The 65402-nt window shown below is 30.2% G+C and overlaps 1 protein-coding gene and 2 non-coding genes across 3 annotated transcripts; all 3 read left to right on the top strand.

Moving 5' to 3' along the window:
- The first annotated feature begins 39154 nt into the window (after positions 1-39154).
- LOC122852982 (zinc finger BED domain-containing protein 6-like) lies at positions 39155-40060 on the top strand. The gene is made up of 3 exons (XM_044153188.1): positions 39155-39363; positions 39415-39536; positions 39723-40060. The coding sequence occupies exons 1-3, from the start codon at positions 39155-39157 to the stop codon at positions 40058-40060; spliced, it is 669 nt and encodes a 222-aa protein (XP_044009123.1).
- A 13666-nt stretch (positions 40061-53726) lies between these two features.
- On the top strand, positions 53727-53798 carry Trnas-gga. Its single transcript has one exon. It is a non-coding gene; the product is annotated as a tRNA-Ser (tRNA).
- A 101-nt stretch (positions 53799-53899) lies between these two features.
- Positions 53900-53972, top strand: Trnas-gga. The gene has a single exon. It is a non-coding gene; the product is annotated as a tRNA-Ser (tRNA).
- Positions 53973-65402: the final 11430 nt, after the last annotated feature.

Below are 65402 nucleotides of genomic sequence, written 5' to 3' on the forward strand. Positions count from 1 at the left end.
TAATAAAATTCAATTCTCCATTGTCAGTTCCTTCTTTACATTTTAAACAATCTTTTTCTAGTACATAATAAGATATTCCAACTTCATCTTCACAATCATTATGTATTGGATGTTTTTGACATCGTTTTAATTTTGAAATTGTTGGATTTGAACGTTGTTCTACTGATAATTTTTCCCAAATTCTATCAATTTGATGTGATGCAAATTTTATAATAGCCATCACTGGCAGTGCAGCAATATCTTTTTGTGTGAAGTCAGTTATATTTTCAACTGCACAAAAATGTAAAATGGATTTTTTCATGTTGGATCTTGTTGAAAATTTTTTAATATACCAGTATTTGTATCTCTGTGCATTTTCATATGCACATTTGTAAGAACTGCATAAAGGATGTGGATTCACATGTCGTATTGCTGGATGTTCCATCTCTAATATTTTTATATCTGGACATCCTAGGTCTTCTAAATTGAAAATTGTCATTGGATTAAAACGTAAAATAAATGTTAACCATTTTTTTCTATCTTCACCTTTGACAAATAAATAATTAAACTTTCCAACTAATTCTTCAATGATTATTGTTGATACGTTATTATATTGATCACAACCAGCTTCCCAAGATATCCCATGATAATTTTTTTCACAATTATCCACAATTTTTTTATATTCTTCAGTTAGACGTGATTTTTCACAAGGTGGTTTGAATATTTTTATAGTTGGTGAAGATCTTGAATTTATAGGTTGGATAACCAACTCTTTTACAACAAATAAACCTTGAGGTTCTTGAAATCCTTGAAAATCAATAAATGCTGACATTTTGTTTTAATATATATCAACTCAGCTCAACTCAACTGTATAGTGACCAGTTCTAAACTGATGATATTCTTTTTATACCCCTGAGTAACCACTCCCCTCTTTTTTCTATCCCTTCCACTTCTTATTTACTCCTACCATTTTTACCCCCTCTACGACTTATTTTACAAAACATCGAATAGATGATGATGAAATATTGAAATTACTTACAATACTTTCTGTAATTTGTCTTGATGATGCAAGAGCTAAGGTTCCAACCTATAAAATGATTGGTCCTCAGTTCGAACCATCATCAAGACAAATTTTTTTTTTTTTAATTCCATCAACATTATTTTATTATAAAATGGAAAAAAAAAAAATATTCCTTCGAGCCGGATTTGAACCAGCGACCTCTGGATATCTCTCATATTTTAATTAAACCAATTACAGTCCATCGCTTCTACCAACTGAGCTATCGAAGGCGATTTAGTTTTTCATTGAATAATATTTGAAGGAATATTCTTTTACCGACAGGGAATAGCATAATCTCTTGTTTGTTTCAGGGGATAGCGTGCCAAACTCTCATGTGAAAGGTCCGAGTTCAAATCTCGGTTAGGGAAAATATTTTTTTTTCATTAATAATAATAATAATTACACAAGATGACGTCTTTCAAAAACCAAAGATGACATTTAAAAAAATCCAATATGGCGACTTACGGAAAAACAATATGGCGTCGTATGAAAAATAGGACCCGGGAATTTCAACATTTCAAAAATTTAAAATGGCGTCTTATAGAAAAACAAATATGGCGTATTATAGAAAAGAGGGACCCCGGGAATTTCAAAATTTCAAAAATTAAAAATGGCGTCTTACGAAAAACCAATATGGCGTCTTATGAAAAAATCGGACCTCCATGGCGATTTGACCTAATTAATTAATTAATTAATCTAATTAATTAATTCAAGGACCCCCTGCGGCGATTTGACCTAATTAAATTTATTCGCGGACCCCCTGGGCGATATCCGCGGATTCCGCGAAATTACCCGCGAATCACAGCGGGGGTCGCGGGTTTCGCGGGGGGAGGGGGGATCACAGAGGGGGGTGAGCCAGAACTGTCCTATATATACTACTAATGATTCAAAGGGTCACTGCATAAGCACTGTGGAGGGTCAAGTCTACTACGAGTGGTGTCAGTGTGGCACATGTTTCGTATATATTCGAGGTCCCGTAGTAGACTTGATACGTTAAACCTCGACCGGTGCTAGTTTTCCCCTCCATCCGTCGAAAAGACGAACTCTCCGAAGGCTACGGGCTGGATCGGATACCTATTCGTGTTGCGGGCTAGGAAAGCGTGCTGCGCATGTCCGGGACGATAGGTGGGAGAGCGCGCGAGTGGGGATTCAGAGGACTCACAGTAGCTTAGCATTGAACGTCGTCTTGAGACGACACAACTTGTCTGGCTCTCGAACTGATCACTTCTCTTCTCTTGACTGGCTCTCTTGGTTCACTACTGGTTCTCTCGACATCGTTTGGATCTCTCGTAAAGGTTCTCTAGGTATCAGACGTTAAGTCCTGGTGAAACTCTGCTTGAATTTCCAATGACAGACTAATACTAATGATCACGCTATATGGTTCTCTCATTATAATAATAATAATTATTATATTCTCGCTACATAATATGTATGTGATGGTTAGACCATCATTACACATAAATGTGTATGTGTGAGTTCACGAATGGATCGCTGTAAATAATAATAATAATATTGAGATATATTATTATTGCAAAGGCAACGTATGTGTAAGACCTGGTCACGGATGGATCGCTGTATGGTTCCCTATACAAAATACATATCTCACATGTAGAATATTTGCTCCCACACTTACGATACTTGTGACGTAGGTGTTTTACTATAGTATAGTCGCAATGTAATATAGGCGTATGTAATACACTATGCTTGGTTCACGATAGTTCCGTGAATTAGTTCTCGTGACTCCCACGGTTGTTGGCTTCCGAGATAACCAACATGGCTCCCCCCGGTGATTTTGAGGAGGATGGTGAGAAATCCTCGTTGTTAACCTTGGCCGATAGTTCTCGCCGTGCAGGTCAGAAAATCGGTTACAAGCTATAAAAAGATGTTAGTACATCTAACACATTCTTTTGACACGTTTCATTGTGATCTGCTGCCAAGACAATATACAGTCGAACAAAAATATCAGGTGAGTCTTAACCATAATTTAATAAGAAATTAATATTTATATAATTCTTAGATATTTTACAAAATTCCTTAACAAACTATTCTTAAATTTTCATTAGCTTTCATTCTACAACAATATTTTTTGCGCTGGGTTATTATTTTCCTGTAAGAAATATAACTCCAAAATGTTGTTGTAATTTATCATTATCTTGTCAATTTTTTAATATTTTTCGAAAGTTTCAAGTCAATTATTCTTACATTTTTACTAGCTATCATTCTACATGAATATTTTTTGCAACAGGTCAATATTTTTCTATAAGAAAAATAATCTCGAAATTTTTTGTAATCCATCATTATCTTTGCAATTTTTGAATATTTTTAAATATTTTTGAGTAGATGCGAGTTCGATTAAGGTAAATCGAGAGGTTTATCTAGTGGCATTAACAAAGACGTCTAGCAATTTAAATTATATATAATATATATATTTGTTAAGTAATAGACGACAAACAAAATAATATTGTTCACACACCTAGAATATTGTTTTACATATTTTGACTTTATGTCTTTTAAAAAAAAAATTGGGTTTCAAGTATGAGTACATTACCTATGCATATAGTTTTTTCTTATCCATAATGAATAATGATAATTTTAAAGTTGGACGTGTATGTACTATATATGCACTTATAAGTATAATATTTATTCATCTCCGTAGTAATTATTATCAAATATTATTTTTGTATGAGATACGAAAACAACTATGTGTTTAGAACCGTTAACAAGAGTGACATGAATAAACATGTTAACAACTTGACTGACACTCAGAACAAAACCATTTTTCAAAAAGAATATCTTCTGTGCTAACTTCAACACATGCAAAGTGGAACCAATAAAGAAATCCGTCACAGCTTATGGTTTCAGTGTCTTCTTCAGTCTCTTCTCTGCATTTTTTACTATACTCTTGTGATTTTTTTTTTGTTTAACTCATTTCGTTAACTCTGCAAAAGCTTTCGTAGTTTTAAAAAAAGATTAAATAATATCTAAATCGATTGATGGATCTACTATGGAGTCCAGTAACGATGAATAAGTTTCTGGCGAATCAGTATTAAAAGCAAACAATACACTTTCCACAAGTTTTTTCAACATCGTGCGTCTAAAAATTTCACTCAGAATCATATATATTTTTGCGTTTTTAGTTTTTCCATCGAATGGTTTTGGCAGTTTAATTTTTTTTTTTTTGCTTTTCTTTGAGTCAGTCTGCCTTTTATTTCACCATTTACTGACAGCATAGTTTTCATCTACTTTTAATTTCCCAGACGTAAGAAGTTCATAATATTTTGTATCTTATATTATTTGTTTCTCATTTTCTTGAATATTTATATTTGAAATGTTACAAGATATTTCATAAATGTTTTCATCATCAGTCTTATTTGCATTAACAAGTGGAATTATACTTTGGTCAACGGTAAAATTCTTACCTGTTTCACTTGTTTTTTATTTATTCTTTTCTTATCTTCACTTTGTACTTCTCTCATTTAACTACTTTTAATATTCTCACCTTGTTTCTTCATCATCTTCAATTTTTATCATTTAATTTCGTTTTTTATTATCTTTATGTTCTTTTTCACCATCTTTACTTGATTTTTTATCCTCATCATCATTTTCGTTCTCTCTACCATTATCTCTATCATTGTCATTAGTGTTATCAACTATAAAATTTTCATCTTGCATTTAAGTATTTGGAGACCACCATTCTTGAGGTGTCATGTTGAAATCTAAAAAATAAATATAGATGTTAAAATTATAATTGGAGAAATGCATATTGTCGTGTAAAAAAACTTTATTCGAATATTGTATCTATTTATAATACAAAGAGTATTATAATATTGGTATAATATTTATATCTAATAGAAAATAAATCACCATTTGGTTTTTGTTTTCTGCACGTATAAATGAGGTCATAGTCTCTTTTTCGTAATTGTTGACCATTTTTTGATGGAAGGATATTAAATAATGCTGGACAATCAATTTTTGTTGATCTAAAAAATCGGCATTTAATTAATTAATTTAATTTTAGTATAGTTTAATTAGTTAAATTTGTCAATAATACATACCCATTATATCTTTGTTGATCTTTGGTCTTAGTTTTTGGAACATAGACACCCCCGTACGTACATTTAGCAAGAATTGAAACGTAAATTGAACTTGTTTTAATTCAATACTTTTCTGGTATATTATTTTTTACTGTTCGATTTCTTTGCGTAGATGTGAAGTTATAGTTGTTCGCGTCTCCACGTCTCCCCAGGAACTTAGAGACTTCGTCGAGAGTGTCAAATGAACGGAATGGTTGTTAACACTTCATCTGGTACAATTAAAAAAAAATATATATATATTTATATAAAAAAACTAGTCTATTCTAGTAAAATACTAATAAATAAACCAGTCAGCTTGTAATCAGTTAGCCGACAATTAATGGGCCGAGATAAAAACAATGATTGTAATCGATTTGTACTTCAATGTAATGTATCTATAATTATTTGTAACCCTCCTCATGAATTGTAATTGATGAATTAAAATTCTACATTGCACTTAGCCGACAATTCATAAGGAACAACTGAAAAAATTAATTTATGATTGTATTTGATAGTAAATCATTTGTACGTTCCAAATATATTTGTAATGTCTGTCGGAGGTCAACTCTTTATTTAATTGATTAGATAAACATCTAAAATTGCCTAATTACAGTTCTACGGCGCAGGCACGTAGATTTTTTTTTTTTAGTGTATCAATCGAGCTGACAGCTGTGAAAGATGGCGGCCGATGTTTATTTACGATGAAAATTGTCAACAGCAACAACAACAAACTAGTGGTCTTCGATTTTTGCCGATGTATCGACAAGCCGATTTTAAATCGGAAAGTATCGAGTACTTTTACTCGATACTTTTTTTGGGCCGATGTATCGATTCTCGATACTTTTTTTCAAGACTCGGAAAAAAAAATCGGGTGTACTGAGCCAAGAAAAAATATGAAATCACTTGGTTAATTTTTTTTATTTTGGATTTTTTTTCTATTTTTATTTGTTTGCAAACCATGGTTCTATTATATTAGAAAAAAAAAAATAGTGTTTTTACCATTCTTCACTAAAGTGATGATTTCTTCACCAACCGAGTAACGTATGGCCTACCGTGAAATGGAGTTTTTTTTAATTCAATAAACAAATCAATAAATAGTTGTATAAATGAATAAAAAAATATTTTTTTTAAAATTTTCTCAATATTCTCATGAATATATAGTTAAAAAAAAATAAAAATATTATAATCAAATGATAATTCATTCGGAAAAAAAAAAAAAAAAAGTACTCGATACTTAAGTATCGAGTACTATTTTTGGCCGATGCATCGATTTTCCGATTCTTAAAAAAAAAAGTATCGATACTCCGATTCCGATACTTTTTTCAAGAATCGAAGACCACTTATCTGTTAAATTTAATCTTTTAATATGTTTGTTGAGATTAAAATTTACGTCAACAATATAAGGAGAAAATTGTTCGAATAAATTGCTGTTTGTTGTTGTTGAAAATTTTTTATTCTGAATAAACATCCGCCACCATCTTCTGCAGCTGTCAGCTCAATTGATACATTAGAAAAGAAAATCTACGCGCATGCGCCGTAAAACTTTGATTAGGCATTTAATTTTAAATGTTTATTTAATTAATTAGAAAAAAATTTAAGCTCGGACAGACGTGACAAATATATATTTGGAATGTACAAATGATTTCCTATAAAATACAATCATAATTTAATTTTCACAGTTGATCCTTATAATTTGTCGGCTAAGTGCAACATAGAATTTTAATTGATTAATTACAATTAATAAGGAGGGTTACAAATAATTATAAGTATATTACATTGAAGTAAAAATCGATTTCATTCGATTACAATTGTGATGTCCTATGGTAAACGGCTGTATTGTTTTTATTTTTATATAATTATTTCATTACTGTAACGTGACATGTTACCTTCTCACTCAATTCTCAGACTTCTCAGTTCGGGTCGCGGATCAACGAATTTTTCAGACAAAGGGGGGACGGTAAATTTTACTCTACAACGCTAAAACAAACCAAAAACGTCACTCAAACTACACAGAGATTTTATTCTACGTCGCTAAAATCACCAAAAACGACAATTAAAATATGCCAGTTGCTTTATTCTACGCCGCTAAAACAACAAAACGACCTTAAAACTAACCAAATAACCAAATACCGAATAACCAAATAGCACCAAATAACTAAATAACACACAATAACCAAATAGCACACAATAATCTAAATAATCCAAATAAAACGCACACTAATTCAAAGATGTTGATCCGGACCTGAAATAGTCAATCTTAAAATCAAGTTGAGGGGTTTGCCTGGGTCGCTCAGTATGCTAGTTCGTGGAGAGAGGGACGGGTAAAGAATATTAAAATTACGTCACTGAAATGATGAAACAATGAGAAAATAAATCACTCAACAAAACGATAATTAATGTACTCAAAATTAACCAAGTTTATTTAATAATTAAATATGAAAATCCATCTAATATCCAAATACAACACAATAAATGATTGACCAAGTACGCTTACTAACAAAGGGAGACAAAAGAAGTACACAATACTGACAATGACCAAGATAAAGGGGACCTTTAGGATGGATGACTCCTGCTCCTAGACCTTGGTGGAAGGGATGGCTCCACTTCCTAAGACTATGGAATGGTTGACTCCAATTCCAAGGGGGCAAGGGAAGGGTTGTCCGAGGTTCTGGGATGGCTCACCAGAGAACCTGGACTCACTGCGGCTGTAGGCAAGGGAGAGTGTGTTGTGTGTGCTGTGCCACAGCTTAAATAGGTGTGATTCTACCCTTTCCAATTTTATTCCCACTATGACTGATATGGACCAATCTCAATTAAGTTACTCAAATTGACCAGTCAAAATCATAGTAGGGCACACAAATAATTATATGTAGTACAAATAATAATAATAACAAATAAAGAAAAATAATCAAGAAAAATAAATATAATTTTAATTTAAGGTAGACGAGCGAGTCTCGTCACATTACATATTTAGGGTGCATTTGGATACCCCTAGCTCCATCTTACAAAAAAATAAACATAATACATTCAAGGGAGCTAGAGGTTTGGCACCCTCAACAAATTACTTGAGCCGGCGCTATTGCCGAACGTTCATACCGCCAATTTTAAGAATAAAAATTAGATATAAAATAATATAATAAGTGATATCGACAGAATCCTGAAATAAAGAGGATTCTCTCGATACCAATCATGTTATAACTGAATAATTAGAAATAATTTTAATTATTAGTTGAAAATCGTAAGATTTTCATTGACCAATAAAAATAAGCTAACATCCCCGAAGGATCCCCACTTACCCTTAAGGATCTGAGAGTATCGATGACCATTGATCTCCAGATCTCGGTCACTTGACCAGTGGTTCCATTGCCCACTCTATTAGCTTAAACACTTTGTCTCTACGCATTTTAACTTTTGTCATAAAAAAACTTAGAATAGTTCACGAAATAACAGCACAAAATTGTAAGTTATTTTTATTCAATATTTTATTAAATTATTTTTCAAGTATATTTATGTAACAGTTAGTTACATAAATTATTAATCTAAACTCATTAAAACCATTTTAAATTTAAATTGTAATAAACTCCGGCCACATTGTCTGAATTTTCTTGCTCTGGTGAATTAAATTCAAGTACACGTTCTCTGTTAGTTCAACTAATCAAATAAATATTGAATAACATAAATTATAATTGGCTGAATTAAGTATTAAAATTGTTTATTAAAAATAATTAAATATTTAATTATAAAAATTCACGACCTCGTGGTCATTAATTTTGCCTTGATTTCAATCTGTAAAATACAATAAAAACGTTCATGTTACAAAGGCAGTGGGAATAATGTGTGAATTTCCAAAGCGTAAGAGGGGTAGTGCGTTTTTTGAGTGGGTACTTGTAACGAAATATACTATTATCAGAGCCGGGAAGTTCGTCTGTTATTTCAGCTTGCCGTAAATACCATGGCAACATGGTGAAATATAGTTTAAAAAAAAGACGATCTTAACCTCGTACATGGAAAAAATGGCCTTTTTTTTTTGGCCTCTTAAAAATGGCCGTTTAAAATAGCCTTATATTTTTGGCGTCTTCAAAATGGCCTTAAAAAATGGCCTTATTTTTTTTGGCCTCTTAAAAATGGCTTTAAAAAATGGCCTTATGTTTTTGGCCTCTTTTGGCCATTTTTTGAGGCCATTTTTGAGAGGCCAAAAAAAATAAGGCCATTTTAAAGGGCCATTTTTAAGAGGCCAAAGAAAAAAAAGGCCATTTTTTGAGGCCATTTTTTCGATGTACGAGGTTCAGATTGTCTTTTTTTTAAACTATATTTCACCATGTTGCCATGGTATTTACGGCTATAACTAAATACTTGTGGTAAAAGTGACAATTTATTGTAATTTTATCATAGAGTCAGTGTTACGCAAATGATAAAATTTTGTGCATTCTCATCACCGGTATTATACAAATGAATTTGTGTAATTTTATTATATAAACATATAGATATATATACATACAGTGGTGGTTTCGGGGACTACTTCATATATACAATGGTGGTTTTGAGGACATTTGGTGGTTTTGAGGACGGTCCCGAAAACAACATCTCAGTTAATGGTGGTTTTGAGGACGGTCCTCAAAACCCCATTTGAAAAATATGCTTTGGTGGTTTTGAGGACTTTTTATTTTACCAGGTATAATTTTCATAAATTGAAATGTGAAGTAGGTATTACGACCGATTTATCTTCAATTGATTCCATCTTAAACTATAAATAAAAATGATTCGATGAAAAAATTCAATTATTTACCAAAATAAGAATTTTTTCGTGTGCCCCTGAAACCTCCATTCCAAGAACATCATTTTTCGATCTACTGGAGGTTTCAAGGACTTTTGATAAAAAAGCAACATTACTGCGCTAAATGCATTTTTACGATTCAATTCAAACTACAAACATGTTCTCAGTGAATTTTCAGTATAAAAAAAATATCACTATGCTTTATAATAACATTCAACATAATTATATCTGTTTTAATATTGCATGTCCCCGAAACCACCAATAACTACCTTTTTTTTTCACACAGAGGCAGTTTTGAGGACTTAATTTTCGGAACCTCAATTCGATGGGACAGTCGAATTTATGAATTTCGATATGAATTTTCTGGCAGTTCTCAATAAGATTCTTCCCTTTTCATGAAATTCATCGTTGAAATTGCGGTCGAATGGATAATAACTTTCGATTCTACTTTAATCTAAATGTCCTCAAAACCACCATTTTACGGATTTCGTATCTCCAGCTATTGGCAGTTTTGAAGACATTCTGTAAAAATAGAAAATGCACAGGAATACGCAGGAATAGTGTACTCGTTTTTAAGAATCTTTACGGATATCTGTAATCTATAAGACATAACAACAAGTTTTTTCGGAAAACACAAAAAAAAAATTGTTCATCAAATAATTGTTGAAAGTCCTCGAAAGCACCGTGACATACAATTTTTATAATTGTGGAATGGTTGTTTCGAGGACATATGCTAAAATTTGATAAATAGAAAGATATTATGTTTGTTACGAGTTCTACTGAAGCTTTCTTTGTGTCCACAGAACGTAGAGGTTTAGAAATTTCATAGAACCTTTCTGATAATCTCAAACGATACTCAAATATAAACGGAATTAACGACGTATTTTCAAAACGTCCTCAAAACCACCATACTACGAAATTTTTTTAGTCGTAGAACGGTGGTTTTGGGAATTGCAGCCTATACCGGAAATTATAAACTTAATCTTACAAACTTAAAATGGAGCCATTCTTCTACACTGTAACTTGTTATAGTTTTAATAATTTATTTGACAAATCAAATCCTAAAGACTATCACACGAGACCAGAATATAAGGAAATTCTCCGACGAAAAACGCGTTGACTGCAAAGACGGTCGTTCTGTATTTTTTCGACATGGAAAGTTGAGACAATTTTTTCCGGTTTTCCAAAACCTCAGAAATGATTGATCACCTTGAATCAGTAGCCTGAACAACGAGATACCGCCTTAATTTAGTAGCATTAGAAATTCTTAGATACCGTCGGGAAAACCGAAACTTAATTCGTTTTGATAACAATAACTGAAACTATTTGTTAGACAGTAAGATTTAGAGAAAGACCGTTGTCTATGTTACAAGTTCTACTCAAACTTTCTTGGTGTCGACGGAACGTGCGGGTTTGGAAATTTCATAGAACCTTTCTGATAATCTTAAACCATACTCAAATCAAAACGGAATCAACGACGTAATTTTGAGACGTCCTCAAAACCACCATACTACGAAAGTTTTTTATTCGTAGAACGGTGGTTTTGAGGACTTGCAGCCTATACCGAAAATTATAAAAAAAATCTTTGAAACTTGAAATAAGGCCATTCTTCTGCACTGTAATTTGTTATAGTTTTAATAATTTATTGGACGAATTTAATCATAAGGAATATCACATGAAACCAAAATATAAGGAAATTCTTTAACGAAAAACGCGTTGACTGGTCGTTCTGGATTCTTTTAACATGGTAAGTTGAGACAATTTTTTCCGGGTTTCGGGATCTTAGAAATGATTGATCACTTTGAACCAGTACCCTTAGCAACGAGATACCGCCTTAATTTAGTAGCATTAGAAATTCTTAGATACCTTCGGGAAAACCGAAACTGAATTATTTTCGATAGCAAAAACTGAAACTATTTGTTAGACAGTAGGTATTCGGAGAAAGACCGTTTTCTTTTTTACAAGTTCTTCTCAATTTTTCTTGGTGTCCACGGAACGACGGATTCGAAAATTTCATAGAAGTTTTCTGATAATCTCAAACCATACTTGAATCAAAACGGAATTAACGACGTAATTTTAAGACGTCCTCAAAACCACCATACTACGAAAGTTTTTTATCCATAGAACGGTGGTTTTGAGGACTTGCAGCCTATACCGGAAATTATAAATTTAATATTTCAAACTTGGAATAAGGCCATTCTTCTACACTGTAATTTATTATAGTTTTAATAATTTATTGAACGAATCAAATCATAAGGACATCACATAAAACCAAAATATAAGGAAATTCTCCGACGAAAAACGCGTTGACTGGAAAGACGGTAGTTCTGTATTTTTTTAACATGGAAAGTTGAGACCATTTTTTCCGGTTTTCCGGAACGTTAGAAATAATTGATCACCTTAAACCAATAGCCTGAACAACGAGATACCGCCTTGATTAAATAGCATTAAAAATTCTTAGATACCTTCGGAAAAACCGAAACTGAATTCGTTTCGATAGCAATAACTGAATCTATTTGTTAGACAGTAGGTATTTAGAGAAAGTCCGGTTTCTTCCTTACAAGTTCTACTCAAACTTTCTTGCTGTCCACGAAACGTGCAGGTTTGGAAATTTCATAGAAGTTTTCTAATAATCTCAAACCATACTTGAATTAAAACGGAATTAACGACGTAATTTTGAGACGTCCTCAAAACCACCATACTGCGAAAGTTTTTTATTCGTAGAACGGTGGTTTTGAGGACTCGCAGCCTATACCGGAAAGTATAAAATAAATATTTCAAACTCGAAATAAGGCTATTCTTCTACACTGTAATTTATTATAGTTTCAATAATTTATTGAACGAATCAAATCATAAGGACATCACATAAAACCAAAATATAAGGAAATTCTCCGACGAAAAACGCGTTGACTGGAAAGACGGTAGTTCTGTATTTTTTTAACATGGAAAGTTGAGACCATTTTTTCCGGTTTTCCGGAACGTTAAAAATAATTGATCACCTTGAACCAATAGCCTGAACAACGAGATACCGCCTTGATTAAATAGCATTAAAAATTCTTAGATACCTTCGGGAAAACCGAAACTGAATTCATGTCGATAGCAATAACTGAATTTATTTGTTAGACAGAAGGTATTTAGAGAAAGTCCGTTTTCTTTCTTACAAGTTCTACTCAAACTTTCTTGCTGTCTACGAAACGTTCAGGTTTGGAAATTTAAGAATCTTACTGATAATCTCAAACCATACTTAAATCAAAACGGAATTAACGACGTAATTTTAAGACGTCCTCAAAACCACCATACTGCTAAAGTTTTTTATTCGTAGAACGGTGGTTTTGAGGACTCGCAGCCTATACCGGAAATTATAAAATAAATATTTCAAACTCGAAATGAGGCCATTCTTCTACACTGGAATTTATTATAGTCTTAATAATTTTATTGGGCGAATCGAATCATAAGGACTATCACATGAAACCAAAATATAAGAAAAATTCTCACCCTGGGGGTGTTTCCGAATTCGCGCACGTGAGTTATACAGTGCTATTCTACGCAAAATTCTAAGATATACGTTATTTTTTATTTTTTTTCTGCGAAGCTTCATTTTCAAGATATGTACGATTGAAGTTGACCAATCAAAAACAGGCCTCACGAACTATTATCATTATGGCGCCGTACGTGGTTACGCCCAAAAATTGAATTAAATAGTATGCGGTGCACTTGCAGTATGCGGTATATTATTGATAACAATTTGTCAGAATTTTTAATGTATTGTATTTTGGTTTCAGGTGATAGTCCTTATGATTCGATTCGTCCAATAAATTATTAAGACTATAATAAATTCCAGTGTAGAAGAATATTTATTTTATTCCGGTATATAGCTACAAATCACCACCGTTCTACGAATAAAACTTTAGCAGTATGGTGGTTTTGAGGACGTCTCTTCGTCGTTAATTCCGTATTGATTCAAGTATGGTTTAAGATTAGAAAGGTTCTACCATGAAATTTCAAATCCGCACGTTTCGTGGACACCAAGAAAATTACGTAGAACTTGTAACAAAGACAACGGTCTTTCTCTAAATACCTACTGTCTAACAAATAGTGCTATCGACACGAATTCAGTTTCGGTTTTCCTGAAGGTATCTAAGAATTTTAATGCTTCAATCAAGGCGGTATCTCGTTGTTCAGGCTATTGGCGGCGATCAATCATTTCTGAGTTTCGAAAACCGAAAAAATGTCCTTTCCATGTTGAAAGAACGACAAATCTTTCAATCAACGCGTTTTTCTTATATGTATAAGAAAAACTCTCCGACGAAAAACGCGTTGGCTGGAAAGACGGTCGTTTTGTATTCTTTTAACATGTAAAGTTGAGACCATTTTTTCCGGTTTTCCGGAACCTTAGAAATGATTGATTACTTTGAACCAGTAGCCTGAACAACGAGATACCGCCTTAATTTAGTAGCATCAGAAATTCTTAGATACCTTCGGGAAAACCGAAACTGAATTATTTTCGATAGCAATAACTGAAACTATTTGTTATAGACAGTAAGTATTTAGAGAAAGACTGTTGTCTTTGTTACAAGTTCTACTTAATTTTTCTTGGTGTCCACGGAACGTACCAAACCATAAACTTCTTCCATTAGTGCTTTTAGGAACATGAAGCCCATACTGAAATTCATACAATCGTTAAGTATGACTTAAAAAATGGCCGCATTGTATGTTTACTCTCAGAACTCTTTAATTGCAAGTTCAAAAATTTTTCTTCTAATATTTCTTTTATTCTATGATATTTTTCCGTTTTTCTCTGATATTTTTCCAGTTTCTCGGATTCAGTCCACTTCGTAGAAATAGATGATGTTATACACGTATTCCAAACAGTCATAACTCTGTACTCTATTTTCTATCATTAGTTCGTTTAAGTTCTATGAAAAGTCTTCAGAACGACCAACATAATCCGGATAAAAAAATATAATAAAAGGGTTCGAGGACATCATGTAAGATATATAAATAGTGTTTTATCTTCAAGTCCTATCATATGGCCCTAACACATTTTATAAATATAGCTTAAATTGTAAAATGTTTGAAGTAAAAGTTGTAGGGTTTGGAGGGGGACATTAAAAAAAAAAAAAATTCGAAAAATCCAAAATGGCGGAGTTTCCGGTATAAACATAGTTTTTTTAAACGGATACTGCATTATTTTTTGCACCAAAACTTTTTTTACCCTAAAACTAACACTTTTTATTTGAAAAATTTTCTCGATAAAATCACTTTTTTTTGGGCCGATTTTATCTGTTTATGGATTTTCCTGAAAAAATATAGCTTTTATTAGAAAATGATATTAAGAAAAGTTGCAGCGCTCAAAAAGACAAAAACAAAAAAAAAAAAAATTTTTTTTCAATTTCAAAATAGCGGAGTTTCCGGTGTGAACATTTTTGCTCCGCCATTTTGGATTTTTCGACTTTTTTTTTTTTTTTTTTCTATGTCCCCCTCAAAACCCTACAACTTTTACTTGAAATATTTTACAATTCAAGCCAAATTTCAACACCGACTTTTACACCGAATTGTAATACCGACAACTACACTGAAAAAAAAAAATTTTTTTTTAATTTCAAAATAGCAGAGTTTCCGGTGCGAACATTTTTGCTCCGCCATTTTGGATTTTTCGATTTTTTTTTTTTTTTTTCTATGTCCCCCTCCAAACCCTACAACTTTTACTTGAAATATTTTACAATTCAAGCCAAATTTCTCGAAAAAATCCATTGATAAATTAAATCGAGATACTCTGTATACATAAATCAACACCATTATTTTTTAAGTAATGAAATAATTGTTGCAACCCGCCATATATAAGTCCAGGTCAAAGTCAAGGTACACGCCGTCGCTAGATTGTGAATTATAATACCGACAACTACACTGAAAAAAAAAATTTTTTTTCTAAAAAAAAATTATTCTGAAATGTAAAAAATACAATTTTGTTTCATTAAAATCCGAAATCGATTTAGAAACTTTTTTTTGTTTTAACTCAATGATAAATTTTTCTGAGATAAAAAAATCTTTGAAACAAAAACAAAAATAATTTTGAAAGATAAAAATTTTTTTTGGTTTATAAAATTTTATCATTTCAAAGATAAAAAAAATTATTTTAGGTTGAAAGTCTAAATTTTTTGTCTGAGAAAAATTTATTTTACGAAGGCTAGGAGCCATAGGCTCAGCCGGAGTATTGTATTTTATAACGAAAAAAAAAAAACGTTCATAACTTACGAACTGATTGAAGGAAAATCATCGTATTAGGCTTAAATGATGCGTTTTCGAAAACTCTATCGCCCGCATAATAGGTTTTTTCATCCATCTTCAATAGTTTTTGAACGAAAAAAAAAAAACTATGAAAAAAAAATAAAATAATCGCATATTTAATTTTATTTCTCAGAAACTATTCAAGGCCGAAAAAAAAGCCAAATATGCCATAATAGAGCTTTATGAGGCCTTTCATTTAAGCTTAGTTTGATGTCTCTATCTTCATTATCCCGAAAGTTATAACGGTTTTAAACGAATTTGAAAAAATTAGAAATCGAATAACTCGACCAAAAATAAGAATAAAGACTTCGTATTAGGCTCATTTTTTGCGTCTCAAAAAACTCTATCGCCCGCATTGTCGGTTTTTTCCTCTATCTTCAATAGTTTTTGAACGAAAAAAAAAAAAACTACGAAATAAAAAAAAAATAATCACATATTTAATTTTATTTCTCAGAAACTATTCAAGGCCTAAAAAAAAGCCAAATATGCCATAATAGAGCTTCATGAGGCCTTTCATTTAAGCTTAGTTTGATGTCTCTATCTTCATTATCCCGAAAGTTATAACGGTTTTAAACAAATTTAAAAAAATTAGAAATCGAATAACTTGACCAAAAAAGAAAGTAAAGACTTCGTATTAGGCTTATTTTTTGCGTCTCAAAAACTCTATCGCCCGCATTATCGGTTTTCTCCTCTATCCTCAATAGTTTTTGAACGAAAAAAAAAAAACTACGAAATAAAAAAAAAATAACCACATATTTAATTTTTTTTCTCAGAAACTATTCAAGGCCTAAAAAAAAGCCAAATATGCCATAATAGAGCTTCATGAGGCCTTTCATTTGAGCTTAGTTTGATGTCTCTATCTTTATTATCCCGAAAGTTATAACGGTTTTAAACAAATTTGAAAAAATTAGAAATCGAATAACTTGACCAAAAAAGAAAGTAAAGACTTCGTATTAGGCTTATTTTTTGCGTCTCAAAAACTCTATCGCCCGCATTATCGGTTTTCTCCTCTATCCTCAATAGTTTTTGAACGAAAAAAAAAAAACTACGAAATAAAAAAAAAAAAACCACATATTTAATTTTTGTTCTCAGAAACTATTCAAGGCCGAAAAAAAAGCCAAATATCCCATAATGAAGCTTCGTGAGGCCTTTCATTTAAGCCTAGTATGATGTATTCATCTTCATTATCCCGAAAGTTATAACGGATTTCAACAAATTAAAAAAAATTAGATATTAAATAACTTGACCAAAAATTAGAATAAAGACTTTGTATTAGGCTCATATTTTTGTCTCAAAAAACTCTATCGCCTGCATTGTGGGTTTTTCCCTACATCTCCAATAGTTTTTGAAGAAAAAAAAAAAATCTTCAAAATAAATGAAAAAAACCAAATATTTGATTTCTTTTCTCAAAAACCATTTCAGGCCAAAAAATAACCCACATTTCCTACAACAGAGCTTTTTAAGAACTTTCAATTGAGCCTAATACAATGTTTCTATCTTCAGTATCCTGAGAGTTCTATTATTTTTAATCAATTTTTCAACAATTCAGAAAAATTAGGCAATGAATAACTCAACGTAAAATTGAAATAGAGAATTAGATTTCACGACAAAAAAAATTCAAAAAAAAAAAATTGACAGAAAAAATCACGACAAAACAAATTTCGACAAAAAAAATCACGATAAAAAAAACCACAACAAAAAGTAAAAAAAAAAAATTTAGACAAAAAATATTTAGTGACTGAGTCAAAGATTTGAATGGTTGAATCAAATTGATAGTAATTGTTTGGCTACAATTACAGCTGAGTTAAAAATCTAGCTAAGAAAAATAATGGAGATATTGATTGTTTGGCTACAATCACAGCTAAGTTGAAAATCTAGCTTTATAAAAATATAGCTAAGTGCAAAATCTAGCTAAGTAAAATGATGTAGATATTGATTGTTTGGCTATTATTAAGGTTAAGTAAAAATCTACTAGCTGAGTAAAAAATCTAACGGCTACACATGAGAACAATGATTTATATGAAATATTAAATTTATTATTTAGAAAAAAAAAATTTATTATGACGTAATTTTTTTTAAAAATTTTTTCTGTCATGATTTTTCTTGTCGTGGTTTTTTTTGAGTTTTTTTTGGAAAATTTTTTTTGACATGTAACCAAGAATTCGTAACGGGATCTTATTTTGCGTCGCAAAAAACTCTATCGCCCGCATAATCGGTTTTTTTTTGCTATCTCCAATATTTTTTGAGAAAAAAAAACAATAAACATGAAAATTTTCTTTTGAATAATGTTATTATTAATAAACCGTAAAATTTTGTAAAAAACCATAATTTCATTATATCTGAGGAATTAAGACACCCATGGCCCTAGCCGGAGTATTGAAAATTTTTAATTTTCAACGGGTAACGTGGGCCACATGCCCCAACAAACGTTACCAGATCTTTTTTTCATGTTAAAATTATTATTTTTAGATTTAAAATAATTTAATTTTCCGATTTAGAAAAATATTTTTTTAGATTAGCAAATAATGTTTTAATCGCTACAATTATTTTTTTATCAATTTATTAATGTTTTTACATATTTTTTTTTTTGTTTTTAAATTTGATTATTAAAAAATATTATTTTATTCTATTGATGAATTTTTATTGTGTAATCATATACCGATATCCAAGTTTACGACTGAGTCTGTGGCACTGGACTCAGCCGAAGATTACTTTATTTACCGAGGTCTTTATATGTTTAGAAAATAAAATTACTTATGAGAAATCGAGTAAAAGCTTTGCTATCTGGCGGTGATCCTACTAACTAACTATAATAAATAATATTTTAAAATATCGATAATTCCAAAATTCACTTTCTGTCGCTAGGTGGCTTGTGTAGTTTTATTCTTTCCGACACTTACTACAAACGCTTCCTGATTCATATTCTCTGACGACAGAGTCAGCTGTTCCATCAAAATATTCCGTGGCACGAATGAATCGATGGCAAAAATTATATGAATTTACATGTATATTCCTAAATAATGTACATATTATATGTTATTCATATGTACATTATACATCGATGTTGATGTAATTGGAAAAAAAGTTATCCAAAAATATTAATAAATTGATAAAAAAATAATTGTACCGATTAAAAAATTATTTGCTAATTTAAAAAATATTTTCTTAAATCTAAAAATAATAATTTTAACATGAAAAAATAAATTTTTTTCAGACAAAAAATTTAGACTTTCAACCTGAAATAAGTTTTTTTTTTTCATTGAAAAATATTATTTCCAACTTATAAAAATTTTTTTTTTATCTTTAAAAAAAAAATTTTAGAAACCAAAAAAAATTTTTATCTTTCAAAATTACTTTTGTTTTTGTTTCAAAAAAGATTTTTTTACCTCAGAAAAATTTATTATTAAGTTAAATCAAAAAAAAGTTTCTAAATCAATTTCGCATTTTTGTAAAACAAAATTGTATTTTTTACATTTCAGAAAAATTTTTTTTTCAATTTATAAAAATTTGGGCAATAAAAAATATTTGTCTTTTTCAGAAATTTTTTTTTTTTTTCAGTGTAATGTAAGTACCTTTATTAAAAATTATTTAGTGCTTGTTTCGTTAAATTTGTAATTATTGTGTAAAATAGTTTGTGTAAAAACATGTCATTAATACGTGATTGTAGAGTCAGTGTTTACTATAAGTACGACTGAATTGCATTTCAATCCAGGCGTCCATTGTTCGGGTTTCGCATCATATTATTGGGCGACGGGTCGTTTTCAATAATTTTCAAACGCTGACTTCGTAATAACCGCATGGTCTAAATTCTGTCTCTTTTCAATATCGACGCACGAACTATTCTAATTGGGTCATATAATTAATTATTTCTCTGTAAATCATTTTTATGAAAAAGTAACCTGTTTTGTTTTTCAATGAATTGTGTTCTGTTTCATTAAATTAAAAGTGTTGATAAAATAATTTTGATTATCATTATATTGTATTATTGTGACATATTTTCGCGTATTTTTCAGGTTCCTTTCATACTTTCCTTTATTACAAGAATTATTCCCCTACCTTTCTAATGTGTCTTAAGTGAGCTAGATAAACAAGGTTGATTAATTACATATCAGAAAAGATTATTTTATAGGGCAATATTGGGTTGTCTAACAAATAATCCGGCTACGATATTTTAGAGGGGCTCAGTATAAGAGAACGCGTTCGCGGAAGGTGAAATCAGGCCGGAAAAATTATTTTCACGCGCGGAAGAATCCGATGGAAATCCATAAATTTCTTTTTTTTTGTGAGGAAAATAAATATGTTTAAAATTTTTTTTTTGTTTAATTTTAACGCGGCGTCTATATTGTTGGCGTGATAAATAAATTTTTCTTGTCAGGGAATGTTGCTAAAATTTTTATTGCTGTCCCCGGAGTAAATTTGACACGAATTTTTTTTAAAAAAAAAAAAAAAAAAAGGAAAAAAAGTAAAATAAAATAAATAAAATAAAGGTACTATTGTCGGCAAATAATATTGCACATTTTTACATGGCCTTTAGCAATAAAGTTCAAGGGATATCCAGCACAAATCAAAAATACGGATAGAGTCTTGAAATTTTTCAAGTAGCTTAATGAAATAGTAATACACACGCTCAAATTTTATGATAATTTTCTCGTAGCTAATTACTTAGTAATTAATTAATAAAGTAGGCTACTTTTTTGGAGGTTATACATAGGTTCTTATGGAGAGCCCGGTTGAGTTTTTAGAAACCTGGTTAGTCATTTCACGAAAAATACGGCTAGCTTTATCAAAAACTAAGTATTGATAGAGGAAACAATAAGGAAACTTTTGATATAAAAATTAATAGGGCTTTGAGACCTTTTCATTTCACAATAAATAAAAATAAATTTTTGTCTTTGTCTAAATACTTAAGTGGAAGTGAGAAACAAGATTTTCTCCTTTTTTTTTTATCTCGTTCGCACTCATAGAAATATTATGTTTCTAAATGCCATCCGCAAGAGGTTTCTAGATATGCGCGGGTAACACCTTAATGGGACTTTCGGGAAAGCGATAAACTTTTATTTTTTTTAATCTTTCTGGTCTCTTTTTATCTTTTCATTTGATTACTGGGTTTGCCTACTTTAGTTATTGGGTTTTCCCAAATTTTGATGTTTTTTTTTTTCTTTTCTCACTGTGTAAAAGTACCCCCCTTTAACTTTTAACTATAGCCGACAACCAAGCCGAACGAACAATGAATAAAAGAGAAAGAAAAGGGAGAAAAAAATATGAAATAAAATAATAGCATGAGAAAAAGTTTGCATGACCAATTGTAAAATTTAGTTAGTGTAATATGTGTCTATTAGAGTGTTTTTTTTTTCGATATTTTTTTTTTCTTCACCCATCTCCATACAAGTTTATACAACTCTAAATCATGCCCAGAAAAAATTTGAACTCAATTAAAAAATATTTAGAGGTGGTTCAAGGGTCATTTGTTTTTTCCATTTGATTAACATGGGGTTAATACACTTCCTTCACTATTTTGATCATGGAGGCTTTAATTTTCGACCGTTCAAGTTCGCGTTTGTCTCATTTTATAGAGTATTGAATTTTATAGCATATAGTATTTATAGTTTTGATCATTTACAATTCTGTTTTTCAGAAAAATTGGAAATACTGCCTTTTTAAGCAATATTTCAATATTTTTTTAAACTTTCTCATTTACAATAACTTAAACATAAATTGAATCTTAAACCCGAATGAATATACTCCTTTTGTGATATTCAAATAGTATATTTCGTTACAAGTGCCCACTCAGAGAGTGTGCTCACAACTCATTTGGGGGGGAAACACTCGCCAAGGCTCGTGCTTGCCCCTCCAAATTCGTTGAGAGCACACTCTCTGATTGGGCACATGTAACGAACCATATTTTATGGTACTAGGGACAGTGGTAATAATGTGTGAATTTCTAAAAAGCGCACTACCCCTCTTGCGCTTTGGAAATTCACACATTATTCCCACTGCCCTTGTAACATAAAGTAATAACTGAGCACAATTGTCATTTATGATGAAAATAAGTGAATTTTACAGGGAATAGAATGAAAATCACCAAATGATAAGAGAATGAATCAGTATTTTTTATTGAAATTACTATTCAACCGTCGACTTTAGGAAGAAACAAATGTTGAATTATTACAGATAATAATAACAATAATAGAGATACCAATAAAATGACAATAATAACAATTTTAATATATATAATTATAATAATAAATAATCATGTATTCAAATTAAAATTAAGTTATTTCAACAACAACGTTATAAGTGAGAAATTCATAACTCCATGGTAGACAGAAACGTTTTTTTATGTTCATTTGGAATTATCTTTCGGTGATGGCTAATAAATTGATTCTGTTCCTCATTTCTTGTTAAACCATCGCCTAAATATTGCATGAGAGCAATATCTCTCTCTGCGACGTCATTTACAACTTGTAAATTTTTAAATACATGCAAACATTTTTTATATGAATCAGCATTTTCCCATTGACTCTGATCTGTTTTCAAAAAATCGTACGATAAATCAAAATTTCTAAAGAGATCATGGGATTGTTTTGTCACAAAATCACTCACATCTTGTGATAAAACGAATTTATAGTTTTTTTCTTTCAACAGCGGTTTTCGTTGATTGTCAAATTTTTCTCTAGAAAATATAGCATCAGTCATTTTTTTTTTGATCTCGCAAGATAGATTTTTATCGAAAAAAGCTATTCCTACGAGTTCTTGTGACAAATACCACATGTGTGACGTTACTTTATTGATAGCTGCCTTTGCCATCGTTGAATTAATTTTACGATATTTTACTAATTGTTGCAATAACGTTAAGTCAGTGTGCGGAGCTTGAATTGCACTTGGTGCAGTAAACCAAGATCTCAAGTAAAAAAGTATTATGAAAATACAAATTTCTCGTAAATTATTCAAGTCGTCATCTGCTAACTCAAATGATTCTCTGAAAATAAACATTTTCAAACTGTATATGGCTTTTGATAACCATCTTGCATGACTATCAGCTCCAGGTTTTTTGAATATGTATTCAGCAGGTGGTACTTCTCCCAAGAATATAAATGATAACTCTAGAAACTCGGCGTAATCACATCTTAGTTGTATTACCTGAAATTTGAGTTCAGACGATTAATTATACATAAATTAAATATAGAAAGATGTTAATTAACCGAGTAACGGGTCAAATTTTTTGAGTTAGCTAAAACTTGGATTAGAACGGAAAGAGTTAGTCAAAATTTTCCTAAGCTTAAATAAAATTATAAGTTATATAAAGATGAAGTAAATTGTATCGTGAAAAAATTCCAAGTTTTTAATGAGTATTTTGAGATTCTACGTCACGAGACTAAAACTTATTTCTCTGCGTTAGTATACTTTTTTTCCTCTATAATTTACTTGCTCACCTCAATTTGATTAGAGATAAAACTAATAATTTCTTCTCGTTTTTCCCATGATATTCTTTGAACTACTATATTGTCTTCCATTCCTGATTTATAATCCTGTCGATTAATATTACACCAGACATTTCTAAAAGATTCAAAAATTGGTACTTTTGGACCAACCGTTTTGGGCCAGCACGTTTCAAATACACTTCGAAGTATAAGTTTTCGTGTGTGGTGACGACTAGCAAAATAAAATAATTTCTTGTCTAACATTTTCTCGATGAGAGCACAAGCTCCATTTTTAGTTCCTGTAAAATAAGAAAAAAAGACTATCAATTGTTGCAAACTCTATACAAGCTTATTGAAATATTTATTTTGTGTTTTTTTTAATTATTAAATCAATCAATTTTTCCATATTGTAAATAAAGTAAAGAATTAGAATTTTGTCTACATATTGTATTTTGAGAATGAAATAAAATTACTTTTGAATGACGCGAACATGTGATCAGAAACAGAAATTTGATGATAATCGTAGTATAAGTAAGTATGAAACGAAAAATCCTGAATTATGCGTTGCGAATCAAAAAATAGTGTGACAAGTGCTCAAACTTTACCTGTATTTGTAGCAGTCGTATCAAAACACATGCCCTTTACTCTATCTGTAATATTCCATTCATTTAATGTTTCAACAACTATTTGAGCATAGTTAATGCCTCGAGATTCATTCATTTTTGGTATTCCAAGAAGCTGTTTGTTTCCTAAACCCGTTAGAAAAATTGCTACTCGATCAACTTTTTTTAACTGTGAAACTTCAGTGGTCATTTTACCATCCCAATGCACCACTAAAGAATCTGCTGTTTTTAATTTTTTTTTTATTTCGGAAGAATACGCTGTTCTATATTTGATTCGACGCTCGTATATTGTCGATGCACTAACATTCACTGTATCGAGGTCAATATTAAGTGCTTTTAAAACTGCAATCAAAATCATCGAAGCGGCTCCGTTTGTAGTCTTCGTTCGATCGAGAACTGCGGCAAGTTCCGGTGTGATAATATTAATTTTCTTTGTTTTTTGAGTAAACAATATATCGTTCTCAAAATTAGAAATTTGTCTTTCTACTTCATGATGAGATGTCATAGATGATTCACTAGTTGCTGTCGAAACTTGGCTACAACCTTCGCAGAATGGAAAAATTTAACTATTATTTAGTAAAAACAAAAGTATACGAATTTTTATTACCTGTTATTGTGTTACTCAAAACATTCGTTCTGTTGATTTCAATGCAGCCAGATTCACTTGAACCTGTTAAATTAATTTATTTACTTTAATTTAATTAATTATTGATGTTTATGATAATTATTGATATAGTTAGTATATTAATTATTTTATTGTTTACCTGCGTCATTATTTTCTTTGCCTAATACTAAACCCGAAAAATCTCCACTCAATGTGCGATTCACTATGTTTATGTGAGAAAAAAATGAATTAAACCCAAAAAAACTTCAACTACATCTATTGTTGTGAGAGAAATATTTATTCTTTTAAAAAAATCGATAAGTAAAACAAGTCATCCTTAAGGAGTGTCAAGTTGTTTTTCCCCCAATATATTTGTATCCACCTCTCTAACTTGCAGCACTGGAGTTATAATTCCACGACGGTTACAATCTCTTTGCGATTTTAAAAAATGAGTTGTCCGTGGTGACAAGGATTTTTCAACTTTATTTAAAGCAATATCGAAACATGTGTCAAGAGCTTTAATGAACTCAGTGTATTTCACTGAAGCACTAGAGGTTTTTTGTAGTCTTTTTTTTTTATCACTATCCACGACTTATGTAATGCAGTTATTTTACGCAGAACAGATGACTTGGAACATACTGGGATACCAGCTTTTTTCCAAAATTGTTCAACTTCATTATATACATTTATAGCAGACTCTAGGATGGTTTGTTTTAAAGACAAGTGTTTGTATAAAAAAAGCTGTATCACTTGACGTTTCGTTGGCAACTTTCGTGAAATAATTTTTTCAATTCTTTTTCCAATAAGATACTCGTTTTCACTTTTTTTTTTTTTTTATTTTCCATATTAATCAATATTCCCACTTATAAAATGTAATTACAATGCTTTTAGATATATTTTTCAACTGAACAACAAGAAATAAGAGATGTCAAGTAAAATATGTCATCCTTACCTTTTCCGTTGGACTCATAAAAATTAAAATGGCGGCCTAACTATAGCCAATTAAAAACGTTCAGATGAAAATATTAAAACAACCAATAAGAAAATCCTTATATAAAGTAAATTCTATTTGATAGATGATAGTATCCCAAGATAGAAAAGAAAAAAGAAAAATAATAATATCCAAACGAAAATTATATAATCATCATTCTTATTGTTATATTATTGTTATTATTATTGTTAATATTTCTACTAAAACGAATTTACTTTTCTCGTTTGATTCTAACTATTTTTCTATATATTTTTATTTATATTAGTAGAAAAAGCAATCAAAATACAGGAAAAATAAAAAAAATAGTGAAATAATGCTTCAAAAAGGTAGTATTTTCAATTTTTCTGAAAAAAAAGTGTAAATGATCAAAACTATGAATATTATATGCTATAAAATTCAATACTCTATAAAATAAAACCAACGCGAACTTGAACGGTCGAAAATTAAAGCCTCCATGATCAAAATGGTGAATGAACTGTATTAACACCATGTTAATCAAATGGAAAAAACGAATGACCCCTGAACCACCTCTAAATATTTTTCGATTGAGTTCAAATTTTTTCTGGGCATGATTTAAAGCTGTATAAACTTGTATGAAGATGGGTGAAGAGAAAAAAAAATATCGAAAAAAAAAAAACACCCTAGTGTCTATGATATGTCAATTATTTAATCTTTGTTGTTTGTGTAACAATTCAAAAATATTCGTTTTACGTATAACTAACTCCAATAAGTAATAATAAGAACTAATAAAAAAATCACGTAAGTAAGTGTGAGCAAACCCTGTATGATTATTATTATTCTTCTTCAGCTAGATATTCAGCGTGACATGCAACTACTCCGAAAGAAGTTTCTCTTCCGTCGCACGTACTCCCAACACGCTAATTTTCCTTTAACACGAAACATTTTTTTAAGAATCATGGTCATCGAGGAAAGTAGTATATATAGGAGAGTTCTGGGACCCCCCCCCCGTTGTGCCCCTCCCCCGCGAAACCCGTGACCCCCGCAGCGATTCGCGGGCGATTTCCCGGAATCCGCGAGTTCTCGCCACAGGGGGTCCGTGAATTAAGTCAAATCGCTGCAGGGGGTCCTTGAATTAATTAATTAGGTCAATTAATTAATTGGGTCAAATCGCAATGGGGGGTCCGATTTTTTGTAAGACGCCATATTGGTTTTTTCTGTAAGTCGTCATATTGTTTTTTGTATTTTGTATACTGTTGCATCATATTATTATTATCATTATCCTGAAAATATCATTGTGTGTTCTTTTTTTTTCGCAAGACGCCATATTACATTTACGAAGGTAATTATTGTTATTTTGTTATTATTTTTATTGATAATAAATTAAGTAATTTAACAATAATATTGTTTATTATTATTAGTAATGTAATATATTATTATTTTTTCATCAGTAATAATAATAATAATAATAATAATAATAATAATGTAATAATTTTCATAATATTATGATTCAAATTCAAGTAAAATGTAGATAATGTATTCCCCGTTTTTATCTTTTAGTTTATATGTGATGATTACTAGAGTGCTGCAGTCTCATCTGTCAATGTTCTGGGGCTTGCGAATATCCATGATTTTCTTTAAGTGCGGGTTGTGAAGTTATGCAGTTGGTTGATAATACTTTTAAAAGAAAATATAAAATGAGTGGAAGAGTAAACAAAAATGTAAGTTATTTATTTATTTTATTATTTGATTAATTTTTTTTTTCTAATTTATTTTATTTTATTTATTTTTTATTTAATAAATTAGTTGTGTGACTTTTTATTATATATTTTTTCTTCGCTGAACACGTGTGTAATCTCACGCACGTGTTTTGTGAAGAAAAAATATATAATAAAAAAGCCACATCACTAATTTATCAATTAGAAAATAAATAAAATAAATTGAAAGAAAATACACAAAAAACATAAAATTAATATAAGAAAACGAAAAAGATTGGTTAGACGGCATGCTTGAAAAAATGACATCACGCAACCACGTGTTCTCCCGAATCTTTTTTTTTGTTTTTTTATTATCAATATTATTGTATTTTTTTAAATTTATATTATTTTATTCTTTAAATTTTATTTTATTTATTTTTATTTAATAAATTAGTGGTGTGGCTTTCTTATTATATATTTTTGTTTATTTCGCTGAACATGTGTGCAATCTCTTTTACGCACGTGTTTTGCAAAGAAAAAAATATATAATCAAACTGTTAATTAATAAAATAAAAATGAATAAAATAAAATTGAAAGAATAAAATAATATAAATTAAAAAAAAAAATACAATAAAATTGATAATAAAAAACAAAAAAGGTTCGTTAGACTGCATGCATGAGGAAATTGCATCATGCAAGCATGCAGTTTTCAACAATCTTTCTTGTTTTTTCTTATGAATTTTATTGTATTCTTCCAAATTTATTTTATTTTATTCTTTTGATTTATTTCATTTAATTTATTTTCATTTCCAGCATGTATGTTTTTGGAAAAGACTTCTCGATGAACGCTTAGTGAGGAGATACAGTGCAATGTCCAGGTCGGAGAAAGAAAAGCTGCACCAGGAGTCATCAGGAGAAGCCGCTGTCCCTCTTCCTACTAACGAAGGTAATTTTTTCTTATTTATTTATTTATTTTTTTATTATTTTAATTAACTTATTTATTCATTTTTTTTTGGTTTTTATTTTTTCCACGGGAAAACGTTACAGCAGCCGTATCGACTCGTGGAGGTGAGCATGCAGTCATAGAGCCGTCACATCCTGGTAATCTTTTTTTCTTTTTATAAATTTCGTTGACTTTTTTTTTTTTTTATCAATTTATTAATTTTTGTTTTTATTTTTTTTTTCAGAGGGAACCGCCACTGCAACCATCTCAACTCCTGGAGGTTCCGGAGGAGTACAGAAGTCTGCTGAACAAGAGTTGTACTTGGTCAGAGACACTCATGATGATCTTTATCAAGTTAAAGACATCGTGGTACCTGAAGGTATTATTTATAATTTTTTTTTTAGATTTTTTATAAACTTTTAATTTTTTATTAATCAATTTTATAGCTTTTATAAATTTTTATAAATCAATTTATAATTTATTATAAATTTTGAATTTCATAAAATTTTCGATTTTTTTTCTATAAATTTTTTAATTTTATAAGCTTAGATTTTTTTTTAATTTTTATAAATTTATTTTTTCATTTTTTATAAATTTTATAAATTTTTTATGAATCAATTTTTAATTTATTACAAATTTCAAATTTTATAAATTTTTCAGATTTTCTATAAATTTTTATTTTTATAAACTTTTAGATTTTTTTTTTTTAATTTTTATAAATTCATTTTTCTGATTTTTTTTTTTTTTTTACCAAATTCTTTAAGTATTATAAATTTTTTTAATTATCATGAATTTTTTTATTTATTATTATCAATTTTTATAAATCAATTTTTTAATATTTAAGTTTTTCATTTTTATAAATTCATTTTTTTAGATTTTCGTATACCAACTGTTGGAGGCTCCGGAGGAATGCAGGTATCTAGTTAAGGATACACATACAGATATTTATGATGTTGAAGAAATCATGCTACCTGAAAGTATTTTTATGAAGTTTTAATTCTTGTAATTAATTTTTAGATTTTTATAATTTTTTATTGATTAATTTTCGATTTTTTTTATAAATTTTTATAATTTTTAATTTTTTATAAATTTTTACTTTTATGAATTAATATTTTTAGATTTTTTATAAATTTTTTAATTTTTATAAATTAATGTTTTTAGATTTTTCATTAATTTTTAATTTTTTTTAATTTAGAGCGACAACAGCTTGACATGGAACTCGAGGATGATGACGATGATGATGCTGATACGGTTATTCTCGAACCGGAGGAGATGGATCGGCGGTTGGAGAATGTCGATTACTACAATTGTCGCTACATTCCACGTGAAGTTTCGAGAAGAGGTAGAATTTGTGGAAGTCCAATGTGGATGAAAGATTTCATATTTTATTAAAAATAAATTGATTGAAATGTTTAAAATATTTATTGTTTTCGATGTTTTTTATCAATCCTCGTCCTTAAATTTTTTTTGTATCTCTTGAAATTATTATTTTTATATTGATTTGTTTTTTTTGATTTATTTGATTTGAAATATATTTTTTTTTTTTTTGATATTTTTCATATGAAATTTTTTATTGCTTTTTTATTGGTTAGAATCATTTTGTCTTAGCTATATATTTTCTAAACTTTTTTTTTGGTTTCATTCATTTTGTAAGTGTTGCTAGTAGTTAATGAAAAATGTGATGAAGTCGCTAGTAGTCAATAAAATGAAATAGTGGTGCTAGTGTGATGATGTCGCTAGTGGTCATCAAGAAGTTGGGATAAAGCTGAATAAATATCAGTCCATCTTTTTCATTCTTTCAACACATTTCATTGTGATCTGCTGCCAAGGCATTATAGTCATATAAAAAATATCAGGTGAGTCTTAACAACAATTTAATAACCAATAAGCATAAACCTTAGATATTTTATAAAATTTCTCAATAAACTATCTTTAGATTTTTACTAGCTATCAATCTACATTAATTTTTTTTGCACTAGGTTAATATTTTTCTATAATAAATAAACTCAAAAAAAATTTTTTTTTTTTTGGTAATCCATCATTATCTCGTCAATTTTTGAGAATTTTTTTAAAGTTTTAAGACAATTATTCTTAGATTTTCACTAGCTATCAATCTACATAAATATTTTTTGCACAAGGTTAATATTTTTTTATAAAAAATAACCTCAAAAAAATTTTTTTTTCCTTTTGGTAATCCATTATTATCTCGTCAATTTTTGAATATTTTTTGAAATTTTTAAGTCAATTATCCATAGATTTTCGCTTGCAATGATTCTACATTAATATTTTTTTGATTTTTAGGTTAACCAAACAAATATTAAAATAAAAAAATTCGAATAAAATGGATTTGAACGCAAAATGCAGACTAGGTCGAGACGATTATCGAAAAATAGTTGAACGTTTACACCAGGTCCCAGATCACGATCAAATCAACTCTACAATTCTTTCATTACGCAGAGATATTGCGAATTATAACAGATCATGTGCAAGTCTGTCAGGTGTTCATAAAAAATGCACTCAGGCAACAGTGGGAACACTGACGACTTATTTATTCAGATTACAAAGTTTGCAAGTACGAGGTGCAGGTGCATCTTCATCAGTTGATGTATCAAATGATACTACTGAAAAATACATCGAATGGCAAGACTTAGGAAATATATTCAGAAACAGGATGAAGACCAGTATTATAATTAATTTAAAACCTAAAGATGTAAAAGACTTTCTTTCTGATGCTAAAAAAATGTTAATTAGTCAGTTAGCTCTCATTTTACAAGATAAAAATGCACTCGAAGTCAATACTGTATTAGCTTTAAACTATGAAATCGAAAAACCTTCGAATAATAGTGTATAAGTTGAAACAAAATATTTCAGTGAAGGCAGTTTTGAGGTTGTACAATCATCAGATCTTAGTCAACTTTTCAAAGACAATTTTAAACATTTCATAGAAGATGTCGAGGAAGCTGAAATAAATGGATCTGGTTGGAAACTGCATGAAATCCTCCATCTTGAAATCCAAATAAATGATTACATACCACTGCAAATTATAATTCATCGTTGAAATGCCATCATGGATACTGAAAACTCACTCAGGTGTAAACGTCAAAAATTCTGATAATTTTTGTTTCGTATGGTCAGTTTTAGCATGTTTATACAAAGCGTCTTACCATAGTGAGCGTGTGAGTCATTATACAAAACATGTTGATAAATTAAATTGCAACGGAATAACTTTCCCGATAACATGGGAAAAGATCAAAGTTTTCGAAAAACAAAATAAGTTAAAAATTAATATTTATGGTATAGATGATAATGATGATGATGATAATGATGATGAGAAAAAAAATAAAAAACATAGAAAAGAAAGGGTTGTACCATATTATATAAAAAAAATGAATTAGATCAGGAAACGATCCATCTTTTAATGGTTGAGAGAGAAGTAGAAGTGGAAGACGATGATGATGATGATGATGTTGTTGTTGATGATTTCAATTCACAAAAAAATTTGTCACAATATCATTTTGCATGGATCAAAAACTTGTCAAGATTAGTGAGTGCACAGATTTCTAAACATGATGGAAGGAAAATAATATGTGATCGTTGCTTATGTCATTTTCAATCTCAAAAATCTTGTGATAATCATGAAAAATTATGTAGTGAAAAATGTAAAAGTGCAATGAGATTACCGACTGCAAAAAATAATATTTTACAATTTAAAAGTTATAAACATCAATTAACGGTACCGTTTATAATTTATGGTGATTTAGAATGTCTATTGGAAAAAGTGCAGAGTGAAGAACTTGAAAAAAATCAAATTTATCAAAAACATGTTCCAAGTAGTGCAGCATATTATTTAAAGTGTAGTTATGATGACTCACTTTCTAAGTTCAATCTTCATAGAGGTAAAAATTCAATTGAATGGTTTATTACAGAGCTTGAACAAATTGCTCATCAAGTCAATAAAATAATAGATGATATTAAACCAATGTCTCTCACACGAGATGAAGAATTACAATTTTTAAATGCTAAAAAATGTCATATTTGTGATAAAAATTTCACGAAAAATGACGTAAGAGTAAGAGATCATTCTTATTGGACTTCAGAATACCGAGGTGCCGCCCATCAAATATGCAATATAAATTATCAAGAATCATGTATCATTCCTGTAGTATTTCACAATCTCACAGGCTATGATGCACATTTCATCATCAAAAAACTGAAAAACCAGTTCCGAGGTAAAATTGATATACTTGGAATCAACAAAGAAAGGTATATTTCATTCACAAAATCTGTCAAAGGTACCCGCATAAAATTCAGATTCATCGACTCATATAGATTTATGGCTAGTTCCATAGATTCATTATCAAATAATCTAGATGATAATAAAAAATCAATAACGAAAAGTCTATGTAAAAATGATGATGAATTCGATTTAATTGCAAAGAAGGGAGTATTTCCATATAATTATCTTGATAAATGGGAAAAATCTGATGATACAACACTTCCATTAAATGATCAATTTTATTCAAAATTAATTGAAGAAAATATTTCAGATGAAGCATATGCACATGCTCTGAATGTTTGGCAAAAGTTCAATATAAAAACACTTGGGGAATATTCTGATTTATATTTACAAACTGATGTTGCCCTTTTAGCTGATGTTTTTGAAAGCTTTAGAGCTGATTGTCTAAATACATATAAGTTAGATCCAGCACATTATTATACACTACCTGGACTTAGTTTTAGTTCAATGTTGAGATATACTGAGATTGAACTAGAATTGTTAACAGATCCTGAAATGATGTTGTTTATTGAGCAAGTTATAAGAGGTGGTTTATCACAAGTCTCAAATCGATATGGAAAAGCAAATAATCGATATATGGGCAGTGAATATAATCCTGAGGAAGAAGAGTCATTTTTAATGTACTTTGATTTAAATAATATGTATGGAGCAGCAATGAGAGAATATCTTCCAACTTGTAAATTCGAATGGATTGATAACTTTGATATTTCAATATTAAATTCAACTGCTTGGTATGGGACTTTATCTGTCTTCAAAAAACTTCAACTGATGCTACCAGAAAGAGCTTTAACTGACGGTGATTTATTAAAATTTGCTAAACAATCAAAAATTGCTAATTTTCTTGGAGTTTTTATGCGAAATGATATGCCAAAAGATGGACCTTGGAAACGAGAGTGTGGAATCATTAATTTAGATGATAAAAGAAATCCTGGAACACATTGGGTAGCATATAAAAAACTCAATAAAAATTCAGCAATATACTTTGATAATTTTGGCAACTTACAACCACCAAAAGATCTTGTCAGTTATCTTAATGTTGGTAGCATCAATTATAATCATAAACGTTATCAAGATTGAAATACGTATAATTGTGGAAATTTATGTCTCGCTTTTCTCACTGGAAAACTATAAAAGCAGAGGAAAAGAAAATTTCCAATTAGTTATTTATCGAACTTGAGAATGAACGATACATTTACTTTAACTTTCACCGGTAAATCTTCAGTTTTAGAAACTGATTACTTTCCACCAATACAATTATCAAGTGAAAAAAATTATTCATTAGCACTAATTTCATTTTTATCATTTAATTCATTGCCAAATATCGATCATGAAAATAGTATATTTTCATATTTTGACAGTTATGATAAAATTGAAATACTAACTGGAAGTTATGAAATAGATGATTTAGCTGCTTACTTGGAAGAATATCGAATCAAAATTACATATAATAAAAATACTTTACATTAATATATTACAAGTGAAATAGATATTGATTTTGTAAAACCAAAATCACCAGCACGTTTACTAGGATTTACACCTAGACTATTGAGAGCTGATACAAAATATGAATCAAACTACCCGATTAATATTTTAACAGTGAATACATTAAAAATCGAGTGCAACATTACAACAGGAGCTTACGTGAATCAACAAAAAGTTCATACAATACATGACTTTTTTCCTGCTGTACCACCTGGTTATAAAATAATTGAAGTACTAGCTAATCCAATCTATTTACCAATTACTGTTGAAACCATTGATCATTTACAACTAAAAATTGTTGATCAAAACGGTAAATTAGTGAATTTTCGTGGTGAAACAATACAACCATTACGTTACATGTAAAATCATAGGAATGGGAATTTGCTTCAATTCACGCGCAATAAAACGTGGGTCATCGTATAGAAGCAGCACATCATGGACACCTCCAGTCAGTCTGAATCGAGCAGTCAAGAAGTTGACACCTCAGAATATAAATTGCCCTGTGAGTATACTTTTTCTCACTTTATGAATTTACTATTTAATTTAATTTCAAACAAAATAATTTTGAAGAGAGATACGAAATTTATATTTAACTATTAAAAAAAAATGAAACAATTTTTTTTAATAATGAAACTATTTAAATTAATAATTTAACAAGACACAATATGTATATATTTTACTGGTTGTGATATGGTAGAGCCAAATCACAAATACAATTTTTAATTAATATTCTCAATGTTTTTCGGACGCACCGTTTAGTTTGGTGGCCGGACAAGAAGTGCATTCTTATATTTTCTACGTCGTCTCTACGACACGCAGACACACATTACAAACATACATTAGACATTGATGAAAATACAAAATTATACTAGTGTCACGGAGACACCGATACATACATACATATATTTTATTTACAATATGGGTGTATCTATTTTTACACGCTACAACCTGCAGAGTCTAGGTCTAAAAGTAAAAAAAAATTTTAGAACTTTAATTGGATGAATATGTCTTGATTGGATGAACTTGTCTTAATTGTTTTACACGTCAAACCGAGTGATGAAAATATTTTCGATATAAACGCGCCAGTTCAATTTAACAATGAAATATCCAACTATGAGCTACATGCTCATCAGTCATTTGGATCAACCAGTTTCGATAATAGTGATGAAATAAGAATATCAATACAGAATCAAGATTTGTTTGTTCTACCATCAAAAAGCTATATACGTATGAGTGGAAAATTAACGCAACAACATGCTGCTGCAAATGCAGAAGATCCACTTGCTAATATTTTTTCTTTAACGTTAGTAAATAATGCTATGTGTTTTTTGTTTGATGAAATGCGTTATGAATTAAATGGAGTTTTAATTGATAAATCAAAGAATGTTGGTATAACATCTACAATGAAAAATTATTTGTCATTAAGTTCGAGAATGAATTATGAAAATGCAGGGTGGATAAATCAAAATGGTATGAAATTAATAAATGATGATGGATATTTTGATATACATATGCGTTCTATTAAATATAATTTTTGGCTTTGCTCGAGATTATCAAAAAATAATTGTCAATGCAAAACACGAACTCATTATGATACGATCACGTTCAAATTTAATGCGAACGTACGAGATAATGAGACAGTTCCTGAAATGCCAGAATTTGATTTAAAACTTACAAAAATTGAATGGCTTGTACCGTATGCAATGTTATTAATCAAAAATAAAATTGATATTATGCAATATATACAAAAAGATCCTGTCATTTCTATTGGATTTCGAAGTTGGGATTTATATGAATATCCATTGCTGCCACAAACAACTCATCATATATGGACAGTGAAAAAAGCAACTCAACTGGAAAAGCCGCGTTATGTTATTCTTGGTTTTCAATCAAATAGAAAAAATGATTGGCAAAAAGATGTAACACATTTTGATCATTGTAAAATAACAAATGATGAACTTTATCTTAACTCTCATATTTTTCCATAGGAGAATTTGAATCTTGATATTGAAAAAAATCAATTTGCTTTATTATACGATATGTATGCTAATTTTGCAGAGTCTTACTATGGCTCAAAAATAGATTTAGTAACAAAAGATAATTTTATTAAAAAATCTCCATTAATTGTTATTGATTGTAGTATAAAAATGAGTTTTTGAAGACTGGTGCTGTAGATGTACGCTTGGAATTCGAATCAAAAGAAAATTTTCCTCAAGAAACGACAGCATATTGCTCAATTTTACATGATAAAATAATTGAATATAGACCAATAAGTGGAATAGTACATAAATTAACATAAATTAATTGTAACTAATGGTTTTACAAATTTCGAAAATCGAATCGAATTATTCGACATTTCAAATAGTCGAATAGTGACGAATAATTCGACTATTTGAGTTATTCGAATAGTCAAATAGTGATATATTTTTCGGATATTCGAATAAAGACGAATAGTCGAATAGTGACGAATAATTCGACTATTCGTGCTATTCGGCTTCTTTAAAAAAATTTTTAAATTAAAGTGTTCAATGTATTAAAAAATGGTTCCAAATAAGAAATTATTACAAAAATACAAATAAAATACAAATAAATTACAGTTGTGAATACAACTTATGAAGTAAAACAATTTCTATCTTTTATTTATATCAAGTTTATAATTTATTAATAGCTATAACTAATCAGAAGACATATATAAAACATATACAAAAATAACATATATATATATGTGGCATTCTTAGCCAAGTCACGGGGTTTGCGGCCTGACCCTCTGCGATTTTGCTTATTTTTTGATATGTTGTAGATTTTGGCCTGAAAAAAAACCCGTATTTTTTTTTTTTTTTTTTCTTCGATTTTTGGGGGCGCCACCATCAAATTTCATGATATCTCAAAAAGCCCCTTTTTTTTTTTGCTGAATTTTTTATCACAGATTCGAGGACGCAAAACAAGTATTTTAAGCCTTTCAATAGAGTGGGCACTCAATGGGAAGTATTTTTTTTCGATTTTTGAAATTTCGATTTTTGAAAAAAAAAAAAATTTTTTTCTCAATTTTATTTTTTTTATTTTTTTTTAGATGTAAAAATAAAAAAAAAAGGCAATTTACTCTTATGAAATTTCCAATTTCTTCTTAGTTTTTGAGAAAAACCATATAGTTTGTTTTTTCACTCTCGATTTGTTATGTGGTTTTTCTCGAAAACTAAAAAAAAATTGGAAATTTCATAAGAGTAAATTTCTTTTTTTTTTTATTATTTACATCTAAAAAAAAATAAAAAAAATAAAATTGAGAAAAAAATTTTTTTTTTTTCAAAAATCAAAATTTCAAAAACCGAAAGAAAATACTTCCCATCGAGTGCCCACTCTATTGAAAGGCTTAAAATACTTGTTTTGCAATAGTTATTTATGTTAAATTGTTTTTTTTTAAATCCGTATGAAATGTTTTTACAGGCACGACATCATCATTAATGAACCATTCACGTTATAAGCATTCAAGCTTATGGATTGAGTTTAATGAAAAAAATAATCAAATTCATCAGCCTCCAAGAAAACGTCTACGTCCAAATATGTCAGCAGAAGAAAAAGGAGAAATCGACGATCTAGTCACAGCAATGATTGCTGTAGACATGCTCCCTTTTTCTTTTGTTGACAATCGTGGTTTTCGTAAATTGATGGAAAAGCTGGTACCAGATTATACATTACCAGATCGTACAACAATATCTAGAAAAATTATGCCAGATTTGTACGAAAAATGTAAAGTTTCCGTCACAGAAACAATGGAAAAAGATTTTAATGATGGTGTCAATTGTATTTCATATACATCTGATGGATGGACGTCACGAGCAGGCGATTCATATTTGTCTCTGACTGCGCATTACTTAACAGTAAATTTTGAGCCACGAAATTTTCTGTTAGGTATGCGATATACAGAAAAACAGCATACTGCTACTGAATTGAATTTATTATTAAATGAAATGACGGAAGAATGGCATTGTCTAGCAACAGCAGATGTACCTGTATATGCGGTAACAGATAATGCTCCGAATATTTGCTCTGCCATTCGTCTATCTGGTTGGAAAAATATATACTGCTTTGCTCACACATTGAACTTGTCTGTAAATGATGCAAGAAAAAACGACACTCATGATTTGAATGATATTCTCAAAAAAGTAAGAAAAATTTATATTTATTTTTACATATATATTTCGTACATATTTTTTCTACTTGAAATTTAAAAAAATGTTTTTTTTTATTTGTAAAAAAAATATATTTCTAGAAAATTATTTGATATTTTATTTTATATTTACATAGATGAGTTTTGTGTACTGCAATTTCTCAAATAGAAAAAAAGATTTTTATCAGTCATAAAATAAATTTAAATTTTATTATGAAAAAATTATAATTAAATTTTATTATGAAAAAATTATAATTAAATTTTATTTATATTTTATCAGATCATAAATTAAATATAGAATATATTTACATTTAAACATTTACTGATTTACATATATTTTATCAATATTTATTGATAAAAATTTTTTTTTTTAATTAATAATAAAAAATAGTTACAAAACTTCTGCTTGTAAATATTTGAGAAATATTAATTTAATTTAAATTAAAAAACAGCAGCAAATTAAAACAATAATGTCTATTGTTTGTCGTAAAAATATTTATTTTATTTTTTTTTTTGTTAGGCTAGAAAAATTGTTGGTCACTTCAAACATTCTTCGCGAGCAAGAAACATTTTACTTCAAAAACAACGCTCATCAGGTGTTGAAAAGCCACTTATGGTGATTCAAATGGTGGATACTCGTTGGAATACAGAGTATATGATGCTCAGTCGTCTTGTTCGTCTCAAAAAGTATGTAAGAGAAGCTGTATATGATTTGGACTTTCATCCTGCATTCACTCGAGATGAATTTGACATTTTAAAAAAAATTGTGTTAATTTTAAAACCATTTTATGACGCAACCATGATGGCATATGGAATAAAATATCCAACTCTTTCTATGGTCATTCCATTAATAGAGACGATTAAATTGAAACTTAAAACAGAGAGAAAACAATATTCCACTGATTCAATGCTTTATGAGCTAAGTAACAATTTAATCGACTCACTTAATACCAGATTTTCAGAGATTCATGACGATAAGTGCCAAAAATCAACATTTCTTGACCCAAGGTACAAGACTTATTTTTTTGAATCTCTTCAAATCAATGATATAAAAAATAGCTTGTTGGATGAAATCCTTGAGTCAAGAAATGCTTCGATTCAAGGTAGTCAAGGCAGTAGACTAAGTAACCATCAATTGAGTCAGCACTCAAATCAATCATCAACTCAACAGTCTACCGAAGGTAATTGGTGGATATTTTAAATTAATTTTTTTTTTTTTGTTTTTTTTTTAAATAAATAACTGAGTTCAAGCTCAGAGTGGAAAAATGTGTATAAAATCTCAAGCTTAAGCTCAGATATTTATTCAAGAGGAAAAAAAACTATTGTATAAATATATCAATAAGTGAATCAATAAATAACAATTACAGGTAATGCTGCAAGTGGGTTTTGGGATATTTTAACCCAGTCTGAAGGTATTCAGCGATCATTATCAGCAGTTGAAAAATCATTTGTTGAAAACGAATTATCAGGATATCTGAGTGAGATAAAAATTCCTCCAAATGAATGTTCACTCACTTGGTGGAGAAAAAATACTCCAAGATATCCCCATTTGGCAAATATAGCCAGGCAATATCTTAGCATTCCCTGTACATCTACTGAAAGTGAGAGAGTATTTTCATCGGCTGGTGAAATAGTTGAGGATCGTCGTTGTTCGTTGCTTCCAGACAATGTCGAGCAATTGACATTTTTAGCAAAAAATGTTTAAAAATGATCATGTATTTGTAAATAAATTTAAATATTAGTATTTATATTTTATTTCATATTCTAAAATAAAAGATATTATATATATATTATATAAAATAATATAATATAAATATAATATAATATGAATATATATATATGTGGCATTCTTAGCCAAGTCACGGGGTTTGCGGCCTGACCCTCTGCGATTTTGCTTATTTTTTGATATGTTGTAGATTTTGGCCTGAAAAAAAACCCGTATTTTTTTTTTTTTTTTTTTCTTCGATTTTTGGGGGCGCCACCATCAAATTTCATGATATCTCGAAAAGCCCCTTTTTTGATATAAATATATATATATATATGTACATATGTAAATATATATGTATATATATAAATATATATTGGCGCGATGACACGTTTTACAAATTTCAAAAAACACTGCATACACTGCATACATATAAATATTTATATTCATATACTTTATTTATTGTATCATTTATTTTTATCTGACATTACTTACTTGATTTTCCCATTTGTAATTCAATTGAACACGTTTTGCATGTTCCTTGACGTTTATTATTTTCAATAGAATAATTAAAATAATTCCAAACTACACTTTTTTTTTTGTTTCATCAATATTATCATCCCTATCGTCACCCGAGTGTATAGCGTCTTGACTCATTATGTTTATTGTAAAATAGTTAATTTGAAAAACAATTTATTATTAATTTTGTTTTGGTATTTTGGTGTAATTTACAATGAAGGTGTTTGTTGGACAACAATCGTTGACATACTGAGAAAAATTGAGAAAAATTTAAAGTTAATATGGCGGCTTAAAATTCTAACATGCGCATGCGCAATAATAAATATATAAAATTAAAAAATTGCGGGAATAATTTGAATAATTAACAATCATTATATATATAGACCTTATTTGTATTTACATTAATAACTAATGTTATTATTTTTAATTTATAGAAACATTTTAAAAAATAGCCGAATAGTCGAATTATTCGTCACTATTTGACTATTTGAACAAGGTCGAATAGTCGAATAGTGTCGAATAATTCGTCACTTCGAATAAGAACGAATAGGCGAATAGTCGAATTATTCGTCACTATTCGACTATTCGAAAATTCGAATAATTCGATTCGTATTCGATACGAATTATTCGAATTTTCGAATATTCGCACACCCCTAATAAATTCTCATATTATAATCCAAAAATTTGTTAGAAAATTTGTTACAAGTTGTTAAGCCAAAGAAACTCATTGAATGATTTCTTTCGGTTCTTTTTATTTTATGAATTCAGTTCGATATATTATATAAACAATCGCAAATTATGAAAAAACTAATTGTTAAAAAAATTTCGAGTATGGCTCTGGTTGTAGATTTTGTGACGGAGAGTCTATTGAGACTAAGAAAAAATCCCTTAGTTCATTTTTAAAAAAGTAATGTCCGGTCGTTAAAAATGTGGTGGTTTATTTTATTTATAATTTTTTATTGTCTAATTTTATAATTAATTATCGTTGCAGATAATTGTTGTGGAGGAATAACAGATTAAGTAATTTTGGGAACAATGGATCAAGAGGCATGGTAGTGCCTCACGTCAAATATGAGAAAAAAAAAAGTGGGGGAAACGAGATTAACTACCGTGCCTATATATTATCGGCATAGAGCAAACCCTAACCCTCCTATTCCTTGGGAATTTATTTTAAAATATGATTGATTAGCTAAAAATATTTCGTCCTCTGATCATCCTATTGAATGAATATCAAGCTTTTTAATAAAAAAAAAAACAGATTTTTTAGATGTATACTTTTTTTTAAAACTTCAAATTCAATTTCAGGGTTTTTCTTGATATTTCCTTTAAAACTCAGGGCACTCCGGCAAACATTAATAACCAAAATTAAATCAAAGCAATATGGCTCCCAAGTCGAGAGCAATTCGATAACATTATAAAATAAAATTGAGCAAGAATAGTAAAATGGTGTGAAAGAACCTTTATATCAGTACAGTATTCAATTTCGCATCGATGGTGCACGTGCCATATGTTGTTGGGATTATTACAGGAAATGTATTAAAGGAAAAATTACTAAATATAAAGAAAAAATCGCTGAATATAAAGAAAATTCCGATAACTATCATAAAATATCAGGGAAATATCAGTAATTATCAAGGAAAACTCACTGGATATAAAGAAAAATACGATAAATATAGAAATTATTAGTAAATATGAAAGAAAAATCACTGAATATAAAGAAAAATACGATATATATGGTAAAATATCAGTAAATATAAAGGAAAATGTAGAAAAAACATATGTCAATATCAAAGAAAGATCAGTAAATATAAAAAAAATGACGATAAATATAAGAACATATCAATTAAGTTCGCCCCCCCCCCCTCCAACCATAGTAAATCCTTCGAAAGTCTCTTAATTAATCTAAACACGATAAAATAGGAAAATATCGGGGAAACATCAGTAAAAATAAAGGAAAATATAGCAAAATATCATGAAAAAATCACTTAATATAACGAAAAATATGATAAATATAGAAAAATATGAAAGAAAAAAACCACTAAATATATAAAAAAAAATATGATTTCAATTATGTTACCCCCTCTCAATAAGCGAATGGAAATCTAAGAGAAATTATCAAATAAATTACAAAAAAAAAATAAAAATGAAATGACAAGTTTAAAAAAAAACAGAAGAAAATAATACACTATATGTAACCTAAGATATAATAATGTGGAGAATAATCAGAATCCATTTCAGTCAAATTAAAAACAACATATAATAACTAAAAATTAATGACATAAAAATAAAAACAAAATTAATGCAACAACATCATATCATCGATAGAAAAGAAAAAAAAAACCTCTATCATTTTTAACCAATTTCAGAACAGATACAACGAAATTTTTGAAATCATAAGCCAATAAAATCAAAATGGGTAAAAGAAAACAAGAAGGGAACAATCCAAAAATGAAGAAAAAAAAATAAAACTGAGTGATAAAAACACAACAAAAAATACATCGATGAATAAGAAAATTAAAGAAATAACAGATTTAAAATTAAACACAATATGGTAAGTCAAAAATTCGAAATGAATATAATTTACGTAAAAATATCAATACAGTGATACAATTCGAGCACGAGTTATAAATAAAAGTGAAATAAAGGAATGAAAAAACGCACGCGGAACTGGTAAAAAATTTACGATGGATATATTTGATGAGAGTGACAAAATAAGATGTATTTTTTTTTTTCGGAGAAGCTGCTAATGAAGATCATGGATTGATTGAGGTACCGTTATCAATAAAATGTATAAAACGAAAAGGAAAATTATTAACATATGATAAATTAATAAATATTCAAGTAGAGCAAAATATATATGATAGGAATAAAAGTTAATAAACAAAGATAAACAAAAGATAATAAACAGAGGCTAATATAAAATTCTAAGACGATGAGAAATATAATAAAGATTAATTTCGAATTGAAAAAATACAAGAAATCATCTACCAAATAATTCATGTGCAGGTAAAATTATTTTAGCAAAAAAAAAAAAAATTTTCAATGCTGATAATGTGATTATATAGATATCACCGCAGTGATAATAGCAATAAATGAAGTAGAATTTATATATGCAATGACAGGACGGTTTTTAAAAAAAAAAACAATAACATTAGCAGACGACTGTGATTATGAAGTAAAATAAAATTTGAATAAAAAAAATTTAATAAACCAAGTAAAGATACTAAACTTACTAAAGAAAATATGGAAGGAACAAACAAAATGATGAATAATTTTTAGTTGCAACAGTAATCATTGTAACAATAGAAAATAAAATAAATTTGTAATCACGAATTCAAATAAAGAAATAAAAATTCCCCCCGCAGGGCAGGCACAGTAGCTTCAGCAACTGTTTCATCATTTTTTTGTTATTTCATAGTTGAATTTTAATTTTTTAACTTGTCACGTAATAATATATAGATTAGTTTGCCGCTATTCGTGAGCCAAAAAAAAATTTTTTCTGAGAGAAGAATAAATTTTTTTTTACGTGTCTTGTTTTTTCTTTTTTAAAAGTTCCATATAAAAAGTTTTTTTTTCAAATATTATAATAAAGTATTATGTATAACATTATTAAATGATGAAATGTCATTACATATGTTCTCCACAGAAATATTATGTATACGTTCATGTCTATTTTCGTTTAGAATCCCACAGAAAAATAATTAATAGATATTCGGTCCGGATTGGTTCGGATAATCAAGGCTCTACTGTATCACATCGATGGCGCGAATTTAATAATGATACTTTTAGCTATGTTTCCAAGTCACATGTTGTTACTGTTCATTTTTCTTTTCATTGAGTTTAATGAGTTTTTTTTTTTAGATTATATGTAAAAGGAAATATTTTTAAATATCTGAATCAGCTGCCAGAAGCATCTGTCTACAGAGCAAAAAAGCAAACATATTTTTAAATACTATTTTTGACTTGTTCATCTGTTTGTGATGGTTGATGCACAACTGTTTCGTAAGTTTGAGTAATAAATACTAATAATAATAAAATGTCAGATAAAGTGAATAATATTTAAAACAATAATGCCCAAGACATTATCAACGAATTTCTCGATGGTATAATTGATCTATCACATGTTAATTTTGATGACAATGAAAGATGGTTGCTGTCAATGAGTGACAGAATATCAAGTGTCGAAGACCTTCAATCTTGGTTAAGAAAAGATTTATCGGTAAGTTCACTTAATGATATATCAAATGATATACAACGAAAACAATTGATCTAAAAACTTTTAAGAGACCGAAAAAAATGGAAGAATGAGTTTGGAATTAATCTCGGAAATAACATCACCAACAAGTAATAATGTTTGAAAATTAAATTATCAACAGAAATCATCAATAAAAATAAATAATGAAATAGTATATTTCGTTACAAGTGCCCACTCAGAGAGTGTGCTCTCAACGAATTTGGAGGGGCAAGCACGAGCCTTGGCGAGTGTTTCCCCTCCAAATGAGTTGTGAGCGGGCTCTCTGATTGGGCACATATAACGAACCATATTTTATATTACTAGGGACAGTGGTAATAATGTGTGAATTTCCAAAAAGCGCACTACCCCTCTAACGCTTTGGAAATTCACACATTATTCCCACTGCCCTTGTAACATAAATGATAATAGAAATCAAAACGACAAAGAACACGCATCAGCAATGTTGAGACCATCAGTGTCAGGCACGTTATGAATATCATTGTCATTATCAAATGGTCAAGAAAGTTTTGATGCATTTTTAAATATGTCACAATCAAATGGTATCAATTTTTTTATCAACTGAACGTCTGATTTTAAGGATGCAACAATTATGAAAACATCAAGATACATCAACACCAGATATTGATAAAATTAATGAAAACGAAAATAACAATAATAAATTTATTAACAATGGATTGAAATATTCACAATGTAACGATGACATTGGTGATCGTTTAGCAATGGCTGTTTCATAAATTTGAACTGAATCAATGATGCAAATAAGTATGTTTAGTGATGTTTCTGGAAGTAATCCATCTTCTAAAGATTAGTTGGATAATTTGAATGGTGAAATTGACGATAGTTTCTACAGGAATACTCTTACTAATACAAATAATACTTTTACGTCTAAATCGTTAAATGTATTAGGCAAAAAAAAATAATAATGCTTTTGATGAATCATTAAATGTTTTTAATGGTAAAAATTTAAGACTTTAACTTCATTTAAAAAAATAAATCATGCCACATTCACTGAACTAGTTGATGTTTTCTCAACAAAATATATCAAAAAAGTATAAGTGGTTGGACGCCGTACGATGCGCATCGTCTCTCGTACATACTCCAACAAATTTACAATTATTGAGTTTAAAAATCAAATTAATTGCTAATTTATATATTGTTAGTACGGATACACCAGCTAAACATAATATTGAATAATATAAAGTGTTATTTTTAATAATTAATAGTCTCTTTATATATCTAATGAAGAGTCGGTTGGTAACATAACCTTTCAGCCGCCATTGACTCAGTGAAAATTTTACATATAATTTTATCAACATAATTAATTGCTTGTATACTACTTAAATTTTAAAGTGATTAACAATTTGTTTAATTAAGACGAATAAACATTTATAAAATGTCAGTATAATTTAATTAACTGTAAAATCATTAAAGACATAATAGCCAAGAATAAGCGTGGCTTCTGTGTTAATTTAATTTTGGTGGAACATCAATTTAATTAAAGTGTGCTAATATAAAACAATTTGTTTAATTATTGAACACTTTTGTTGTTTCGTAATTTGTGGTGTATATCATCTTGGTGTATGTCAGGCTTATAATTATTGCTGCATTGTATAGACATCATCTTCTAGACCTGGTGATTTGGGCGTGGTCGTGTGAACATTCTGCCTTATCTTAATAAACTGCAGTTAGTTCTTAATCTTACCACCACCAGCACTTTTTATTCTGCACTACATTACCTACCAAGGTTTTAAATTTTCACACCAGTTAATAAGTTAATAAAATGTATACATACATAATGTCAATAGTGAGATCTCCAACAAGACGTAGTATATCTCTGGACAATGGTGATGTATTTAGTGCTAGTAATTTCATGTTAATCAACTCACAACAATCAACCTCCAATAGTACTATGTCACAATCATCTGGCTCAACTATATCTGTGGCTGATAGACGTCATCCTGGTCGTCCACGTAAAAACTCAGCATCTACTTTAACTACTGGTACACAAATGGCTAATGATATTACACTTGATCAGATCAAAAATCTTCTTGATCAACAAACAGTATCAATTGATGCATCAATTAAGTAATATTATCAGTTGATGCTAAATTAAGTAATATTATTGATACATTTAAATCATTTACGGTTAATGTAAACAAAAAATTTGCAACAATTGATGCTGAACTAAGTCAGGTTAACAACAACATACAAACACTTAATACCACAATTGGAAACAACACAACACAAATCAATTTAAATACAGCAACTATAGCTGATAATAAATCGAGTATCACTCGAATGAGTGATGATATAACTAACAGCAAATTGATACTGGAACGTATGCCAAACGTCATTATCTTTGGCATACCTGAATACCCAGATAATAATTTCAATATTACTCAACGTGTTGTAAGTGACCGAGGTAAGGTAGATTAACTTATACAGTTTGTTTTTGATTCTCAACAGAGTGATTGGTGCTGTTAAAGTGACATCGTCACGAATTCATCCTCATTCTGGCACACTATCAAAGCCCAGAATGATGAAGGTGAAATTTAACAGTATTTTCTATAAAGATGTCTTTGTGCAGAGATTCATGGATCTGAAGAAAAACAAATCACTGACAGGCTGGATGGCTACAGTGGTTATTTCACAGGACTTTACACCTGCACAACTGGCGCAAAGACGTCAATTAAAAACACAACTGGCTCAAGATGGAATTACAAATCCAAGAATCAGGTTCATCAACGGTGTCTTCAAAATTCTGAACAACACACATCCAACAACGTAATATTACCTAATAATAAAACTTTATTTAGTAATAATAAATCATTGTCATTGTCTAAAACAAATATTGCATATTCTTAATCACCTATATGTTCTCCTTCATCTGATTTCTCTTTATCTTTCAGTTCTAATTCTACTGATACTATGGCTCACTCTGATCTAGGTTTCACTATTATTTATCCAAATACTAGGAGCATCAAGAATAAATCTGAGGATACGTTTGTTAATTCACTTATATCTGATCCTGACATTATTCTCATTACTGAATCTTGGCTGGATCACAGTATATCATCTTATCACTACTTCGATAGCCAACATTTTGTTGTTTTTAAAGCTGATGGAGACACTAATTATAAATCAAAAGGTGGTGGGGTACTCTGTGCGTTAAAATTAAATAAATTCAACAATCTCCATATACTTAATATACCTGAGGAGATCATTAATATTATTGAGATTAATATACTAGGAATTTACTTTGATTATCTTGGTTCACCATACAGAATAATTGTAGTTTACATTCCCCCAGATATTGTCAATAGTAAGAGCAAAGTATTCTCTAAGTTTATAAAACTACTGCAAGAATATTTAAGTAAATACAAGAACAATCTAATTATAGCTGGTGATTTTAACCTGCCTGATTATGAAACAGCATTACCATCATCAAATATTATGGTCTATTCTACCATATCCATGTTCATTAATGCACTTAATCTACAACAACTCAATTCTGTTACTAATACTCATGGTAAATTTCTTGACCTCATTTTAGTATATGGCACCATATGTATTGTTTCTCTGGGTTCTGCTTTGGTCAAACAAGATGACTACCATCCTCCTCTTCACCTGTACATTGCTCATTCTACCTCCATGTATACTACCCCTAAGCCATCACTTGCTTTGGCATCAAAGTACAATATTAAAAATTTAGATTTGGATAAATTTAAGACTGGATTAAGAGGTATAAATTGGAGCAATCACCTCAACCTTGACTGTACTACAACTACAGTTGATGATCTTTGTAAATACTTTTATGATACCTTGTTTAAATTAATTGATAGTAATTACGATCCCCCTAAATATCATCATAGGACCTCTAAGTATCCAAATTGGTACTCAACTGAGCTGATTGCTCTTATTAAAGGTAAACAAAAGTATTTAAAAAATAAAAAATCTAATGATTCATCAGCAATTAATTCTAGAGTCAAATTAATTACGTTAGCTATAAAACAAGTAACTAGAAGAGATCTCGAATCTCATAATAATAAAATTGAGAGTAACATTAGTAATAATCCGAAGATGTTTTGGAATTATATTAGTAGTAAAAAGCAACAATATAATACATTGAACTGTCTTCTGATTAACAATATTATTAATTATAATCTTCAGGATATATCTGATGCATTTGCTGTACATTTCTGTAGTGTGTTTAATAAGCTAGATGGTAATGCGAAATCAAGCTATGACTTGATTATGGACAGTGGATTTTTGAATGATCAGGATATTACAATTACCTCTGAGGACGTTGCTCGTGCTATCCTACTTGTTAAAAACAATAATACCAGTGGTTATGATAACCTGCCTGGTTCGTTGATAAGGATTTGTCCAGATGCACTGATTGAACCTTTGAGAATTATATTTAATATGGCTATATCTACAGGCTTTTATCCTACCTGTTGGTAACACTTAGTGGTTAAACCACTGCTTAAAGCAGGTGATCCATTGATAGTATCAAATTATAGACAAATATCTCTTCTTCCTGTTTGTTCTAAACTCTTTGAAAAATTAATCGACAAGGTTATTATGTCCTACTTCTCTCCTTACTTGTCTAGCCAACATGGATTCACACCCATGCGTAGCACCTGTTCTAACCTTGTGGAATTTAGTCAATATGTAACGTCTCATCTTAACAAGAACATTCAGGTGGATGTGATATATACAGACATGACAAAGGCCTTCGACAGGATTAACTGGTTAACTATAGTTACTAAATTAATTGCAATTAATTTGCCTCTCTCGTTAATAAACCTTATCTGGTCATACCTTGTCGATCGCTGTTGCTATGTCTGTGTAAACGGTACTTTATCATCACCTTATACACCAACTTCTGGTGTACCTTAAGGGTCTAACTTAGGCCCATTATTATTCAATATTTACATTAATGATTTGTCTAACAGACTGTCCTGCTACACATTACTATATGCTGATGATGTCAAACTGTACCTGCCTATTACATCACTAAATGATTGCCAATATTTACAAAAAAATTTAAATATTTTTGTAAACTGGTGTGAATCCAATGACTTGCAAGTTAATATTGGGAAACGCCCTGTGGGCGTGGCCGATCGCTGTAAGCAGTCGGCAAAAAAAGAAACTAATGACTTCCAGTCAAGTATATCAAAGTATACCTCATTAGCATAGAATATTATTGTTTATTAAAAAAATGTTATTAAATATTGAGTATATACTGTCATGGGCACAAACAACGAATTCCTCGCGAAATTTCCTTGAAGGAAATCGTATTATATATGCGAAACATATTACGAGTATTGGTGTAAAAGTTGATTCAAGTCATGAGTATTATGTGTTTGGCACTTGTATACAAACATCTCATCCAAAGGATCCATGTCATGATATTGAAGGTCGATTTAAAAAAATTAATGGTGAAATATTATTAGTATCATGTTTATGCAAAGCTGGTCAAGGAGAAAAATGCAAACATATCCTTGGCTTCCTTATTTACTGTTCTTTGTAAGTATTCTTGTTATAAATATGTATTTTGTTTATACGAATTATAGGTTAGAGTGACAGGTTCATAACAACAATTTATTTTACAGGAATGACATGGAAAATTTTAAAAAACTCTCGTGCACTGATTTGACATGTCAATGGAAGCAAGTGCTAAAGGATACAAATAAAGATACTGATAAAAATCGATATGAGCCAATTGAACTCGGGAAACATTCCTGTTTAATTCGACCTCCAAAAAAGTTCAAACTTGATGACTCAGATCTCTATTTCACCCGGAATTACTGTTGCACCCAGGAACTGAACAATAATGAGGTCTTGTTTTTTTTTTTTATTATCAATTATGGGGAAAATTTTGTACCAGACATTTTAAACAATTTGTAAAAATATTATTTGTTTATTGATTTAGCATGTATACTGTGTATACCACATACGAATGACTGAAAGAAATAGTTTCCAAGAAATTTACCACCAGACGTCGTGGTGAATTGTGCGTTTCCCAATAGCCAAATGTAATTCTATGTCATTTTCTAAATCCCCTCATCCTCTTATATTCAACTACAATCTACATGGGACTCACTTAATTCGCACTAAATTGAAAACAGATCTTGGGGTTGTGTTTGATGATAGGTTCTTATTTAACTCTCAGGTTGAACAGGTGGTTAAATCAGCGATGTCATCTCTTGGCCTGGTTTTTCGTTTGTCCAGATCATTCAAAAATCCCTCTACACTAAAAGCACTTTATAATGCATTTGTAAAATCAGAACTTAATTACTGTACAGCAGTATATGCACTAAGAACCAAAAAGCAACTTCACTTGATGAACAAAGTTCAACGTAAATTTATAAAGTACTTGCTGTACCGTACACAGGCATTGGTTTTAGACAGAGGATGTGATGATGACACACTAATTCAGCTAGCTGATATGACTAACATCTCGGTACATCGTGATACATTAACAATAATCTTTTTCATTAAATTGCTAACTGGAGCAGTACACTAGGAACTAAACTAAGAAATGTATCACCATTCTACTCTGCAGCTGGACAATGTGTGTCATCAACTATTACTCCCTTACAAAATATGATCAATCTCACCAATAAGGTGTGCCGTAATACCTCATTGTTTAGCAGAATCATGTCATGCGAGCATATTACACCTAGCTTCATACTTGACTGTGTTTAACTGTCTAGATAGTCTCATGATAGTATTTTGATTTGACTTTGAATTGGTAAGTTGATTAAATTGTTATTCATTCTTAACTTAAATTATCATATTTTTGTATTATCATCACAAAATGAATTGATTATGCTCTATTATGATTATTATGACTAACATTTATATTTAATATTTCTTTAAGAAATAGACTTTAAGAAATTGTAATATTATTATGTATCTTCGTATTAAATTGCTTACTGCAATTTTATCCTGGTCCCAATAATAGCCTCCAGCCGCTGGGATATTGAAATTGAATAAATAAATGGATAAATAAATAAAAATCGTTGATACATGTTTATTAAATAATATGTCAATAGAAAATAATGAGACATTCACGGAATTATTAGATAGTTTGTCAAAAAAAAATAATAATAATAATGAAACACTTACATCAAGTGAATTAAAAAGTCTATTATCAACACCATCAGTTAGAAAATCATTAATTGCTAATGCTACATATGATACTGATTTGTCCCATCATAAAAGCTATGCATTGTAACAACAGATCAAGACTCATTATTATTTAGAAGAAAATCAAAACATTAATGACAGTACTCATTTACAACTATCTCTAAACTCAACATTCAACAGTCCTAAAAATCAAGATGATGATGATTGTATTATTAAAAATACGACATTTAGATTTTTCAGATGTTACATCAATAAATCGTTGACATTTGGTCTACATTTTATTAGAAAATTGAAAAAATTATTAATTGACAATTAAAAAAATAATTTAAACTTAAAAATTAAAATTAATCAATATAATTAATATATATTTAAATGGAAAAAAACTAAAGAAAAGCAACATGTGACTTTGTGCATTCGACTTACTAGCACCATTACTGGTGATAATATGCACTGGGTTGCTCCGATCGCTCCATTCCGCGAGCTTCAACAGCTGCCTATGCTAAAAGCTATCACACAATGTGACGTCACACCCTCTTTATGATAAACCCCCTCATTTCATGTACAGTTTGTTGGTCAGCCTTGCCTCATTTTTTTTTAATTATTGTCATATTTAGTTGTCTAATTATTAACTTTGTAGTACTTTTTCTTGTTAAGGACCATGACTCGAAGTCAGGCCTCATAATTTTGATATTTGTGTTCTTTTAATTAGTATTTAATAATTTTGATAAAACTCTAACTATGTGTTTACCATTATATTTAATACCTAAATTGTTTAATTAATAAATATTCTTGTTAATTGTGTGCCATAATTATTGTTTTACATTTTCAGTGACTAATTTTTACCATTCTTTACTCGGCCCTCTCTCCACGAACCAGCATACAGAACGACCCCGGGCTAACCCCTCAACTTGATTTTAAGATTTACATTTTCAGGTCCAGATCGACATCAATGGATAATTTGGATTAATTGGATTGTTTGGATTGTCGGGATTACCGTGATGTTTGTGATTATTTGGTTATTTGGTTATTTGGTTAGTTTTACGTGACGTTTTCGGTAAGTTTCAGCGTCGTAGAATAAAATTTACCGTCCCCCTTTTTGTCGGGAAAATTCATTGATCCGTGATCCTGACTAAAATCTAAAAACTGAATGAGAAGGTTACATGTCACGTTAGAAGCTTTACAAAAAGTGTGATATCATAACAAAAAAAAAAACCTTTTTTTTTCAAAAAGAAGCGTCAAGTATTCGAAATCGTTTAGCTATTTTATTGTTTTAATACAAAAAGATGTGGTACCAAAAAAAAAGTACAGTCAAGAATAGAATTCAATATATTTTTAATGCATATAATTAAGTCTTAACTGTTGACAAAATTTTAAACCTGACCCCACCTTTTTTTCTCAATTTGAATATCATTTATATATTATATATATTGAACTATATTCCATATTCTTCTCACATTCCGTATCAACAGAAAATGAATTGGAACACCATTGCCATCAAAATTTTCCGGTAAACTTCCAATGAAAATTGAGATTTCTTTCAAATCAGATCGCATTGAGATTTAACTTGGTAAAAAGTATGGCCAGTAAAACCTCTATATATTATTATTATCAATAAATATATTATTATTTTATAAATATTATTCTAACAATTACTTCAAATTTAATAGCATTGAAGGATATTTCTAGCATAGAAGGACGTCGGAGTTAACTTGATGAAACTTAGAAAAAATAAGAAGCCCTGTGGTCTAGCGGTCAAGGCGTTTGCCCGGAAAGCAAAAGACCCGGGTTCGATTCCCGGCGGGGGGAACTTCGTTATTTTTTCTAAGTTTCTGTTTTTTTTTCAAAAAATGAATTGACGCATAGAAGGACGTCGGAGTTAACTTGATGAAACTTAGAAAAAATAAAAAGCCTTGTGGTCTAGTGGTCAAGGCGTTTGCCCGGAAAGCAAAAGACCCGGGTTCGATTCCCGGCGGGGGAACTTCGTTATTTTTTCTGAGTTTCTGGTTTTTTTTTCAACTAGTTGATTGATAAATAACTTTTATTACACTTTGATCTGAAATGCCGACTGGGGATTTTTGGAGGTATTTCAGATCGCATCGAGATTTAACTTGGTAAAAAGTACAGATAATGGAAGCTGATACACTATGTATCAATAATATTTGTATAAATGATGCATTAATTATTTCAATAATTATCACATATTCTATCAGTAAAATACCAAAAAAACCACTACAAAAATCACCAAAAATTACAAACTTTATTTAACATATAATTATTTCCATATTAGAACACTCATTGATATTATTATTTTAAGAACAACGTCGATTTATTTCCACAATAGTTTAGCAAACTTAATTTTGAATAAATTTTTTTCGATGATACTGTTACTATCGCAACCATAGCATCAATTATGTATGACTAAAATAATTAAACCGATATTTCACTTTTATTATAAAATTATCATCGTCATCAACATCAATAATTGCTGTTACTTCTGACGTTGATTATTATAAATAACGATATAAAATCATTTTATTACCCCAAATATATAATGAATTTGAAAATTACAATAATCAAAACTATTTCTTCTTATTTTATAAGATTTAAATAACTTACAAATTCTCGATAAGTCTGTAATTCATTCCGATAAATAAAAATCTAAAAGGAAAGTAGTAACTAAGGAAGAGATGTAGTCTTCAAAATAATGTCAAAGTTTATATAGTTTCTTTAGTTACTGCTTTTACTTTGTATGTAGTATAATAATTTACAGGCTTAGAAGTGTAACAGAAAATTTCGATTTTTATTCATAATGAACTGGTTATTGATTTGAAGGTTCTATAAGAATGAAATTATCATTATTTTTCTTTATGACATGTTGATTTTTCGAAAAAAATTCATTACCGTGTAATATACGTAATATTGGAAGTTTTTATTTGATGTAATTTCTAACCTTCACTCTTCAGCATTTTTCATATTGAATTCACAAGCTTTGTAATTATGCTAATCAGAATAAGTAGTATTTTAGATTACAGAGACGTTAAAAAACCGGCGTGCACCATCTGTCTGTAAGTTCCGATCGTCGAAATCATAAAAATTTAAGAGGCAACAACAAAATTACAAGTAAAAAAACATACGAGAATTCGAAATATAAGTAACTTTATTAGTAACGTGTCTTTAGTTAAAAATTAAACTTGTTATTTTATTATTATGTTGATAATTGACCTGCACATAAGCTTTATATAATAATATGTAATACTTTTCTATGTTCAATATATTCATTTATATATTTGCGATATACAGGTTCTAAAGATATACATTGACTGAAAATACATACACCGTAAACGTAGTACGCAACGCATGAAGTTAAGGATAAGGATATATAAGGGTTTGAAAATTCATTGGGTGCGTTCGATTGGGATTCGAAGGAAAATAGATGACGTAAAACAGGGAAGCGGTCTCCGTTTTGTTTTGTCGCCTGTCGCAGTTCATCATAGAAGTTTGCGGGCTCAAATAAAATAATAATAACTAAAATATGAATTAAAATAAAATAAAATAGAAAAATATTTTAATTTCGAAATTTTTTGATTTACCAAATACTTGATTGTTTAAACAAAATATTGTTTAGAATATTATAAATAAAAATATCATAATAATTATAGTAATTTGATAAACATATTGACAACAAATAATTTTTTTTTTTTGTATATATAATCAAATTATAAATAAATAAATGAATAAATAAATTACTTGATAATAAATGATCTATATAACAAAATGAATCGACAGCATATCATAAGTTTTTTTTAGAACAATTATTTTAAAAATTATTAATTTTTGAATTTTTTAGATAATTATTTTTTTGATTTTCTCTCCGAGTTTTAGTGAATGTCGGGGAAAAAAAAGGGTTGAGTCGCAAAAAATCACTTGACATTAAATAATTTAAATGACAAAACGAATCGACAGTTTATTAAAACTTTTCTTTAAAGCATTATTTTTGAAGTTATTAATTTTTTAAATAATGATTTTTTTTTCCAAGTTCAAAAAATTGTAGCTAAAAAAGAGGGGTTTATTGCAAAAATAAACGTAGATCCAATTTATTTTTTTTCGTACGACAGATATTGCTAAAGTCAATAGAAATTGCTAATAAATTTATTTGGTTACATCCTTTCCCTAGCTATTTTCGTTATAATTATCTAATTAAAAAGCTATTGGCAAATGTATTCAAAAAAAGTATGTTGCCGAAAAAATAAATTCGCAGTCTAGATTAATTTTACAGCATTGTTTTCTATATTTAAAGAAAGCCACTGTGTGTGTCCAAATGAGAGTTTAAAATCATCAACTAGATATGTCAAGTTATTGGCAAATGTTTCTGAGAAATGTATGTAGTTTAATAAATTAGTTCGTAGACTAGATTATTCTTACAGCCATTTGACACAATAATTTTATTTTCATGAAGAAAATAATGTTGTAAATTTAGTCTGGACTTTGAATTAATTTATTTGGCTACATTCTTTCCTTAGAAACATTTGCCGATATTCTTAAAATTGATTATGGCAAAAATAGCTAAAGAAAGGATGTAACCAAAAAAATTTATCAGCAACCTCTATTGACTTTAGCAATATTTGCCAATTATTAAAATAATTCGATCTATGTTGAAAACAAATTATAATAGGCTCATTTTTGCGACTCAACCTTTTTTTCCCTACAATGACGCGAACTCGAAAAAAAAATTAAAAAAATAGTTAATTAAAAAATACAATAATAAACAACTTAAAAAAATGTTTAAAAGAAAATTTATGATATGTTGTCGATTCTTTTGTTTATATAGATCATTTATTGTCAAGATATTTTATTTATTTTTCAATTTATTTATTTGAACAAAAAAAAAAAAAAAAAATTTATATCGTCAATATTTTTATCAAATTACTATAATTATTATGAATTTTTTATTAAAAATATTCTAAACAATATATTGTTTGAACAAGAAAATATTTGGTAAATTAAAAAAATTCAAAATTAAAATATTCCTCTATTTTATTTTGTTTTAATTTATATTTTAGTTATTATTATTTCATTTGAGCTCGCAAACTTGTACGACGAACTGCACGAACGACAGAACAAAACTAAGACCGCGTCCCTCTTTCACGTCATCTATTTCCACTGAATCCCAATCGAACGCACCCCATTGCCATGAACCCTTCATCCTACCCACTATTCAAAATAGAAAAATTTTTCATTTTTTTTCCCCTCTCTAAAAATTCTTTTGCCATTTTTACTTTATACCAATCGATTTCTCACCATCTTATCTATACCTATGAATTTTTTTTCCAAAGTTCTCTTACAAGTAAGCAAACTCAACGAACTTTCGACTGGACTACAAGTTGTATAGTTGTATATGTTTGTATATGATTGTATACAAACCGTTTTTCCCGGTGAATGGAATTGTAATAAAGAATATTTACCTGTGAATCGATTTATTTTGTCAATTCTCTTTGTTGAAATTCCAACGGAAATTCGTGATTCTTTTATCGCCTTTATTGTAATTCTTATGCTTGGTCGTAACACGACTGGTAATTCAAATCTGCGTATTTTTTCAGTTATTACGAACTCTATATCTTGATATTCTATCTGTGACTTTTTTTGACAATTTCTTGAACTAAAAATTGCATATGGACAATTATCAAATGGTAACCCTGACCATGTTTGTTTTCCACAGTGCCAACACAATTCATATATCGTATCTTGTTGTATCATTTGGCGTCGCATGAGAATAAATAATAAATAGTAGGAAGCCTACTTTCTTAACCAGTGTCAGGAACTTGGTGAAAGATCAAACAATGGCTACACTGGAGGTGCATGGTAAAATAAAGAAATGGTACGTCCAACGAAAAAATCCAATGAAAAATAGAAAATAAAAAAAGCAGCTACAGCGAGATTCTAGTATTTGGCAGCAGAGGAGGTGGGCTAACAAGAACGCCGCCTGGAATGAGTGTAAGCATGAGCGACACTATACAGGAAACGGCAAACGAAAAAAATCAGAAAAGTAAAGATGAAGAAGAAACCGGATTTAACAGTGAAGATAAAAAAAAGATAAAGAAGAGACAGAAAGTACTGGAAATGAAATTAAATGAACTGAGTCGACTGAAGAGGATAAATAAGAAAATGAAGATGTAAACAATGATAATGAGGGAGATTTGGAGGATGAGATAAGATTGAGGAATAAATTTTTAACATGCCTGGAGGTAGGAATGAACAATACGATAAGAAGCATTATGGAAGGGGTACTAGAGCAAGTGAAAATAGCTGTAGAGAGGGAAATGAGAGAAATGGAGATAAGAATTATGGAATAATTGGAAATAACTGAAAAAAAATAACGAAACAACAAGAGAAGCAGTGCAAAATATGAAGAGAATTGAAGAGGACTCAAAGAGGGGCCATGCTGATATGACTAGAGTAGTGACAGTAGATACCATGGAAATGATGGCGGAAACAATGGCGACAATGTCAGACACGTTAATAAAAAAAAAAGAAAAAAAAATGATGGTAACAAAAATGAGAGCGAAGAAGGAAGATAGAAAGAAGAAGTGCAAAAAATGAAAACGGGGATGAAAAGATAGACATAAATCAAATACATAATAAGTTGAAGGAAATAAATGAATCAATATCGAAAGAGAAAAATGAGAAAAAAGGGAAAGAAGAGGGTGATAACAAGATAATGCATGAAGTTAAGAAAACAGATGAGAATGGAAAAACCTAGGATGAAGAAGAAAACAACGGTGAGAATAAAAAACAGGAAAAAAATGGAAAGAAAGAGGAAAAAAAAGGATGAAGAAAAAAGAAATAAATAACGAGCGTAAGGAAAGACGGACAATGAAAGAAAAGCAAGCCAAATAAATTAAAGGAGGAAGAATGGAGGAGTGAAATGAAAGAGAGCGAAAAAAAAGGTACAATGTGATTTTAAAGGGTGACATAATAAATAAATGGCAGAAGAATAATAATATTGTAACTGTTTACGCAAGAGACCGCTATATTGGTATAGCAGCACCTGCCGGTCAACTTTATTTTTGACGTCACGCCAACGCTTGGATACACCACGCGCAGGCGCGACTTTGCTTGCTGGATTCGTGCATTCTCGGATGGATCCGAGAATACTCGGTTACTTATCTGACTATCTACGCCAACTGTTATTTTATTTGTTAATTAAAACACCTTGTGTTTTATCATTTATTCCTTTTTACAATCCACTTCCTCGCGTCAATAGTAACGAGATTTGGCAGATCTCGCGCTCCCGAAAATAATTAGAGGTCTGGTCTGAGGGGTTTTATCGACTAAGACGCTAAATAATACCACCGGTTTGTGAGTGGCCTCGGTGGTGATAAGCATCCTTCTTAGTTATCTCATTTACTTTCCGGAAATCTACACAAAATCGCCAACTATCTTTTCCTTTTGGCACCATAACTACTGGGCTTGCCCATTCGCTTTGAGATGGAACAATGATTCCCGTAGCCAACATCTTGTCAACTTCCGCTTTCATAGCACTACACATCGCCGGATTGGCCCGATGAGGTTTTTGGCGTATCGGTGAGTGTCCACCAACGTCAATGTGGTGCATGGTAAGCGGAGTGACAGGAAATGGGGAATCTGGTGGTGGTGCTTCCAGGAGCTTACTCGATAAAAATTCATTTAATTTTAAGTCTTGATCCGGTTCAAGAGTTTTAAGCCCATGACAATGGAGAGCTTTTGACGCGTTGGGAGCTGGTGTGAACAAATGTTTGACCTCAGGATGGTCCTGGTAAAACCAAGATCTGTCCCCAAAGTCAATCACCATTCCAGACGTCTGGAGGAAATCGATTCCTAAGATAAAGTCTTCCGACAAAGATGGCAGTACCAAAACTTCCATCTTCGTGGCTTTATCTGCTACCACTAAAACTACTTGTACCGAATATAATATGGTTTCTACCTGTCCACTTGCTGTAACGACACGTCTCGGAGGTATGGCTTGCTGCTCAAGTCCTGATTGTTCCAGTAACTGAGTCGTAGCTGGACCAACGTACGTTCTGTTTGCCCCTGAATCTACAAGGGCTCGTACAACAAGTGAACCAATAATTGAATCAAGGTGGAATGCTGTAGTCTTCTTGTCTTGTGTGACTTCTACTATCGATTCCGGTTTTGGAACGAATTCCGTAGCTAGAGGAGAAAGTGAAGTTGACAGTATTTCTTCCGGAGTTAAATCTCTATGATTTGACACAGAACTCTGGGATACTTTACTGGTCACTTTTGCCGGGGTTAATTCTACCAATTGAGGCTCAGGCACCGGCTCTATGAGACTCAACTGTCGTTTCCCTGGTTACAAAATGGACAAGAAGATACTGTTACGTCAGGTCTTTTACAACGATAACAAAATCGACGACACGTTCACTTTCTGGCCATGGTGGATTGGTCCGTTGAAACAAACCACGCATGCCTGAAATATAGCTTCTAACAGATTCATTAGAACCTTGTGTTCGTTTATCAATTTCTTCTCGAAGAGCACGTTGATAATCTGGGTCTGCAAAACTATCTCGAAAAGCTTCACGAGTAGCTTCCCAGTCGGGCAGGTCTTCGAGATGAGTCATGAACCAAGTCACAGCAGGGCCACGTAAACAGAAAGAAAGAGCCGACAGTACTTCCTGATCCGTAGAGTTGGTGACCACGCGTGCTTGATCAACTCTAAACAAGAACTCTTCTACATCTTCTCCTGATTTTCCCGTGAATTGAAGGTGACAATTTAGAAGGACTCTGAGCACGGAATTCTGACGACGAGCATCCGGCTCTGAAATACGGAAATCGTCAATTGATGGACTAATTACTTGACGGCGCGGAGCGGCTCGGTATTCCAAGTCGTGATCAGGATTGCCCTGGCGACCTGAGTTAACCTGTTGACGCTCTGATGGTTGATGACGAACATAAGCATCAGAATTTCGTTGATCGTACAACAAAATTTTAGTTCTTTGATTACGTGGTGGATTCACATATTCCAAGTCGTCTTCAGGATCAACCTGACGTCTTGGAACACTCGGTGTTGCCTCAGGGAAACGATTGGAGTTGGTACTTACAACTTGGCGATTATCTGCCTTAGTTTTAGTCTTTGGCTGACGTGATGGTTCGCGACGATCTGGGCCATCAACAGGATCAACCTGACGTCTTGGTAGATCATCACGTGAAGGTATACGCAAGTTGACTCTACTACGAAGGACTGGGCCTTCATGGTCTCGAAAAAGATCACCAAAACGTGGCAATACATTCATTGGTGGTTTTAGTTTAAAATTTCTGTTGGTCTGGGTGGAACCTCTAGCCAGGGGTGGATTAAATCCATCACCTGAAGGCCTAAGAAACAGATCTTCAACGCGAGGCATTGATAATGGAAGTTGACTTGTTGGTGTCGTAATACGTTGGTCAAGAAGTCGAGGAGGATCTACAGAATTATTCTTATCCCTGGTATCAACATCATCACCAAATAAATCTCCTATACTACCCAAAGAAGAAAGAAACGAACCTGGATGAGATGGGGGACGACTGGAATCACCAGCTGCCTGATCCTCTGGTGATGCTTGAGTTAAAGTAACCACGGGAGCATCAATATTAACCAAAGGGTCAGCTGCTGGATCTCCATTCAGCTCTGAAGTGGAACTAGCCGCGCTTACGGTTGGGGAGTTACGCGGTGGCCTACCTCGCTTTTTAACAACTGTTGCACTAGCAGACATGTTGCTTGATTGAGGACAACAACAAATGTCAAAATACGTACAAAAAGACAACAAAGTGAACCAAAATCAAGATTGATAATTTATTTACCAGAATTTTTGTCAGAATTAATTATAATTATTTCAATTACAGTGGAACTAACTTCCCTGTTACCTTGTTACAATTTATCGGTAATAAATCGACCTATTGATGAGACGATCAGTCGATATCTCGTTGCTCGATCAATCGATCAATCAAAATATTTACCAGACTTGATTAAATATGATAATTAAGCTAGCTGATAACACGGCTTGGCTAAAATCGCGGGTTTATCAACCGAATAACAATAACAAGCAGTTATTTTATCGAGCAAAACCGAAATGATATATCAAACTATGAATGCTGCTTGAACAATTAGTATAAATTTTCTGGATCAACCAAAACAACGAATTATTCAATCAACCTGCTAGCTATTTTTATCCTGAATCGGTCAAGACAATGGCTAGTCAGACCTAATATAATATCTGACACGTCAAATTAATTAAACAATCCAGTATTTGATTGGCCAATTACTGTAATTAATCAATTTCCTAATGACTCGACCGTTTGAAATAAATTAATTAAACAAATACTGTCTCTGATTGGCCAGAGACTTTAATTAATTTATTCTGATACAAAACTGATCTATAACTCAACCGAACAAATAAACCAATTTATTTTTGTGGTATCTGAGTGGCCAGTCACCTCAATTAATTTATTTTCTAATGACTCGACCGTTTAAGATAAATTAATTAAACAATTACTGTCTCTGAGTGGCCAAAGACTTTAATCAATTTATTCCGACATAAAAATATAATTTATTTGGCTAATTTAATGACAGCCCGGTCAACAATTTATTTTATAATAAATAGACGGCCCGAAAATTATTTAAACAATTTCTATTTACCGTTTTACAATTTAATTAAATTATTTTAAACAAATAATTCAAACTCACTTTTATTTTGGCAAATTATTTAAATAATAAATATATTAAATAATATATTGATATGACAACCCTTATAAATTTTTATTTAAACAATAAATTTTATTTTAATAATAACAATAGTAATTGTTATTACGCAACTCAATAATGACTGAGACAAAGGAAAATGACGCAATCAGTATAAGACAAGTAACACAAAGGAGATCCTTTGTGTCGCCTGATTTTCAAGATGGACGCGTGAGAGTGAGAGAGAGAGAAAAGCACGACAAAGGGCCTCTGGCAACAAAGGCCCGATGATTTTTTTTTTTTTTTTTTTTTCTCTTTCGACACTACTATGACACGAGTTTAATAATTATTAATTAATTAATTAATTATTCACACAATATTAATTTTTATACTAATATTTTACACACACACTCGAGTAAAATAAGCCCACGGCGACGAGTCACCAGGTTACTTTTATTTTACTCGGCCTCGTGAAAATCCACAAGGTCTTTTTATTTTAATATTACACAAAATAATTAATTTAAGTTAGAACAAATAAAAATATTTAATTTTATAATTAATAAAATAATATAATAAAGCCCACGGCGACGACTGTCACCAGGTATATTATTTTATACGTGGACTTCGTGAGAGACCACGAAGTCACACAAAGCTAGTAATCAAAATAACTCTTATTACCTTTTTTTTCTTGTAGCTCAGCAATATATTTCACTTAATAAACTCAATTCACCAATTTACTAATTTTTAATTAAACAATTAAACACTTTTTTTCACAATTTAACAATGATGCAACGGCAGCTGTCAAAGGACCTGGTATGGCGGTGTAGCAGCATAGAACGCTCAAAGCAAAGTGAGGCCAGCCGGTTGTACAACCGGCGACGGGACTCTTAGCACTCTATACTCACACACACAACTTCGTGTGCGCGCGAAGTCACTAGCGACAACTACACAGTATGGCCGACAACCGCGCGAGTATTCAAATATTTTAATGTAGGTTTTTAGTGATTTTAGGGTTTTTCAAGGTTTTTATATATTGTTTTGCTTTGTTTAAAAATACTATTTGATTAATATCGCGTTCTCTATAATCAATTACGTAATTAAGCGGAGTTGTTAATAAATATTGCGCGAAAATACCGATTAATATCGCACCTACTAGATAATAAAATTATAAACAATGGAGTTGTTAGACAAATAAGTATAAGTTAATATCGCGTTCTCTACAATTAAATAAATAATCAGACGGAGTTGTTAATAACTATTGCGCAAAAATACTCATGAATATCGCGTCTAATAATTAATAATTTATAAATAACGGAGTTGTTAACTATTTAAGCTTGATTTTAAAATTTTTTCTTGATAACGCGTCCCTGTTTGGGCGCCATTTGTAACGTGACATTTTTGCATGTTACCTTCTCGGACTAATTATCAAGTATTTTATTTGGTTTATTTATTAATTTATTACGAAATACAAAACTAACCAAAACCAATATCCAGAAACGTAAATTATTATTTATTTTAGTGTTAAAATCGTGTAGTTTTCAATTCACCCTAAAACTCGAAAAAGGTATGAGCTAAAATCAATGAGGTTTTCAATTCGCCCTAAAACTCGAAAAAGGCATGAGATAAAATCGTGAGGTTTTCAATTCGCCCTAAAACTCGAAAAAGGCATAACACATTCATACCAGAAATACAAAATTAACGTCAATTAAATCCAACAACCGAAACAAAGACCAAAATAACCAAATAGCGTATCAATAATTAGCCTAGAGGGACGCTAGAATCACCCAGTGTGCTGGTTATGGTAGAAGGGCCGGATAAAGTCACAAGGAAAAATATTTAATACACAAATTAAATAATCAACAAAACACATTATTATTTTTATACTCAAAAACCCAAAACGTAATATTTATTATCCAAAACTTAAACGTAAATCCAAAATACAAAACGTAAACTCAATAATCCAAAACGTAATACATAATCTCAATCACGACCTTGAATTTAATATATTAATTAAATTAACAAAAGGGACCGCGTTTCTAATCAAAATAACTGAACTAAATTACCAAATGAAAAATGTATGCTTGACGTTGCCCATGATTCACACGGCCAACGCCCCAAAAACTAACCTACAAAAATACACATGTCTGCTGGGTCTCCAGCTAGACACATGAGTACCCTAATATACGTAAAACAAGAGCTGACTACGAAGCGTGTGCATCTTACCACGTCCCACAGCCAAGAGACAGAGTTCAGCTCAAGATATTTTGGAGCAACTTGGATCTACCTAGCTGTCCCCACCCAAAGCTATCCCTCCTTTCTTTATCTTGATAAAAAGGGGGAAAAATACGCAAAATAATAATAATAATACAAAAAGAAAATATTACATAATGAAACATATATATATAGTAAATAGAAACGGAGTTGTTGGTCGAAGGATCCGTCCGCTTGGTGTCTTTACGTGTATAAGGCAGTGAGAATCACTACATATGGAACAAGATGAATTTGATAAGTTTGTAACATGACATTTCTGTCAGTTATCTTCTCGGACCGCTTGTTACCGCCATTTTACCTGTAAATTGTCCTTTTTAATAAACATAGCTAAAAACCAATAAATCCAACATAATAATAATAATAATTCGTATCCAAAACATAATAAATAAAATCAGGGGTTTTCAAATCACCTTAAAACCGGAAAAAGGCCT

Source organism: Aphidius gifuensis, linkage group LG1, assembly GCF_014905175.1.
Source record: "Aphidius gifuensis isolate YNYX2018 linkage group LG1, ASM1490517v1, whole genome shotgun sequence".
NCBI lineage: Eukaryota > Metazoa > Arthropoda > Insecta > Hymenoptera > Braconidae > Aphidius > Aphidius gifuensis.

Coding starts and splice junctions, on each gene's coding strand:
- LOC122852982 (XM_044153188.1), top strand. CDS start 39,155: ATGATGGCATATGGAATAAAATATCCAACTCTTTCTATGGTCATTCCA. Junction 39,364..39,414: donor TCAACATTTCTTGACCCAAG/GTACAAGACTTA, acceptor TATAAAAAATAG/CTTGTTGGATGAAATCCTTG. Junction 39,537..39,722: donor AACTCAACAGTCTACCGAAG/GTAATTGGTGGA, acceptor TAACAATTACAG/GTAATGCTGCAAGTGGGTTT.